Source organism: Poecilia latipinna, unplaced genomic scaffold, assembly GCF_001443285.1.
Source record: "Poecilia latipinna isolate Pla-1442-1.1 unplaced genomic scaffold, P_latipinna-1.0 Scaffold11, whole genome shotgun sequence".
Lineage (NCBI taxonomy): Eukaryota > Metazoa > Chordata > Actinopteri > Cyprinodontiformes > Poeciliidae > Poecilia > Poecilia latipinna.
In genome coordinates, this window is record NW_015112627.1 from 314,200 (window position 1) to 386,288 (window position 72,089).

General features: G+C 40.1%; 2 long non-coding RNA genes across 2 annotated transcripts; both read left to right on the forward strand.

The window, feature by feature from the left end:
• Positions 1 to 16,770: 16,770 nt before the first annotated feature.
• LOC106945974 (uncharacterized) lies at positions 16,771 to 57,302 on the forward strand. The gene is made up of 4 exons (XR_001424664.1): positions 16,771 to 17,071; positions 17,324 to 17,423; positions 55,520 to 55,585; positions 56,184 to 57,302. It is a non-coding gene; the product is annotated as an uncharacterized LOC106945974 (long non-coding RNA).
• A 7,248-nt stretch (positions 57,303 to 64,550) lies between these two features.
• Positions 64,551 to 71,989, forward strand: LOC106945727 (uncharacterized). The gene is made up of 3 exons (XR_001424622.1): positions 64,551 to 64,919; positions 71,627 to 71,746; positions 71,863 to 71,989. It is a non-coding gene; the product is annotated as an uncharacterized LOC106945727 (long non-coding RNA).
• The last annotated feature ends 100 nt before the right edge of the window (positions 71,990 to 72,089 follow it).

Genomic DNA, 72,089 nt, shown 5'->3' on the forward strand with positions numbered 1-72,089 from the left:
CCCAAACTAATCCCAGTTTTTAGAGAAAACATTACAACTTTGCAACTATTTTTGTGCTTCTGTTGGTCAAGATGTTCTTTTTATAGTCTAGAAACCTGATGCATCGTATCAAATTATACAGAAACAAACAAAAATAGTTGTATAACATTTATTTGATTAGAGCTAATTTGGAACAATTAAGTCATTATTCAATTAGGCGTATAGTCATTTGAGTGGGCTTTGGGGAAAAACGAGAGGAAAACATTCATGTTTGATAAGAGCATAGCAGGAAAAAGATGCTGCTGTTCTTACATAACTTCTCGAGGTAAAAATGGAAACGTGCGTAATTGCGCTCTTATCTCAGCTTTTAAATGTTTATTAGCACATTTTCCACCTCGAAACTAAGACAGGATCTGTTTCACAAACTAGTCTCCACTCGCTTGTGCTTCGTCCTCAAAAGAACACCCCGAAGGAGGGGATCTGGCCCCAATAACGCGCTCACCCACCAGTAACCAAGAGAACGACACAAGAGCCGCAAAACACGCGCCCCGGAGCGCCGGTATAGGCCCCGGTAGCCCCTCACACCAATAACCCCGGACAGACAGGGGGCAAGAGAAGGCTTCCAGCAAACAGAGGGAATATAAAGGCGAAAGAGAGAGAGAAGAGAAATATATGAGTACTGTAAATCAGCCCTGAGAGGGGAGGCTGTCAGAAGTGGCTGCCTCTGTGCGTAAAGTGTGATCAAGGTGAGTTTTCCCCAGAAATGGCCCAAAGCGCAAAAGATATAGATTACAACGTGCTGTCAACACATGTCTTCAAGGGAGATTACTTTAGGTGCAAGAAATGTGGAAATACCAGTGGCTGTGTTTTTTTTTTTTTTTTTTTTACTCTTAGACCATAATAATGTGACTGACCACTACTTTAATCATTTGACCTAATTAGAAAGTCTTAATGTTTTTCCATGTACATAGATAAAAGGGATGTTTTAAGTTAATGGAAAAACTAATACGATCCTAGTATTTTCCATAAGAAACCAGCAAACAATCGCATCCAATCACACTATTGCCAGATTAATAAAAAAAAATAAAAAAATAACAAAACACCATTAGCGACACATTTCCTTCATAAAATCCTAAGAGCCTAATATAAAAATGGAAACCAAAGAGTATTAAGTCTACTCTCCCAGACCCTGCATGAATGTAGGCTGGACTATTCTCCACTCAGACCCATTTGTGCGTCTGACTCCCCTCTTCATTGTGCCACAGTGAGTGAGAGGCATCTCATTTCCATGACAACCAGAAAGGATATGATACCTTCCCGGCGCAAATTAAAATCGAATTCAGCCTCACTTGGAAACAACACACAAAGAAAGAGCCTGGCTGGCAGTGGAGCACGTTCATATAGCAACAGGTCATATACACACACGCAAAAAGTTTAGAAAAAGCACAACAGGATGCCGGGGTTTAAGTTTAGCATGACATGTGGTCGAGTTAATGCGAACGCAAACACGCACAGCTGATGGGGGTTTGTTATCTGTCAGCCTAATAGTCCATAGAAGTCAGAATACGAGCGATTCATTGATTCATTCATTCAGAGTTTACTTACTGGTTTGCCGTAGCGGTTCCGTCTTTACATGTGGTTATAACCTCGCATGAAGTATCCCCGCTCCCATCCAGAATAATCACAAGTAATTGTTATAATAAAGAGGGGGAAAAGTAGGTTTAAAAAAAAAAAATCAGAAGAGGCGCGAAGTCATCGGAGGTGAACTTTCGCGATCGTCTCAATTTTCTGAAGCACGCAAAAGAAGTTTGTTCTAAAAAAAAAAAAAAAAAAAAAAATACAAAAAAAATAATAAAAATAAAAAAGCCCCCAGAATCAATACAAAAAAATAAATAAATAAAAGCTCAAACTCTAGCGTCCGCTCCTGGCAGCTGAGTGTTGTCAGAGCTGCTGGGTGCTTTTCGGAGTTGTAACGCGGCTTTGTTTATGTGCGCCGTCTGAGGGGAGAAAGTCAAATACTGCATTTATGAGCGCTCTGCCTCCACATTAGAGCTCCTGGTATGCGCTACGTCAATGTGACGCCATGGGAGAGGTGACGTCACTCCCTCTCGCGCTCTCCGTACTGTACGAGACACATAAGCCCCGAGCGCGTGTGCCAGAGAGAGAGAGAGAGAGAGAGAAAGCGAGAGAGAAGAGAGAGAGGGTGGAGAGAGGATCAGTCAGACAGAGAGAGAGCTACACAGAGGCGCTGTTGGTTTGATGGTTAGAGGACAGGAAACTGAGGGGGATCCGCTGGGTGAGCTGGTGTCTCAGCACTGTGTTGCTTCCACCACGCTCTTTTAAATATAAACACTGTTTTTTTTTGTTTTTTTTTTGCTCTTTTTTGAAATATATATATATAAAAAAATGTGTTGAAAGGTCACCTTGAATCTTCCAAACAACCATGACTTTCAGATAATTATACTGTTACACTTTAAGATGGTTGCTCATGTTTCCCCTTTGCCACATAAGAGAGGTTAAGAGAGGTCAGCTCAGACTGGGACTATCTGTGGAAACCAGTGAGAGCCCTGGCTGTAGGAGCAACTTCACATATAAAATAACTACTTTCATTTTAAATGAAAGCATTTAAAACGGTTAAGTAAATTAACATAAAGTAAAACGGTCAAAAATGTTCAAAAGTTCATTATTTAAAAAGTTTACAAACCAGAACGAATGAAGAAAAGTTACTAAAACCACAAAAACGAGGCTCAAAGGGATCAGAAATATCTCAAATATGTGGCTACTCATGAATACTATCAAAAAAAGAGTGTCATGTGTTGATTCATCATGATAGCTTTCCAGCTAAGATCTTTCTTTTTTCTACGGAAAATCAAGGGCAAGCAATGGACCATCTGGTCTATTTAATAACTCAAAGTGTGCGTGCTAGCATATGACAGAGATAAATAACGTTTGAGGTGTTATGATATTGTTTTAACGTAACAAACGGTAGAGATGTATTGAAACAACTGGGACATTGCATAAATAACGTTTGCATATGTTTTTGGCCACCCAGTGTCACACCACCAATGCAGATGAGTCAAACTGAACTGAAATTTTACAGTAAGTAAATGTGGTTTTGGCTTAATCACTTACTAAACTGTATTCTAGTAACTAAATAATAGAATTAGTTGTTGAAAGTAAGGACGTTGGGCAGCTCTCTACACAAAGCAACCACATAAACACAAAGGTTCACACAGCAAAGGGGATTTTAATCAAGATAAAGCGCAGAACTTTCTGTTTTATCTTTCTTTTTGTTTGTTTTGCAATCTGTTGAGTAAAGGAACATCAGTGGTGGAAGAAGCATTTAGATCACAGATGTGAAACGACGGGCCCCCATCGGCACAGACGTGCACAGGGGCCCCTCGCCCACAGAGGAACAAGACAGACAAACTGAAAGAGACTCAATGCAACCGCAAACCAGGCAGGTACCATTCTCTTTGTTTTGTGCTTATTATTGGGGCAGCTCACAGTTCTACAGCTTTAACGTTTCGGTGTCGTCACTTGTCGTCTTTCTACAAGTTTCCTTTTCTATTGTTGCAAATTTCTGCAACTTTGTGTAATTAAATGTGTGTAAGAGGCAGTATTTTAGTCTGCAGCAATGGGTCAGTGTCATTTTTTATCTGATAAATATTACTGACTTGTTGGTATAAATGTTGCCATCCGTAAAGTAACGTAATATAAAGTACACAACATATGTAGCTGTTTGGAAAAGAATTTCTGCATTTAAACGTTGCTGTGCCTTATCTCAGCATCTTGAATCTTTAAATATTTAACATTTAGATTCGGTTTGATCACAATTGTGTTAACACGTCACTTTGTAATGCTTTTTTCATGACACGAAATGATCCGAATAGATGATCTCACTTTCTTTTCTGCTATAAAACTCCTCACAATAGGATAATCTTCTGGAATCAGGCTACAGCGTACACAACCTCACTCTGCCAAAGCACGTGCCCAATTAAAATTCTTAAAATTATGAAACAGCTTTCAGAGTAAAAGGGATTATCTAAAGTTGATTTTAGAAACGCTGACGTTTAAATCGGATGATGGCTCAGCCCTGACATTTCTCATGATTTAAATTTAGCATTTATTAAATTCTCACAAGTTTAATCCCTTTCTAATACTCTTTGGATGCTGGTTACCTGGTCTGAGTGGCAAGACATCAAAAAGAGGACCAGGCTAATTTTAATTCGGTGAAAATGACCTTAGTTTGGATTACATTTCAAAAACATTACTTTTTAAAATTGATTTAAATAAATATATGACATTATTATTTTTTTAAATTTAATACAAAAAATAATTTTGTAATATATTTCAATTTTTTAATTGGTTTTAAAATCTTATTCATGAGTTTATTTTATTATTTTTAAAAACAAATCGTTTTATTTTTGCTCAATTTTTCGGAATAAATGTGTTTTTAAACAGATTCATGGCATTACTTTCATTTCAGTTTCTGAACTGTTTCTAAATGCATTTTTAAAGTTGATTTGTGACTTTGATTTCACTTATATGTTTGAATACATAATTATCGCTATTACATTTCCATCTTAATCGTTTTTTGACACTGAATTTAATTGTTTTTATTTGCTTACATATGTTTAAGATTCTACGGCTGGGCCACATGTTCAGAAGTTGCCACAAATTTCATGGCCGATATGAAGAGAGGGATTGTCAGACAGCGTGCTCAACAACCACAAAATTAAAACAGTCCTCCGGAGTATCTCAACTGTAATTTCCAATCGCCAATCACGAGGCGCGTATTCTCGGGTCAACGTCCTTATTCTGACCAATGATGAGCCCCCAGGGGCGGGGCGGTCCTTGACGCACTGAGGTTCCTGATTGACGCAGGCCTAGTTGCTAATTTTAGCTGCTGCTTGTCCGACGGAGGCAGGGTGAGACTGCAGAGAGCCCATTCATTGTACCGGGGCGGGACCAACTATTTTAACGCCGCGATTGTGATCCTGCCAAGCCAAATATAGTCGTAGACAGGTATTTTTAGGCACAGAGTGTGTCCCCGTTTTCTCATCTGGCAAAGCGCGGCGTATATTGTAGCGTCTGAAATGAGCCGCGGCTCTGAAAGTGTAAAGCTGTTTTTCGGCTGGATAGTTTTACAGTCAGCTGATAGCAGCCATACCCCAGAGAGAGAGAGAGAGAGAGGGTGGGAGAGGAGCTGACAGGGGTAAATCCCAGTTACCACACAGGTTTCCCCTCACTCCGGGGGAAAACGGTGGAAAAGAGGGTAGATTGAAAACAATTGAAAACTTGCTTCAGGAACAATTGGATAGCTGCTCATATGCCCCAGGTCAAAAACCGCTACTGATGGCATGGTATGTTACACTTTAAACAACCCAACCAAAAATTAGCAGAAACAAATACTCCACACAAGCACCTAAGCACCCACACTGACCCAGATGCCTCCACCTGCTTAGTGCCACGGCTGCCATGAAACGTGCAAGGAAATCCTACATTCCTCTTCTTTAGCCAAGTTTGTTTGTGATACGGTCACAGGGTGCAGGGATTAAATATGCTGGTCAACAACAGCCATTCGTCCCCATTGTGCCATAATTAGCCGCTGGGCGTGCAGATCACATGCAGCCAGACGTCAGGTATCCGGAGGGCTCGTTTAGTTATGATTAAAGTTTAACCCCCTTCGCTGCCTCCCACGTTACTCTAAACTGGATTTCACCTCAGTTTGCAGAAATGTCTCCTCTGGTCATGGCTGGTTTGGATGTTAAACGGGGGTAGTGTTGCTCCTTTGGATCCATGTTTTCAAGCTCTGGTGTTTATCTTGGTGCAGTCTTTATCACTAAAGTCTTCAGTAAATTGTACATTGACCTAATTTCATCAGCATGATTTATAGAGCAGAACATATCCTATAGGCATAGATCACAAGTTCCTCTGCATGTCCCATGTCCACCCTCTGACCTCCCAGAATTTTAAACTGATGCTTGGGTCATCAAAGGGTGAACTCTGGATTATTTAAAAAAGAGTCCTTCATTTGTTGCATTCCTGTTTTTGAATGGTAGTTCCCGTTTTTCCTTATCTTGTCATGATCTAAGAGTTTGCAAACAGACAATTCATCACGCAGAGGCCTTTATTGGGCTTATCGTCCGTTTCCTCGTCATCCCCTCCATGTTTCGGTTTGTTTTCACCTGGCTTCTTTCTGCCCCTCTGACCGGTCAAATGGCCCGTTTGTGACTTCACCACGGTGACGTGTAATCCAGATTAACCTGCTCTCTTATTCCGCCAGACATGGAAGTGATTACAGATTATGACCGCGTCGCTTTTATTAGAATCTGATGTGTTGGTAATCAGCTGCGTCCACAGGCATCACGTGTCGGCTGACTCACTCGCACAACTCTCCCTTTTCACACAAACAGCCACTTTATTTCGGCCTGATCTGGAGGACGAGGCATTGATTTGCATTAATTCCCTGAAAAGTCAGCACACTCTGAAACTTAAAATAATGCGGGTTTATCCACAAGATTAACTGGAGCTAAGTCCAAAGTTATGAACTTACAATAGAAATGTTTACTCTGGAGAAGCTGGGCTTTGTTTTCTGATTATCTGAACAAAAAAAAACAAACAAAAAAAAAAGAGGAAATATAAGCCTTAAAACTCATCTGTTGTCGTGGAAAAGCTCTCGCGCTCTGCTGCAAATCAGTGTCTTTTTCATGAGGATTTATTTATTTAAAAATCTCACTTTTTCCTGGAATCACATCTCTGCTCCCTCATCACTACAATTTAGATCGGAGCAAGAAAATCTTGATTTCACGGTGGAAAAATATTGCTTTTATTTGCAGCTTTTGTACTCACTCAATGCACTTTGTGTCGCGGTATTCCCATTCTGCTTTCTGGATCATCTTCTCTTTGAATCTGTGTGTCAGACGGTCCTGCTATGAAATCCTGCAGTTTCTGTGGAGAACTGTTTAATATATGCAGGCTTGTCATTGTTGTCTGATTAATGACAGAGGAAGTTGATCTTTTGTTTAAAGCCTGCCTCAGGTGGTGCATGTTAAACTTGTTTGTTTATCTGCAGTAATGCACCTCTACAGTTCCTTGCAAAAGTACCAACACAAAATAGAGCACAGTTTTGAAGAGGAGGGAAAATAATATATGGAGTGTGAGATTTTTTTACAAATAAAGCACAGCATCTATAGATGTACATAGATGGGGATTGAGTTAGCCTATAAAACAAAACAATATGCTCAGAGTTATACATTTCTCAATCTGTCATCTCTGAATGAAAAGAGAATTGCACAACTGCAAAGCTACCAAAGCGTGGCTGCCCACCCAAACCGGCAGGCCGGGCAAAAGGGGGATTTATCAGAGGCAGATATCGATTGGGTTTCTGGAGGAGCTGCAGAGTTCATAGTTCAGGTGAGAGATGTCAAAAAGACGAAGCAAACAAGAAGGTGCTTCGGTCAGATGAAGCAGAAATTTCCCTTAGTGCTCCTACGTGCAACTTGCATTGTGCGGTGGAAACACCATTCTCACAGTAAAACATGGTGATGGTAGCATCATGCTATGGTGGCTCTTTGACAGGAAAGCTGCTGAGAGCTGAAGGAAGGAGAATCTGTTAGAAGAGAGATTACAACTCCAGTTCTTGATAGCTTTCGCCCTACAACCTTTACATGCTCCCTGCTCAATCAAATCTCTAATTTACCATTTTTTCAAAAAAAAATTCTGCAGTCAATTATTTTTTTAAAAAGATTTTTTTCGGCACAAATGGAGTTTAGTTCACAGCAATCTAACAGGAATTGGGGAAAGTCATGCGAAACAGCCTGTTTGAGGTTCATATCCTCTGTACAGGGGGCGCTCACTCTGACCACTTCGCTACGCGACGCCCTCCCAATCATTTGATTTTGGTGTCTTGAAAAAGGTATGCATATAAAAATTGCAGAATAGCAGTTATTGAGGACTAGAGTTGGCGTAACTGTGGTTCAGGCTGTGACGTAGTTGGGATTGGGGCCTTCCAGCATCATGGTGACCTGAAACATGTAGCCAGATGTACTGCAGGATGAGAGGTGAGAGTTCTGTCAAGACATGAATATTGATATCCAGAGAAAATGCTTCCCATGCAGTCAGAATGAGCCTCAGGAATTCCACAAAATAGTCTCTAGACATACAAAATGGTGAAAAGTCTTGCAATGCAAATTGCAGTAAATGGTGATTCTACAACTTTTCAACTAATCGGGCAAACATTTTGAAACCAACGCATCATTTTCCATCTACTTTGAGATCACGCGTTACTTTGCGTTGCTCTATCAGAAAACGTCTGTCTGTGGTTGTGACGTGACAAAATGTAAAGAAGTCGAAGAGCTACGAACACGTTTTGCAAGGCGCGGACTCACATGCAGAGCTTCTGGTGGAAATGTTGCACCGAGACACTGTGAACTCTTGTCTTGTCCCCAAGCAGCAGCAAAAAGTGATTGTGTCAGTTTGAATGAGGCCTCTATGTCTGCGGCCGAGACACCGGCACTCTAAAGCACTCTGGTGACACTGGAGAAAGAGGAAGCACAGAAACAGTGGAAGGCTTTTATCTTTGTGTCACCAAATCTGCTCCAACTGTACGTCAGAGTGCAAGCGCGGATGGGGAGGAGGTGTGGGTGCGGGGGAGAGGCTTGCTGGCGCAATGGCAAGGCGCTTCAATGGTGGCATTCTTCCTTTTTTTTTTTTCTGTGGCGACGTGCACACTCGTACACACAGATACACAAAGCTTCGCCAGGGGATTCCCCCCAGGAGTAATACGACCCATCACTACCTTATCACACCAGTGCCCAAAGACAGGAGAGGCGAGTGTAGCGAAGGAGGTCGCTAAAAGACTCTGGGTAGGAAGTGAAAATGCAACTCTGTGTGTTTATTTTATTTATTTATTTATTTATTTTTATTTTTTTCCTTGCTTTGAATTAATTTGAGTTTGTTTACTTGAATGTCTGCAGCTGGGACATTTATTTTTTTGTTTTTTGAGCATTTATGTGCATTCTGTCACTGTAAAATCTGAGCAAACAGATTCAGTGGGATGACTGTAAATACCGACTCTGACAGCAAAATTACCACGGTGGTAGCATGAGAGGAAGTGGGGACTTGACCCGACAGTGGTGGGATTTCAAAGGGTCCGTGACGAGGCTCGACCAGATTATCCCTTCAAATCAGTTCTGATGTCTCTCCTCAAGCACACAGGCTTCCTTTAAACGCCATGTTGATGGATCACACACTTATTACACAGGCGCTGATGAGTAGCAGGCAGGTAGCAGGCAGGATCTAGCGTGCCGTGACACGTGGGGATGTATTTTGTATCAAAACCGCTCAAACTGCCACTTATATCTATAATGCTGATGCAGAATCTTGTGTTTGGCTTTAAGACACATATGTGCCTAAATTTTTGAAGTAAAATAAGGTGAGGGATATAAAAAAAGTACCATTTAGTTCTGCTACCTTTAGATGCATCCTTGGAACTGTTGTTCAGCATAGCCCAACAGTAACATCATTTATAATTTGATTACTTCCTTCAAGCCTGGGCAATCTTACCAGAATATCAGAGTAGTATCCAGTCTGAACGTGCATTGTCATGTGAGTCCAAGAGAAGTAGTCACACTGCAGATGATCATCTCAAACCTGTCTCTTAGGCCTGACACCTTTTATTTTGTCAACGATTTCTTCACTATCTTAAACACAAACTTCACTGGTGAGCAGAAAATCAGGAAAAATAAAAAAAGCAGCTAAGATCCAAAGAAAGCCTTAAAAACTACATGTGGTAATACAAGAATGTTTGGCTCCTTGAAGGCGAAGTGAGTAAATAGATCTGCATTGTCAATGCAACATCAATGTGTTCAATCGCACAATCGAAAACAATTGCTTTGACACAATATTGAGCTTGCAAATACAGACTGCCGTATCATGCTCTTCCTTTTGCGCACACATTGTTTATGTCTTTACGTCAGAAATAATGAAACTGTGCAAGAGAAAGAATAATGGGGGAAATACTGGTCATCATTTGATGTCATAGTGACTTGATCCCAGTTTTATATTGATCTAACCCCAGTACTCCCCAGTCCCAGGCGTCAGCCCCTCACCTGGGAGCTCCCCCCAGGCCTTGCTCTAGGAAGATATCCCAGTCTCTCTAATAAGATTCACTTTTACCCTGTGGTCTTCCTGCATCAAGATCCCTGGATTTCCCTCAATTGGGTCTTCATCCAAAGTCAATTTGACTTGGAAGATCCCACCCTGAAGCCAGCAAACATGTGTTTCAAAGTGAGAGGAATACTATTAATGGTTGTCATTTTTGTCCAGTCCATTGAAGTTGAATTCTGACCTTAACTGGGGGAAGGGGCTTCTTGTGCGACCTCTTGGATGAGTCGTTGATGATCCGTTGGAGCAATTTGATTCATTTCTGGTGTTGTTCACCACTGTCTCGTGCTTTTTCATTTGTGAATAATGGCTTTCTCTGTGGTTTGCTGGATTAATAAAGTCTTAGAAAGGACTTTGTAACTCTTTGCTGACTGATCAATATCGGTGACTTTTTCTAATCTGCTTGTTAATTTCTCTAGATTGAGGTGTGGTGTGTTAGTTTTTGAGATTTTTCAACCTTCTTCAAGTTATCAAACGGGTTATATTTGAATGATTTGACATGTCTGGTAATGATTAGAAAAATGTACTTAAATACAGTTAATTTATGATTCAACAAGGAGGGCAATTATTTTTCTCATACTCACCCTTTAATCTGGATAGTTGTTTTTCCCCTGATAAATGAAATAATAATTTGAAAACATCTTTTTGCATTTAGGCAGATTATCTCTGTCTGGTATGAAAATTTGTTTGGTGATCTGAAAGATATGTGACACAAATGTACGAAAACCCCACAGAAATAATCTTTGAAAACCAAATAGTAATATAGAATTAAAAGCTTTGATGTTTCAGAGATCTTGAAACAAAAACATAGATAAATGATGCCTGATGGTATGAAACGTTTGGCTTACCGATGCTCATAGTTTTATTATTAAATAATCAGCTTTTCTGTTCTGGTTCAGCCCACTGATATAATCTGTGTTTCAAACCAAAACATGACCATTCACTTCCTGTTGATCTGGACTTGTTCAACCACCAGTCAGACAATTGCTGTGTTCCTGTGCCATGTACCAAAATGACAAAAAAACAAACATCATTGCTGTTGTTATTAAGTGTACAACCTGACGGTGGCGATTTTTAGGGTGCGTGGGAGTAATTTGTAAGATAGAGTCTGGAAATATGTGAACATTGGGCGTATGAGTCAACTGGCGTAGGCAGTTATTTAAAAAGACATTTTCTTGAAGATTTGCAGAAACAGGAACATACATTTGTATCTATATATGTATTCGACTGGCACGGTTCGTGTGATGTGGTTTCGTCATTAGAGTTGAAACGCTGCAGGACTCCCCCTCTGAGGGATTTTTTTAGATCTGCAGATCAGATAAAGTGGCTGACAGAATCCCCGTCTGTCTCAGACACAGTCCTTGTCCACCTGAAAGCAGACAGCAGTGAAGACAGTGACTAAGGAGAAGTCGCTTGCTTGAAGTCAGTAGATAATTCCTGCTGGTGGCTTTTTGAACTGTGTGTAGCTTTGGTTGCATATTTGTTCTTGTGAGAATCGCTGGCTCTTCAAATCATCTATCCATCCAAACGCTCTTGCACACCTGTGTTAGTTTCACCTCTCTCTCTCTCTCTCTTTCTCTCCACACCCGCTCCATCAGCCCAGGTATCTGCTTTGTGTTCTTCTTCCGTCTCAGCATAAAACTATGCAGTGGCCAATTGGTGCTTCGCTTGCTCTCATCACTCAGACCAATGTCAATCTAGGTCACACACTGACCACGTGGGCTTGTATGCGGGCAAACACACAGTCTCGCACACAGCAGAGATAAACAAGTGGTTGCATTTCTGCATGAGTCACAGCAGTCGTGGGCAGAGGTGGAAAGTTTCCTTGTTTGGGCTAATCCCCCTGCTGACACTTTTGATACTTTTATTGAGTGTGTCATGTGTTTTTGGTCCTATGTCAGCTCTGCTGCTTCATCTTGAGCTGATCGAGAATAACAGCAGACTGTGTATATATATATATATATATATATATATATATATATATATATATATATATATATATATATATATATATATATATATATATATATATATAAGCGCACTAAAAAGGATGCAACTTAAGATAAATGCTGTGTAGCTATTTCTATGTCCGTGTTCTGAACCGTGCAGCACTGTCTGGACAAAATACATGTGCAGTTTTACCAACAGTAATTAAAGAAATTAGTGTTATATTAATTTGAGCCTCTATGTAATTCATTAGGAACATTTTTCCCGTCTGCAATGACATTTGCAGACGTGGTTTGGTCACACCAATACTTTGGTGCATAAATCAGAATATATATATATATTTTTTTAAATACACCTCAGTCTCATGCTTTTTGTAGCCTTGCACAAATTTCTAAGGTAAATTCTCCAGCTTTAACTCCAGATTGTGTCAAATTTTCATTCATTTATCAGTTTATATCAGCAGCCAAACCACCATGCTTCATGGTGCAGCATTCTTCAGATCTCAGGGGTTAAAATTTACACCTCAACTCCTCCAAACTGTTGAAGTCAAAAAGCTCAATTTGTGACTGTGCACGGTCTGCAGTTCAATACTTAACATTTCCCAGTTGCTGTTAACAGCATGCACTGTGTTTGTGATGTCCGGACAACTTGCAGCGATTAGATATTCTTCATGCCTTGTCACTCCACTGCCATTTATTATTACTACTGGAAACACAAAATGCTGCCCAACAAGGAAATGGAAGAGTAGACGGGGCGTCTTCTATTACCTCTTCACCAGGGGAAGCCGTGATGACAGGAAGTGGCTAGCTTTTGCGAGATAGCAGCAACCTGAACAAAAAAACATCGTAATGTTTCATGATCTTGAGATTTAGAACAATTAGAACTTGATACACTCCAAGTAAATAACTCACCAACCCCAAATAGCCTTATAAAAAATGTTCAGAGGCTTTAAGGAGATGTGATAAACTTTACTTTATTTGAGCTGAAAATCTTGGAAACAGCAGTTGCTAAAAAACGGCCCTAAAAGGTTTTCCTAACTTAAATAATTTGAAGAGCTACTTTACTTTGAATTTCAAACAAGCTGAACCTTGTTTTTTTATGTTGGTAGAAAGAAAATAAAATATTGAGATACTATCAATAATTTAATACAATTTGGCTGGTTTAAATTTGAAAATATGCTTGTTTATATTTGAGGAAGTACTTTTACTTTTTCATCACACTGCTTTTGTAATATAATTACAACCTAGAACAACAATTGGTCAAATAAACTAAATAAACTCTAAAGACAGAATAGCATTCCTATCCATTGTGAGTGTATGCAGCTGCCTGATTTAAACTATTAGTTAAAAGTAAACAAACTGAACTAAAATCCTTACATCTGTTTGTGTTGCAGAAGAAGTCTGTTAGCATTTATTTATTCATTCTGGTATCCTCTTTTTATAATTAATGCTGGAGCAGACTCCAAAAATAAAAATAATCTTACTATTGAAGTTCTCCGTAGTTGTGAGCCATTTGTACAAATACACAGCAGAAAGAAATACCACTAATAAGATGTGTAACTGTGCGCTTTTTATCTAATAAGACTTAGTCTTCTGTTTCCCAGTCCCTTAGCTTAATTTGTGGAGCAAAAGGACATTCAAATGTAGTTATTTTGGCTGCAACAGTAGTAGTTGAGAGCATGTTTACACTTTTAAACGACTTTTTCTTCTGGATTTTGCTGATTAAGATTAGCATTTTATAATGTCATTTTGGATTAGGTGAAAGTTTGGCATTTTGCTGAAAGGATGAGAGAATGAACTAGATCATCATTGCAAAGGTTACTTGAAATTGAGAATGCTTACATATTTAGTTCTTGATGAGATAAATCTATAAGCTAGTTCACTTTACATACAGAGACGGCTTCATGCACTGCTTAGCTTCGGCTGTTTACATCAGATAGCTCAGACTGTGGCTGTTTTTGTGAAGAAACTGCATTTAAAGCAGTTTTTCTTTCCTTCTGTATGGCACATTTCTGATACAAACTACAGTTTTCAGTCCTGCTCACAGAAAACCGCACGTTTGCTAATTTATAATGTAGCAGGAGCCAACAAGGAAGTCTGCAGAGTCTTCAAAACATCATCAAGAGACAAAGTTGGATAATTTTATCAGGCAAAAGAGCTACTGTACTCGGGTTACTTTTGCTGATTTACATTTGTTTTACATCTGGGATTATAGAGTTAATGGCAGTTCTATATATGTGAAACGTAATTTGCATGCTGCATAATAGAGTGGTATTTCGTGCAAGCTGGCAAATAATCTTCTTTGGGTTTTTCCAGCAAAGCTGAGGGCAGTTCTCCAACACAAATCACATTGTTAATGTCTTTTTCTGCAAATCCTATTCAAAGTTTATTCATAAATGCACTTTAAATACAACAGAAGTTTCCCATTGTGCTAGATGATTATATAAAAACTGCTTTCTCTTATCTCAACCTGCATTTCTGGTTTCTGAACTGCATGTATGCGGATCAAAACTGAAATATCACACCACACTTCATATGTATTATATAAGCATAGTTTTGTCTGAAATTTGCCATTTTAAAGGTGAAACTAACTCAGGAATTGAAAGAAAAACAGCATGTATTTCTTAACATTTTAATTCTTCATTCTCGCCTCTTGAACTAGGCAGTTCTTTCCTCTGGCCCAGCAGTGACTCGGTACTTTGGAGGTTAAACATAAAGAACTGGTATTGCTAGTATCGGTTTAGCAATGAAACCAGCAATGAAACCAGCTTGGTGAAAAAAAAAAAAATCCCCTGTGAAAGGTTGCAGAATTAAAAAAAAATTTCATCAGATTAGCAAAGACGTCTTCAAATTAGGATTTACTGGGAATCAAGTCAACCTGAGAAAGAAGCTCAGTGTATAAGAATAACAAAAACATTAGACAATGCATGTTGAAACTGCAAAAAAGTTTGACATATGCAATTTTTCGAAAATTGTTTTATTTTGTGAATCATTCACTCTGTGATTTACGATGCAGATAAAGTTTCAGATTTACTAATGGAACCACCACAATATTAATCAGAAGATTGAAACAATTGTAGTTCGTTTAATCTAAATCTAAGAATCATCAGTTTTACTGACGGCAGCACTCAAGTAGATCCAACCCCAAAGCAGCAGATATTGTTCAAATGTATCGTATTTCTGGCTCAGTTACGTATCCAATCATAAGGATGACATGTTTGACTGTAGGCAGCACTTTGTCTAAACGATGCACAGTATGTCTATATTGCATCAGCATCACAGTTTAGCTTACAGAGGAGGAACAGCAAATAAGGTTTTGGAAAGAAACGTCTGATCACGAGTCGGCATGTGGCCGTCTATAATTACACACACTCATACTGTAGTCTGTATGTGGATGCTATTTATTTTTACATGTAGATTCATTTTATTTGTAAGTTGACTCATTACAGGTCAGAATCACACTTCCCTCTGATATAAAAGAGGCACTTTCAAGTCTGTTTTACAGAACAGCTGACTTACTTTTTCCTTCTGTCAAACTTGATGCCAAAAGGTTTGACTGTTTCAAACTAACAAAAAAAAAAATGTTTTTAAAAATATTTTTTAGAAACGTCTGTGTAGATCCCAATACTTGTTGATGCAGTGCGGGTTAGAGGGCGGCTCACACTCACAAGGGCCATGACAGCAAAGTAAAAATTAAACATTTGAATGAATTTTAATAGCAAGAACTACATGCACTTTTTAATTTTGCTTGACAGTCTTCACGCCCCATTAGTGGGGAATGGGTCAGGGTCAAACATTGCCTGAAACTGCAAGAAAAATGCTCTGCTAAATCTGAAACAATCTGCTGCCGACTGTGAGGGAATCTGCAAGAGGGCTCACACATGATGGGGAAAAAAAGAAGCAATTCATTGGAAGAAAACAGGATTTGGGGAACCAAAAGTTGCTTCTCTTTTTGGACAATCTCGCTATTGCTTTGCACATTTCATTTCCAGAAAGACCTAATTGCTGGAGAAATATCTTTCTTATGAATAATGAATATGTGGTTTTTTTGGTCTAGTTTCTAGTACAGTTGGAGTAAGACAAAACTAACTTACAAGTAACTTTTCAGCAAGATATGCAGTTGTTTTAAGTAAATAATTCCTTAATATTGATGGAAAAGTGCTCGTTCCACTGGCATATATTTTAGGTTTTTCTTGTTTAAGTGAAATTATAACATTTCACAGTTTTATTAAACACAGGTTTGGTTTGAACCATAAATAGTTGGAACATATTTTATATGAATTGGTGATTTCGATGATCTATTGATTACTTGTTTCTCAGTTGGTGATTTTATGTATTTTTTTTATATTTGTGTTTCACGATAAAGCACTTTGAACTGCCTTATCGCTGAAATATGCTTAATTGATTGATTGATCATCTACCAGTGGAACTAGGACTTTTTCCATCAATATTACAGAATTACTTGAGAGGTTAGTTTTGTATTATTTCAAATGCACTAAGGTATTTTCATCAGAAACTAGATAAACAGTGGTAAGATTTTGTGTTTTTGCAGCTGTAGTGGAAAATCCAGTTCTTGTATCGCCCTCTAGTTAGCCTAGTTTTTCTTCTTCATCTTTTCATTATTATTATTATTATTATTTATTTTTTTTACAGGGCTGTTAACCGTTTATGATTCACCGCATTCAAACTTCATCTCCTCACATTTGACACCTGGTGTTATACAAAAACAAAGGTGTGGGGAATATCTGCATCACGGCACGCTACGGCTGCTATGTAGGTGCCAGTTCAGCCATTGTTATTCTCTGCGGCGGCCCGCTCTGTGGTGCGGTGTGAGGCACTCCCATCAATTTTTACATGAAAGATTTCCTGCAGTGAAAGAGAAACGTTGGGACACCTCTTGTGACGTTCACTGAGCTGCATAGCGGAGGAGCAAGTATGTGCGCTTGCTGTTCCTCGTAACTGGAATTGCTGACTTGGTGAGTGAGAAAGAAGCCTGGAAGTGTTGACACAACTCGGCGCTGATGTAAGACGTCCAAAGGGTGTCACTGAGTCACGCATTATCTTCTCGAAGGTTGCAAATCAGAGTGCGTTTTTTCGTTTTTTTTTTTTTTTTTTTTTTGTGTGTGTGTGTTTGTTGGGCACGGTGGCTTGGATTGTTACAAAAAAGGTATCAAACCAAGCATGCTGTGTTTGTTGAGTGTGTGTGTTTTTTTTCTGTCCTCCCACAGACGCTTGAAAATAACCACATTACAGAGCACCAGCTGCACTTCAGCTTTCTGAGCTTCATGGCAATGTCTGAAGGGGGGGAAAAAAGAGAAGATAAATAAGGTAATTATCCCTGGAAACATTTAAGGAAGAAGCTCAATTACATTCTTGGATTTAGAAAAAAGCAAAAGGAGCTAACTAATGCTAACACAGTTAGCTCTGTTCTTTCTGACGTGCAAACAAACGCTAATAATTTTTCATGCTACAGCTGAATTCATGTCCAACTTGTTACATTTAGGTGCTTGATAACTCAGCAGATTATCATTTTAACATCTTTAGGATTTTATGATTTCCACATATTAATTAATACAACTGTGATTCCTGTTTATCAGACGAAGGTTTTAACTTATTTTCTTTGTTTTTATTGTTGCTATGTATAAGAAACTTATTTATGAGTTACTTGATGTACATTTTTGTTTTAATTTTGTTTTACAAATTAATTTACCGTGATTTGTCTATTTTTTCCTAAATTTACTCAGCAAGTCAGCAGTTTCCAATACGCATGTGAGGAAAATGAATCAACCACCTTCTGCACTCTACTGCAACCAATGTCAAATTGATTTTTGATCAAATGTAAAGATCAAAACAAAATTATAACGAATGGACAGTAAACATTTAGTTGACAGTCGTACAAAAAAGGCAACATTTGCATTTTAACAATTGTTTATCATTATTTGCACTTCTTCCATCCACTCAACTTTCTGTGAACAACCTTTTCTGGCTTGCTGCCCGCTAGGAGGATGTCAATGAGTATTTCCTGAAAATCTGTCAAGTTAGTAGTCACATTATGCCAGTAATATGTCCATTAGATAACAATTTTAGATTAAAAATTCATATTATTTGATTGCCGTTATTTTGGGTTTTCATTATCTCTCAGCCGTAACCTTAAAAAATAGAATGAATTTCATTTTATTTGTTATAAATCTATGAGTTTCAATTTCTGAAACGAGTGACAAAAAATATTAAACTTTTTCACAATACTCAGATGTTTTCATGTCTACCTGTATCTAACAATTAGTACACAATTATTAGCCAAGTCTTATTCTTGAGGGTTATTTTTATTAATCACCAACTAGATGCGACGTTTTTGTGACTGTGTCCACGTAAAGGACTTTGTGAAATCTGTTGAGATAAAAATATTTTATACCTGATTTAGACATATATAGGTTCCTTTTTTTAACTTTATCCTTTCTTGATAAACACTTGCCTGTATTCCCTTGATATTTTAGACACAAGCTGTTCCGCCATACCGTTATTTATGGCTAAGCTCCTTTTAAAGCAGCAGCAGCAGTGCTTCAGGGAGCTGCACCTTGCTGCTCCCCATTGCTTCCATGTGTACTTGTGAAGTTTCAGCGCTCATGATTGTACGCTATTGATCCTGTGGTGATAGTGGGAGTGAAAATTAGAGCAGCTTTGGCTCTGTCACTGGGCCGACGAAGACAGCACTCCTTCCCTCCCTTCCCAGCTGAATAATCTTCTTACTCACCGGATGTGATTCACCTATCTCGCTCTGTTGGAAGAGCGCTGTGTTGTCTAAATGTTTGCTTGATAACGTTGTGTAGTGTTTGGAAAGTTCTGTGCCTGCTGGATAAATAACTTCTTCAGAGTTTCAGCCTTCTGTGCCGTCCTCGCTGAATGTGAGCAGAAATACGTTGGCCGGGGAAGTTTATGACTTTTGAGGTCAAACAGCTCAAACTAGACTTCTGGCTAATTTGTTGTGGTTCGTTTTATGCATCTCAGGACTTGTCTACTAAATTTTTTATGTTGGAGTGATTAGTTGAAATAAATGAATAAATAATTTTGGCTCTACAGAATTGTTTCCTTTTGAGTTGATTCATGTGAAAGTACTGCAACATTATCACAGGACTCATCATTAGTGAAATATTTCAGTGTTCTTTAAATTTGACTTCAATTTTACAGACGAGAAAAAATGAGTAACTCTTTAGAAATATTCACACATTGATGCCTAAAGCGAAAGTGATTTTATTGTGTTTAAACACTGACTGAAGATGCGGCTCGAATTTCAGAAGTAAAAATCACTGCAGTTCGGAGAGTTTTGCACATATTTTTTCATACTTTTAAGACACATTGAGTGGATTGCATTGAAGTTCGCTGACACAACATGCTAATTTCATCAGAACTGGTAACGTTTGAACATTGAGAAAAACTGATAAGGCCTCAACTCTGACATATTTCAGCCTTTGACCCGTTTGATTCACGTTGTTTTCCTTATGCTCTCGTTCAGGTCGCTGACGCGCCTTTTTTTTAAAAACAAACTGTTCATGACCTGATCTGGTTTGGAAAAGTTACATGATAATAATTGAAAATGTTAGGACACATGTCTCATGAAGCTTTAAAATAACCAAAGTAAAGTTATTGTCTTTTATCAGGTTGTGACTGGCTGTAAGGGTTGAATGTGGCTGATTCTATTCAGAATGTTTTAGCCAATATTTTATGTGTTTTGCTGAAAAATGATATTCAAACCAAACAGGAAGTGAAGCCTTAATAGTGACCAGTACTGAGGCAACAGTACGTTTGCCAGTTTGCCGTTTTCTCTGTGTACTTCATGTTTCCCACTGATGCAGAGAGGCTTTCTGAGCAGGCTTTGTTTAGCGAGGGACGATGGGCTTACACTAACCCACTTAGCCGATGTTTGGAGCCTCCCCCCCCCACATCACGGTTTCTGTTCCACTCTTTACTCTTCATTCTTCTCATGCTGCCTTGATGTCACTGGTAAATTATCCTCTCCCTCTGCTGCCCTCTCTTCAAACTCCCCCGCTCATATCTTCCCTTGCTCTCTCTTTCCCTCTTCACGCTCCTTCGCTCCATGAGAGGGGAACTTCCATTCTAGCTTTTACCCAGGAACAGGCTTTCACTGTGGAAAAACAGCCACATTATATGACCGGGACGGGATGTCTCTTCAGAAATAGTTCAAGTAAAAGGATATTTTTCTTTTTTAAAGGGGCAGTTTTTTGTAATATGGATTTTTTTTTTTTTTGGCTTTACATCATGTTGTAATGTTATTCAAGAACATACCTGGAGTGTTGCTTTGGTTCTTTGGATTTGTAAAACGCTTGAGTGAACCAAGCTCCATTTTCCAAGCCGAGCCCCTCTTCCCTGCGACTCCCCCACTCTGCTCCTTCAGACTAGCGGCAGCAGCAGTTAGCAAACACCTGGTGGAGCTGCGCATCTGCTGAGCTCACTATACGAGCTATTTCTCAGTCCAGTGCCCTGACGAACGTTTGTGAACGCTTGATAGATTAATGTTGAAAAGAGTGTCGAAATTACAAAGTCAAATTTCTTTTCAGTCATGTTTTATATTTATAGCATTTTTATAACAACTAAACTGAAGGTAGCACAATTACTTGATTGTGCTATAAAACGATACTATGTGGCTGGAAAACGTAATATCGTCCCTTTAAGTAAAGTTTCTAGCGATGTATGCTACATTTTTCAGCTTGCATGAGATTTTTTTCTAACTGCCAATAGTGGTGTTAATTTACCTAAAACCTTTCCACAGCACAGCACGTCTATTTTTAAACATAATTTCCAAATACATCTAAAATGATCATTTCTTACAGTCAGGCACCCACATTCGACGGTCCATATAAATGTCTCCAACACGGAAAGCAAATGTGCACATCGGTCCGACTCTTCCTCTCATCTGCTCCTGAAAGACGGCAGCTATAATTGGCCACCTATCAGCCGTAATGGACAGACAACACACGTAGGCTGGAGCTCAGTCACACGCTTGAATACACTCGCACACACTCTCAGGCAGCACAGCACGAGTCATCATATTCAAAGCAGATAGAAATAGACACAGACTACATGAGGTAACCACAGTGGCGTAAGCAATGCCATTACCTCAACAAAGATCTTGACCAGCAACCTACTACTGTGTGTGTGGCTGTGGGAGCCTCCGTGAAGGGCCAAAGATGTTCTTTTTTTCCAGGAAACGGACTCAGGCTTTTCATGAGGTATGCCTGGAACTTACACAATCCTTGCAGAGTCCTTCCTCTCCTCCTTTTTTGTGTGTGTGTCTGTGTATCTGGAAGTCTTGAGGAGTTTTATGTGTCTCCGTGAAAACTTGGGAGCGCTCCTGGCCGCAGCTGTGGAAATGCTTCGCTGGCCCACTCCACACAGTGGGGATAGCGGTGGAGACCCTGCGCAAATGAGTGTTTGGGTGGAGGGCCCAAACGGTTTAACTGAGAAAAAAAATGAGCAAAAGAAAAAAAAAAAAAGCAGAAAGTGGGATTGCTTAATCTTAATGCAAGCTGTTCTTTCTACTCCCTTTAGTTCAACGTATGCTTTCCTGGTCAAAATGTTCATTTTTTTTGGTGCTGATGGATCACAATTACTAGGCAGAGCTTCAAAATGCAGAAAGAAGAAACAAGAGCGAGTGGGAAATAAAGTATGCAAATTGTTGAAAACTGCATTTAAAATCAGGCGAGCTGTTAAACAGCCGGGCAAAACTTTAAGGCCGTAGCCTTATGGTTCTGAATCTGTACAGAAATTTGTCTTTCCTGTCATTTTTTCATGTTTTCTACCTTTAAACCTGGCAAGATGTTGAGATGCACAAGCAAGGCCTCTCGCGCGGCGCTTTCACAGAAATGATTGGACTAGTTTCCAAAAATATCTTTAGAGCGACCAAAAATGAAAGAAAAAAAAAGTCCTGTACATGATTCCAATCAATTAGGTTCATGAAGATGCAAGAAAATCCTCAATCCAAATTCTTAAACACTGAAGATTGAAGAAATTGAACTTGATGTGTGGTTGTGAATAATTTTCCTACAACCTGGATACCAACCAGCATCACAAGAAACCAGTACTTGTAATTTTCTTCCCAGCTTTAAAGTTTTGATGAGGAAAACATGAGAGTGATTCATGTTTTAAACTCTCGTTACTCGAGTTGCTAAACCAAATGTGGCGGACTTGCCTCTTGCTATGAAGTCACACCACTTTACAGAGGCTACATTCACACAGCTGACGAATGCGACGCTAATCAGATTTTTCTCCTTTTTTTTGCCCATAAGTGAGCCATATAATAACCTTCTGAACGGCCCAGTTCAGATCTTTTCACTCCCCCCCAAAAAATCCGATTTGTGCCACTTCCATTTGCGCTACTGAACCGGACACACATCCAATTGTTTTCCAAGCCTCCACCGTCTGAACGATCACATCGCATTTTATCTGATTTATGTCAATGACGCAAGACATGCATCGTAATTCTGCATCAGAAGAAGCCAGGCAGAAAATCCGGACATAAACAAAGGCTGAAAATGATGAAATCAAGAAAGAAGTTTGTGTCAGTCAAGCTCATCACAATCCGAACAGACTTCTCCGCAGAAGTTGCAGTCGATGCTCCAAAAAGGCAGTTGCTGTTGTGTTTTTTTATTTTATTTTATTTTTTTTATTTACTTCCTTCCTTCATGTTGTTACAGTCTTGTGGGTGTCAGCTCCCATTGATGAATGCATTTAAAATAGATCCACAGACGGCTGCAACCATTTCTGTAAACGTTGCATCAAGACCTTTTACATTGTTACTGTAAATATAAGCTGCATCCACTAACTTCGAAAAGACACAAAAATATGGTGTCCAGATATTTACAAATAAAGATTATTTTTTTATGAATTATAAAACATGTAACATAAATTCTTTTCTGAAAAGTGCCTACCAGTAAAAGTCATTGTTTGCTATCTTTACCTTCCTCCTGCACATTAAAACCACTAAACTCATCTTCTTCAGTATTGGGATCGAAGAGCCTTACACACACACACACACACACACACACACACACACACACACACATCTTCAGGGTCTCTTTAGGCGTTGCTTTCATCTTGAAGCAAATTCGCTCTTGAGCTTGAGCCGTCCCCTTCGCCAGGCAGCAGTCCAGCTTTTTGAAACCCACCGTATATATTGGCTGCATCTCAGTGTTCAAAGCGTGTAAAAACTTGACTGTCCTCAATGTGTTTTGTTCAATTTACTTCTCGAACCAGTGTGACAGGAACAGCGCGAGAAAGAACAAAACTGTGGGAATATTTTGTCCTGAGTGACGAATTATGACACCAGCCATTGATCTGAACAATGTGCAGCTTAGGAAATTGATAAATCACTAATCCTGGTCTGTGTTCTCAAGCCGGTTTGCCAAGCGCTGTCAAAAGACCTTTTCAGTAGAAATGTCCTGCGAATACAAACCAATCTTTTAAGTTCCCAGTCTCTGCCTCTCAGGAAGCGACCAGTTGATTACCTCAGTGAAAATCAGCCCAATCATCTGGTCTTGGAATTACATCACACAAAGTTGGTGTGAGTGTTGGAAGCTCAGTGGTCTTGTTATTAATCCAGTTATAATGCTTCCAGGATATATATATATATATATATATATATATATATATATATTTTTTTTTTTTTGCAGGAACACGGTCAATAAAACCTGGATTGATTTAGTTATTAAGTTTTGCGAAGCGAAGCTGGGAAATTCAACAAAAGCCACTTTTTACTTTATGAGCGAGCATGCAGAAAAATCTGAGTGTGATTTACTTTCAAGCTTTTACCATATTATATATTTTTAGAGAGTTTATGGTTGTTGTGTAATATTTACACTGTTCCCACAAAACATGACACATTATGAGAAGACAGACAATAGGGCACAACTCACTGTTTCGGTTTTTTGTTTTTAGATCTGCACAGAATTTGCATCGAATCTTGTGACAAATCATGTGCCACAAACCCACTAAAATTCAAATTTTTTTTTTCTGTGAACTTTAAATTTCTCCTTTTGCTTTATGAAGCGTGAAACCTTTGAAGTTTACAAACTTACTTTCAGAAGAAGCAGCTCGTACATTTGGCTATGCCAACATGCAGATCTATTTTTTTTTCTCGCGTGCTGACAGGGACTGTCCTTACTTTGCATCGTGGGAAGCCCCGTTTGGAGCAGTGTCCTGGTGAGGATTTGCATGCTGAGTGCTGACTGCAGGCTGTGGTAACTGTTCTCTGGAACAGCCCGCCTGATTTAACTCTGATCTGCCACTCTTCTTGACGCTAATGCTCTAATAGGTGATTAGCTGTCAGAAGCCCTTGTGTTCTGCTTTTGATTTTCATGTTACATTGGACAGGCATGCACCCCGTGAGGCCGCATGCGTGTGCGTGCACGGATGTGTGTTTTACTTGTAGTAGGAACTGTTTGGGATTCTGTGCCGTGGAATGTCTGGGCAAGATTCCCTGTTTTCCCCAGTGGAACAGGCCATTCACATGCAGCTATCGGTACGCAGACTGAACACCCAGTGCTGCGGGCCTGAAAATATGTGTCCACTTCCATGGGCTAAAAGCGGCTCCATGAGATCTTGGCTCATCAGTTTAACATCTGATCAACAGGAAGCAATCAAATCAGATCAGGTGTGCCTCTTCCCTGTATGCTCAATCTGATTTCTGGGTTCTTTGCTCTCGTTTTCTCTTCTTATTTTCTTTTTTCCTCCCTCTTCCTTCTCACTGTAACTCCAGTTTGACCCCGTGACTCATCTCTCCCACACTGACCACACCATTGCTGTCTATCTTACACAGACGCAGTGCTGACCTAGACCCTCATAGGCACACTCCCACACTTTCACGCACACACACACACACACACACACACACACACTCACGCCATTGCGTCACTCTCCTGTGGTGTGGCAAGTTACTACAGGGCAGCTGTTTCTCCTTAACTGCGCTGGATGTCAGAGCTTTGTTGTGTGTGATTGACTGACGTCTGGCAGCATTTCACATATGTGGGTGATGTTGTGCAGGACCTCGTTACTCTTTGTGTCGAGGACAGTCATAATCGGAGTCGTCAGATGTGACCTCTTACCCTTCTGTGACACACTGACAAGAAGGTTACAAATTAAAAAAGAAAAACAAGTACAACATTGCATTTAAATATGGCCAGTGTACGCCACACATTGCGTACACTGGCACTGATTCTGCAAATCTTTAGTGTTTTACCGGAAAGAGGCAGCATGATTTCCTCAAAAAAAAATTTCACTATTTGTCGCCGTCATGATATGGTGACAGAGAAGCTTCATAATAGCCTACTCTGACTCAGTGGATCCGTGCTAATGGCTGCTTTCTTAGAACAAGAAGGTGCTGGATCCAAACCCTGGAGGCAACAGACTGTTAAATGTGGAGTTTCTCTTCTCTTCTCCCCACAAGCATAGGATTTCTCCAGGTGCTCCAGTACGAAAACAGGTTAGGTTAAAGTAGCGTGTGATTGAATAGTTGTGTGTTTTTGATGGACTGGTGACCTGTTCCAGTCGAACCCCGCCAGCTGCAACGCGAGCTCCTCCCATTAACTCTGCACTGGACAAAATGGTTACAGAAAGTTACTGAGTAGATGTAGGTTTCGTTTGATCCCTGTTACCTAAAAAGAATAAAACAAAACACAAATATATTCATTAAAACAAGACGACGCCTTAAGAGAGAGGTCACTATTGAAACGAGACGCTTACAAGGTTGTGAACCGCAATAAGTGAATGAGTGGCATTCATTGTTTCTGTATGTCTTTAAATGAAGAACCTTGTTCTGCTGGGGGATTTCAACGCTCACATGGGCGGTGAGAGCTGGAGGGGTGTGGTTGGGAGGACGAGCCACCCTGATCTAAACCGGAGTGGTGTTCTGTTATTGGATTTGTGTCCTCATCATGGATTGTCCATAACGAACATCTTGTTCAAGCAGGGTATTCATATGTGCCACCAGGACATCCTGGCCACCGTTCTACTTTGTTTTCCTCTCATCTGATCTGTGGCCGCATGTCTTGGGCTCTTGGGTGAAGAGAGGGGCAGAGCTGTCCACCATGACTCCAACGTACCGCCGGAGGGGCGAGGGGAATCACATCCTTGGCAGTGGCAGAGGCCCGGGTAGGTGGGCGGGTCCCATGCCGCCCCCCTGACGAGATGCCGCCCTGGACAGTTGGAGCTGCAGGTTGCAGATCCTGTCCTAAACCATGCCTTGATGCATTAGCTGCAGGGTTGTTGTCCTGCTCGAAGATGATCCTGTGACTCAGTCTCTTTTGCAACCCATAGCTGGTTTTCTACCAGAATTATTCTGCATTTAGCTCCATCTGTCTGTCCCGAAACTCTGACCAGCATCTCTGTTCCTGTTGAGAAAACAATTTTGATCATGTTGCAGAATTATTCTCTGTACTCTGCCTAGCTTGATTGTCCCATCTTCTAAATGTCATGTCAAACTCTAAATGGGACTTTTTGTGGATTTCTTTTTGTCACCCTTTCACATAGAAGGCCGTATTTGTGGCATAAATGACTAATAGTTGTCCTGTCGACAGATTCATGATGCGATCAAAGCCATTTGCAAGTCCAGTTTGATATAGTCCAAGTTTAAATGTACTGTATTCTTATGCAAACCTAAAACAAAGTATTTATTAAACTCTTTTAAGAATCTAAATTTGGTTCTTAGGATGCTTAACATCCTAAATTAATATTACAAGAAATGTTTTAAAAGTTGGCAGTAAAAACCTTTTTCATAAAAAAAAATATCAGGCAGAATTAAATTCATGTAAGAAATAAATGAATAAAAATAATACTTGTCAAATTTGTCTAACTTAACTTGGAAATTTTTCTTTACCCTGGATTAAAATTTTTCCTAGTTTGTGTGTGTGCGTGTGTGTGTCCAGTCATGGTCACCATGGAGAAGTCCTACTAAGAATCGTCATGACAACTCCAGCCATCGACAACTGTGTTATAAGCCAAAACACGTAACCGTCTCCTACGCATCAGCACCGTTCACACATACGCTGATCCACACACACAACAGACGCCCACACGCACGACGACGTATATGACAGATTTTAAACCCAAGTGTCAAAATAGAGTTACTTGTTTATGAGATAAAATTAGGAGGGTGTTTATCTTGCACAGATGGATGGTAGAGATGACAAGTCCTGAAGTGCTGCTACTTTTAAATCTGTCAAAGTTTTGTCTCATTGGAAAAGAGGAATAAAGATTTGTTTCCATCTCAAAAAGATGCTGAAAAAATGAATTTCTCGTGAGCAGGTATTTTAAAAAAATATTGAGTCTCAACATCAAAACACGCCTTGTTGAAATAAAAGTGCCAGCAGCAAGAGTCTGCGCCTGATAAAGCCTCCGGGATTCTCGCCGCCAGCTCACAGCTTGCCCTAATCACCTCTTACAACAAACACACACACACGCACACACTGCACAACCACAACCTAATGGTCAAGAAAGAAGGAACCTCCTCCGCTCCTGTTTCTGACCCATTTTTACGTGCAGGCTGCTGTCGAACAGCCCTGCCGTGCAGCCCTCCTTGTTTCCACTGAGGTGGAAAATGCTGGTGAAGTGGAGAAGAGAGGGGTGTGGGAAGGCAGGGGCCGCGGCAGATGAGCTTCAGGGCGGAGGAAAGTATCAGGATGAGTGAGTGCGTCCATTAACTCCCCCAGAGGTGTGCCGCAGGGGGGCTGAGGGATTTGCCCCTGCACTTGTGCTAAGTGTGTTTGCTTATGAGTGTGTTTGGTCATGTGTTAGTGGAAAGGTGGAGTTCTGGTTAAGAAACATCTGATCTCACTTTCCATCTCGTCTCCAGCGTCCAAAACATCAGAAAACCCTTCCAGTGAACTTCTTCCTTTTCTTTTCTGAAGCTACTCAGAGAGATATCGACTGTCTCCAGTTTGCTTATTGAAAGTATTTTAAGTTTTTTTAGCTCTGGTTGTAATTTTATGTAGTGAGGTTGAGTTAAAAGTTTTAGTTTTTGTTTTTCAATTGATATTTCTGTTTTTCAGCACATTTAAAATACTACAAATCCTGGTTACTCTGTTTTTCTGTTTGTGGTTTATGTGTCATTAAAGGCAGATTAAATACATTCCTCACTTGAAAAAACCTACTAGCCTCCTTTATAGATTTCTTTGGCTTTTTTTGTCACTCTTAACCGTTTCCTATTATTACATGAATTTTAATATCAGAAAAATCTAACCAAAGTGTGTTCAAATAGAAAGGAGAAAACGTGAAACAGTGATGCAGGTTTCACAGGGCAGTGGGCCTAACAAAATTACTCCAGGAAAGTAAATTTTCTTAAGTAAATTTAATTTACAACTCATAATAGTACAACTAGAAACAGACTTGAGAAAATCGCATTTATGGGAGTTACATGATGAAAAGTTCCTGCTCCCATTTAAAGGCCTTTACATATCCAACTTTTAGCACTTAGTTGAATCACTACATGTCCCATAATGCATCAGGATAGTTCAGATTGATGGACCCTTCAAACCTAAAAACATTTAGTAACCATTGCTTTTTTCACTGAACATTTTGCTGAAAAATACAGTACCTATGGATCAATTTTCCAGCTCTTCTAAGTTTGTGGCACTGTTAAAAATAGCAAGTCATTTTCCAGAGTCAGAGTGAGATAGCTGCTTCATTTAGTCAGAGTTTAATCATCATGGAGATATGCAGCTCGGAAATGGAGCTGTTTGGAAAACTCCTCATTTGTTGATACGTTCAAAGTGCTTGTGGGGAACTCCGGTCACTTGAGAAAAACCAAACTGCCGCCTAAAACCCTCGATGTGTGTGACGTACTTACTATTTTTAAAACGTGTTTCCTAATTCAGCTGGTTTTGATTTTTTTGGTATTACTCATAGTGTGTAGGGCTGGAGAGGGTGTGGAGTGTCTTCTGGCAGTGACCGAAGGAGAGACCCAATCCAAGTACTTATTAGACCAACCCTGTCCAGGATTACGAAGGCATGTGGAAAATAAATGAATGGGTGCTTATAGTTATACTTTGTGACACAGATTCCTTTATTGCAAACAAATATATCAAATTTCACTTTAAAAAAACCTACATTTTAAAATCAGTGACCTTGTGGTGACTACAGTGCTTTGCAAAAGTATTCACATACATGTTTTTTTTTTACATTACAGTCACAAGCTTCAGTGCATTATAGATGATACATCACCACAGATGTGAGCTCTTCATGAAACGCCGCGTTCTGTGTATGTTGATATTCAGTCCCCCTTAACTCAGATGCTCCTAAATCAAATCCACAGCAAAGGATAATAAAGTTGTTCTGGTCAGATTTGGCATCATTTGACATGCTATGCAGTATTTGCAGTGTTTTGCTATATTTCATCATCCTGAACACACAATTCCTGTGGTGAAACATGGAGGTGGCAGCATAATGCTTTGGGGATGGTTTTCTACAGCAGGACTGTGGAAGCTAGTCAGAGTTGATAGGAAGATGAATGCAGCTAAATAGACGACAACGCTGGAAGAAATCCAGATAAAAACTGTGGAGGATGTTTACTTCCAGCAGGAAAACAACTCTGAACACACACTGAAAGTACTCAAGTGTAGAATGGCCCAGTCAAAGCCTAGACCTAAATTCAATTGAGAATCCACAAAACTGATTTCCACAAATGCTCAATTACTCAATTTGACTGTGTGCAACTTAGCAGAGCCAAGAAAATGCTTAAAAACTTTAATTATCTTGATGTACAAAGCTGTGATAGATTTACCCCCAGAGGCTTTCGGCTGCAATAACAGCAAAAAAAAAAAAAAAAGAAAAAAGATGCTTCTGCAAACTTATTGGCCTGAACACAAATGCTCATAACCCTTTCCTCCCACAACTAACTACTGCTTTGTGTTGGTCTGCTACATAAAATCCACATAAAACCCAATGCAGTGTGTGGTTACATTGTGACAAAACATAAAAAAGGAAGAGCTGTGACTGAGGCACAGCAGGGCTTCCAGCTAATAGATCAATGGTGAGAAATGAGCAAACGGATTTGAAATTTCTCGTGGCTTCTTTCAAATGCACCTTCATAATATGGCATGGAGCTTTAATTGTTCAGTGGTGGTTTGTGGTGATTTCAGTCAGTTTTCTGTGAAAACGAAGCAGGACAACTCACTGGGGTGCAACACCTGCATGGTGTTTCACCTTGTTTCACAAGAAAGAGGCCAGCTCTGTCGATACTCACACAGTCCTGTGGGAACCGAGGTCAGAACTACAGGCCTGGGATCCACGGCAAATCTCGCCACCTTTTCCTCTGAACCCTCTGGTCACAGAATCAGCGGGTTTGTGGTCCACTGATCAAGGTAGCGACACCACCCACTTGAGTCTCACTTGCCGGTTTCGTCCTGCCACCATGTGATGTAAATGGAAGTGAAAAAGGACACCCACTCACCTCTTTAGTGCCATGACAATCATATGACATCAGTTTTGCAATGACAAAGCGTTATTATCACCTGTGCAGTCCTGCTGGGCATTTCACACCGCAGTCAGATGGGCTGATTGAGGCGGGAGCTGGTGTGTGTGTTTTTTTTTTTTTTTTTTTTTTGAAAGTTGGTGTGGGAGCGTGCGTGTGCAGATAAAATCAGAGCGATGATGTTGTCACACTCGCTTGTCTACCGGAACCAAAATTTGTCGTTCCACCACAAGAGTGGAAACCAGTGGAAGCTCGTCGGCTGCAGCCCTTGCCGCGTTTTTTCGAGATCCGCAAAGAGTCGTCTTGAGCTTCGTTTGCGCGTTGCATCACATCCACAACTGGAAGACGGCGTGGGCGCTTGTGGCAAGGAAGTGTGCACTTTCACTGGCTCCTCTGGTGTGCATGTGTGTGAATGTTGTCAGTGTACTAATCCTGGAAAGAGAAGTGAGGCACTTCTGCTGTTTGCTAAGAATAGTCTGCAGTTTGCATCACTTCCTTTTTCTGATACATCATACATGCACACACACAAGGTTGAACAATTTCCTTATCTGGCTTGATGTGGCAAGCATGTTCTAGGTGTATGTGTGTATCTGTATCTGTGTGTGTGTGTGGAAAGCGGCTTAATGTAATGGTACAACGTGTGGGCTGGGAAACAGCTGGCGACTCTAGTTAACGCACATGGCTTCATTAAGTGCAGCGATGAGGCTTACTGTACGTCCGTCCTGTTGTACTCTGCTCAGGCATAGATACATGTGTTTGTGTGTGTGTGTGTGTGTGTGTGTGCGTGTGTGTGTGTCAATGTGTGTGCGAGTTACAGAGAAAGAGTGAGAGTTGGAAAGAGATGCCTCACCACGTGACGCAAGTCTCTGGTGTTTTCCAAACCAAGGAAGTGGAACCAGCAGTGACGAGGATGTGATGTCATTATCAGGCTTTCTTTCTAAATCAACCTCATGTTTCAAGATGCTTTTTTATTTCTTTTATTTTACTCACTTTCCTTTTGTCTGTTTTCATGTTTCCGTCCGTCTTTGTGTTTGTCCCTGTGTGTCTTTGCGCATGTCTGCTCTCCTTCTGCTATCGCTCCTCATCTATTGCTTCTCTTCATGTTACGCTGCAGGAGAGTGGGCGTTTGCTGCTCTTTTTTTTTATGAATGGGCCGTGTTGTTTACTCTCTGACAAAGCTATTTCTGTCAGCTCTGATGATGAACACATACAGTGTGACCACACCAACTTCCTCTTCGTTTACTCTCCGTCCGCTGATTGGCTGAGCCTCTCCTCTCAATGGCAACGGTTTTGAGGTTGAGAGAGTGTGTGTTTTTTAGTTGTGCATGCGTATGCGCATGTGGGCCAGAGTGTTGAGGGGTCTCTGTGGGCTTCCTTTTTAGTGATAACTGATAAAAACATCCTGTTTCCAAGAGAGAGGCAATCTTCGTTCTGTTTTTTTTTTTTTCTTTTTCCAAATGATGTCAGCACAGCCCACGCCATAAAGGACAAATTTATATTTCAGAGTGTGACTGAAGAGGTGTCGCAGCTGTCAGTGCAATGCTTTTGTGTGAGAAGGGAACTGATATCTCCATCTAAATAACTAAGAAGACATTAGAGAACAAACTTTGTTTTACCTTTACAAATTTTAACTAATTCTTTTTTTTTTTTTTTTTTAAGTTTAAACATTTTGTTTATTAAAGATAGTTTTGAGCTGGAAAAGTTAAACCCTTCCTAAACATCAACCCTCCTTCAGGACTCTTTCTCGGTTTTTGTGTTTTTATGAGATTTTCTTTTAAGCAAATTTTGCTTTCTTGATTTGTACCCCCAAAAAAGAGATGCATTTATCTCTAACTTGAAAGTGAGAATAAAAATTACTACAGTACAAAATATTTTCCAGCAAAGACATGAGGCCATTTTTGATGGCAAACCCAAAATGCAATATTTAATTTTTTTTGGGTTAAAACAAACAAACAAAAAAATGATCTTGTCACAAATCTTGTATTCGGCCAGTCTAAAAACAAAATGCACTTTTAAAAAGCTAATTTACTTTTTCAGTGGTTTATTCCAAACCAATCTTGCCTTATGTGAAATTATAACTGGTCTCCTTATTGAATTGTGAATTTAAATTTACACAGTTTTGGTTCAGTTTCCATATCCATGTTATTATAACCAAGAAATAACTTAAATACAACACGAAGGAGGCAAAGAGATCTGAAAAAGCAACATGTAAATCTCTAATCTAAAGAAATCCTGAGAAATCAACAAAGCACAGTTTGCAAAAAATGGCTTGGTGATCCTTAAGACTAAAATATGCTGCAGATGGTGAAACAAAAGTAGAATATCAACAGTCAAACATGGTGAAGGAAGTAATTCAGAATCTGGAAACTTGTCTCAACCAGAGCAACAGTGAGTTTTTCTCTCTAGCAGAATATTCTGAAGGATCTGATTAAGACATTGTGATGTAACTTTGAACAGGAAGGTTCGTGCTCAAAGTCGCCTAAATGTGACTGAACTGAAGCAGAGTGGACGGCAATGTGAAACAGTCAATTATTGAAGATACTCAAGAAAGGCACAAATAATAAGGCAGCATTACTTTGGTTGATCCGAGGTTGATCTGAATTGTTTTTTTTTTTCTCCTGATAAAAGATATTATTTTAATTCTGATTTTTTGTACATAGTCAGATTAGATTTGTCTGATATTACAATTTGTTTGAATTTTGTGACAAAAAAGGATAAAAAGAGGAAATCTGTTAGGGAAACAAATACGTTTTCACTGTAACTCGCTTAAGGCTGAGCAGAGGTTTTGCGTTGTGCAGCTCTTACCTGGGGATGTTTGTGGCGGTGGTCGAGACGGGCTGAGGTTAACGTGTGAAAACCTGGGGCCTCTCATGTATTACAGGCTGAGTATTTTAGAAGCTCCCATCAAATGAGACCAATAAAAGGTAACAGCTGAAATATTTTGGCATCATCCTCACCGTTTTATAGTTTTATTAGACTGACATCTATGGTCTGTGGTGACGAGCAACATGCTTTCTAAACGACATAAACACGCACACTTTCAGAACAACTGATCCTTCCCAAAACACATTTAAAACTGCTTTATTTCCTAAATTTAATAATTAAATCAAACAAACTATAGTTTCATAATCTTTTCAAATAAACCCTCTAGTTTTGTTTCCCGCTGGGTTCACTCCTTTCTTTTGCTGAATTTCAGTATTGATGTCTTCGTCCAGCCTCTCCGCGCGTTTGTGTGTTTACGGGAATCTGAATTTGTGCGTTTGAACCGCGCCGAGGACATCCAGTTTGAGTGCTTCTCCTCCACTGCTCTTTCCGGTTGAGGAACAGAAGTTTTTCTGTCGATGGGGCTTATGGATCAGCACATTCAGCGGCTCTAACACCCCCTCCCCACCCCACTCTCTCGCCCACACATGCAAACGCAGGAACAAAGTACTGTAGATCCAGACTTTTTTGTTTTGTAGTCAGATGACAGAAAAGAGGCCTTTTACTTTAAAAAAAAATTTAAAAGCAATTAAGAAAAAATCCTAATGTTAACAGCAACGTCTTGTGTTCTTTCACCTCAGAGCACACACAGAACCATAAAACACATTAATCGTTAGTATTTAAATACTGGCACCGCTTTGGGCAGGAGACACTTTTAAAACCATCTTCTATGCAAAGTTTTATGGCTTTTAAAAATTTCTGCCATTAAATGCTTATAATTTATTGTGCAGAATAAGTGCAGAATTTCACACTGGACACTTTTATGTCTGAAAACGTCAAGTTTCCTGTGAGCTGAATAAAAATGCGCTTTAAGGGGCTTCAGATGCACATCAGAAAACAGTTTGTGGATTAAATGCATAAAACCAATTATCGCTGTGTTTCATCACATGATGTAGGTTTTTGGAGAAATTCATTTCGACATAATATAAATGAATGAACAAGTTCTGAAACTTTTTGTAAGATTGAAACTTTTTGTAAAGCAGGTCATATTTATAATAAATTAAGACTCACCCACATTCCTTCACACATGAAATTGCACTGAGGTGTTTCACATCCGGTGCAGACAAGGAGATGATCCTTACTCAGTGTTTTTGAGGAGGTTTGCAGCATTTAAATCTCAGACATTTTCTTTGCTGTGCTCCTGACTGTTGAAGTGAGACTGATCACCACAGTGAGAAAGGAAGAGCTGATTATTTCTTAATAAGAAGAACTTAATATTTACTGAGTTCTCCTAAATTTTCTAAAGTCCTGCTTTTCACTTCACGCATGTTTAATTAGTTCTAGTTTTTCTCGTTTGATTCAGTTGGAGAAGATCTTGAGATCTGCGTGAGTTTCAGACAATAACCTAAAGGACGATGAAAAGCAGAACCTCAACATGCTTATAAAATTACTCTCAGTTACGCAGGCCTGCAGAAAAAACCTGCTCACGAGTTTGAAAACATGTGGAATATAAATACACAACTTATGCAAAAGCCGAAAGATGGCACAGATAAAAGCGAAAGTGTTTCCGGACACAATTGTTGGAAAAAGTCAAATGTGAAAACAACAGGAACGTGGCTGTTTATGTTCCTGGAGACAAACAAACACGGTCTCTGTTTTTACGTGTGTTGCTGAGCAAACAACTATTTGCATTTTTTTGGGGTATTTTTACTCCATGTGTTAAATTTATGACACCTTTTTATAACTCAAAGGGTTTTTTTTAGCTCATAGCATTGTTGTCTATTTGCATGTTTTTCTATTTCTGTACGTTGAGCTACTTTTTTTTTTTACCGACACGGCTTTGGGTTTTAAATTTATACCAGCAAAATCTTTTTCCTGAACGGAGAATCAAATATTTGTTCCACCATGATGGCAACAGAAAATGTTTGCGGTTTGTAATTATTTATTCATAAAACCAATGTAGTTCTCACGATAAACTGTAGGCTTTGCTGCTAAGACAAACAACAACTGTGCAACAGAATGAAACTGTAAAAACATATTTGCTCTCATTAATTTACTCTGTTTCCCTTGTTTCTCTTGAAGTTTTCGGATCAACAGACAATTGCTTAAAGTAGATAACTTGAATAAATTCATATTTTCCTGAAAAAAATAATGCGATCCAAACGAAGCAAGCCTTAGCGGAAAGTACAATTGACCCTGCTGTTAAATCTTACATGAAGTGTGATTAACAATCCGTTTTAGTTCAGTTTGGTTCCCACAGAAAGTTCTCATTACTGACAGACCTATCAAATAAACAAACCAGGCTAATGCAGTTCAAAAAGCAGCACTTTATGTTAAATGACACAAAATTTAACATAAAGTCAAACATGAACGCGGTACAACCTGCTGCAGAAAAGTGATGTACCCTTTAATCCTGCTCTCAAAATCCTGAAAGACAAAATCCGGCCTTCAGTTTATGACCTTTAAGTTCTGCAGCAGGACAATGACTCCAGGAAGTTCACCTCTGAATAACTAAAAATAACACAAAGCAAGCAAATGAAAGTTGCTGAGTGACCTAGTCAAAGTTTGGATCTGATTGAAGATGCTGCGGCTTAGTCTTAATCTAGCAACGTCACTCAATTAAAATATAAAATATGTTTGCCAAAATGTATCCACAGCCATGGAAGATACTTTGTTGTACTTTTGGCTTGTAGTTTGCAAGTCTGTGCTGTAACAAAACGAACCTGATGATACATTTTCTTCAGTTGGAGATAAATCGGATCATCTATTCCAATGCGTAAAAGCAACAACAAAGATGGCTCCCAAAGTCGTAACTCTGAAAGTAGGAATTCTTTCAGAAAAAAAATCAGAGTTCAGGATCGAGTATTACTCTGTTCATAAACTGCAAAAACATAAAATCTTACCCAGTATTTTTTGTCTAATTTCCAGTGCACTAGAGTTAAGACAAAATTAACTTACAAGTAACTTTTTAGCAGGATACAGGAGCTTGATCTAAGTCAATAACCCTTGAATTTTGATGAAAAATGACTGGTTAAACTGGCAGATTATTTCACTTATAACTTGGGAAAATATCTTGTCATAAGTCAAATAATCCTTTTAGGTTAGTTTTGTCTTATGTTTTTGCAGTGTAAACTGCATTAAACCAGCAGCACTTGCTTCCCTGTGTCTTTGCTCCAGGCATGCAGTGATGTCGTGTGTGTGTGTGTGCGTGTGTGTGTGTGTGTGTGTGTGCGTGTGTGTGTGTTGCTGATGGAATCCTCTACTCCATGCTGCCGTGCGAGAAGGAAAATGCCAGTCATCAGCTCACAATGACGAACAGAGGACTGTCTCCGAGAGTGACGTCACAAATACGTCCAACTCCGGAAGCTTTACTGTTCACACCTGGGTCACTGTAATCCAGGGAAACCCTCTCCTTCCCTCCCTCACACACACACACGCACACACTGCCACAATCTCTAATCCAATTAGGACAGTAGTTAGTGGCTGCCTGGCTCAGGCCTCCTCAGACGCACGTTGATCCAATTATCACCGGATGGATTGGCTGGGCAATCCCTGTGCTTCCCAGCTCAAAGGTGCTTAAATGGCACTGTGCCACCGCATCAGGAGGACACCACATACGCACAAAGGATTCCCCCTGCTATTTTCACAGACGTACATGCCAGTCGTGCAGTGAGTCAACAAAAGAAGAGGAAGAAGCCACGAGGTGACTTCCGCTCAGTCAGCAGAGTTGCAGAGATTGAACAGAAATACCAGAGCTCAGCTGGAGTTGGAGATTTCTTCCCCCCTGCCCCCACAATGACAAGCCAGGAACGGTCCAAGACAAGCGCAGACGAATGGAAATCATCGAGAGGAATTAAAAAAAACAAAACAAAATAAAAAAAAAACAAAAAAAAACAAGGTTGGACGACCTTGGGCTGCTGCGTATTAGGCTCGGAGCAAGCACTCGTTTTTAAAGTGCTAGAAGAGCATTGATATGATTTGTGGTGGGCGAGTGAGTGTGTATGTGTGTCTTTCATGAGAGGCTCTTCATTAAACAACAACCCAGAACGAGGCGCACTCCAAACGAGGCCACAAGTCCGTTCAGAGGCTCTTACGCGCGGCCGTGCAGCGACGCTCTGCAGCGCTGTTAGGTTCTCCTTTATCCTCTCCTCTGCACACAAACACACACTCACCCACTGCTCACTGCAGCAGCACAATGGCCGATCCTCTCCTGGTGTGACGAACCGCGCTGCCATGCAAAAGTCACACACTCACATGCATACTTCATGCAAAAAAAAAAAAAAAAAAAAAAAAAGGAAAGAAAAGGCTTTGGTGAGAGGAAGCTCATGAAAAGGTGATTGAGCGAAGGGGGAGTTAGTTGTGTCTGTCATGTGTCATGTCAGGCCCTCCTTTATGCTAATGTACTATTCATCTGTGTTATAGAACAATAATGACTCTCGGCGCAGCGAGCCTCATTGAAGCACTCAGACCAGAGTGAAGCTCTACTGTCCACTTCACCGTTTCTGTCTTCACAGCTCCATCTGTCTATTTTTGTTCTTTTTCATCATGTTTTCTCTCCTCCTCGTTCCTCTTTTCCCCCCTGATTCGTGTCTCAATGCATTCGGTATTTCGGTCTTAGCTCCTTTGTTATTTATTGTTAGCAGCAGTTAACAGTCCAGCTGCTATAACTTGACTCTTCTGATCAGGAGAACAGTCTATAAAGAAACCTTGACATTTAAATCACAATATTACTTGGAAGATATACTAATCATTTTTATGTCTAAAGTAGTTTGTTTTAAGGGGCACATTGTTCTACTACTTCACAGCACTTTATTTAGTTTCCCTTTCAGATCAATGAAGTATTTCTGAATTGAATGTTTGAATTTATTTCACTTTGGGAATCGTTAAAGTTGTGACAGAAACATTTTGGATTCCTCCTCATTCAAGGCAGCGGTTTCAACCCTGGTCCTCGGACCCGCTGTCCTTCACGTTTCAGATATTTCTCTGCTCCTGCACACCTGGATGGCCTCCTCAGCGTGACATGAAGTGCTGCAGAAGACTGTTAATCACCCAATTATTAAAGCGTGGAGTCAAAGAAACTCCTGAAACATGTAGGTCGGTCTCTCCTGAGGACTAGGATTTAAAAACTTATTGGTTAAGGATAGTCATGGTTGTCACTCCAGGATTCAACATGTCTTCTTGGTTACTATGTCCAATACTGTCTGGTTGTTAGAAGTGTGACGCTTTCTCTTTTACAGCTCTGTGCTGATCATCTGGATCCAGTATTTAACAAAAAAAAAAACAAACAAACAAAAAAAACGCTTCTAGTTTGCATTCATGTCATACAGTGAAGTTTTTTATTGCTTATGTTCAGTTTTATTCTGATTTTATGTCCAGTTTTGACTGTATTTTTGCATGATTATGCTCATTTTTTAATTTTTACTTAAATTGTTTTTGCATATATATATATATATATATATATATATATATATATATATATATATATTTTTTTTTTTTAACTGAAATGCACAATACTATTGATTGATTTGACAATGCTTTGGCATGAAGTTGTTTTAATCCACCGTGGAGTTGTTACACATGAACAGTTTTAATGACAAGGATAACCTGTTGAACGTTGTGTGTATCCTGAGGCGGCCTATCAGCTGCCAAACATGGATAAAAGATACAGGATCCAAACGACATTCAGTGATGGAAGAATGGAAGAATGGATGCACGGATGGATGGAAGGAAGCCGAAACCAGGCCTGGAGGAATTATGTGGTTAATGGAAAGAGATCAATATTAACAACAGGAAGGCAGTGGTGAAGCCTCTGCCTGCACCTGCGAGTCCTGCACTCTGCTGCATGGTCACAGGTGGTCTGAGAGAAAGTTGGAAGCGACTGAATGAGTGAATTCATTCAGCTGCAGCTTCATTCTGCTGCTTGTGTGTGCTGGAAAGTCAAACTCATCTTGAGATTTCTGCCCAGTAACAACAAAATCGACGTGCGAAACCTCCCCTAAAGTTAATTGCCAGGGCACGAATAAACAAGAACATGCTGTTATAAAAACATGATCAATTGAAACATTCACATAAAAACGTTTAACTTCAGACCTGCTGATCATAAAAGTGGACGTTTTAAAACCTGGGACTTTGATGCTTAAAGAACTGACCCGTGTCATCAAGTTCTGTTTTGTTGTGTTTTATTCTGCTTTTGAAGGGATTGGATAGCTGTGCCTTATACCTGAGAGTAACTGTTTGAAAGCAGTAAAAGTTGGATTTGTAAGTTGAAAAAGTGCTTTTTTTTTGTTGTCAAGAGAGCTTTGTCCAAAATCATAACCCAGCAGCTTGCAGGCAGCCAGTACGACTTTTCTCAATACAACCTAATATTATAATATAAAGTGTTGAAATGCTCTCTACATAAATATTTGATGTTCTCCACTCTGAGATACTTTCCTTCATCCTTATTATTGAGTTGTACTAGCAAATAAAATGTGTGTAACACAGGTGCATTACACAATTCTTCCCTTTAGGGCCAGATTTAAAGCTTTCAGGAGAGTTTTTGAAGTATAAAATCAAAGAACTTAGATATTCTTTTTCTAAAATAGAGTGAAAAGTATTGAACTATATGTGGAAGTCATCGGTATTAAAAATATGTGGATGTCTTGCTGTAAATATCCGTTCTTGGACGGCTCGCGGTGTTCCTGAAGCCATTGTCCAGCGTGAGTGAACGGCCCATCTAACATTGAGAAGCTGAGGTTTCTGCTTATGGGGACATGGGGGGATAGCACATAGCCCTGGGGAGGTTCAACGATGTACAATGTGTGTGTGTGTGTGTGTGTGTGTGTGTGTGTGTGTATGTGTGTGTGTGCGCCTAAGGGGAACTCGGGATGTTGATGCTGATCCATTCTGATGGACTCGCACACAAACAGAGTCAGTCTGTGACTCAGAGACGAGACGCCTGGATCCCCTGTGGGACAGCCCAGGGAAGACTCCCTCTCACACACACAGACAGGCGGACACACACATATACATATGCTTGCCAGGTTAGATATCTGCTGGAGTCACTCATGGACCTTGTTCATGCAGGAAAGATGGATTAGCATGAACAAGGGAGTGCGGGATCATTGAGACGTTTGACTGCAATTCTTCAGAGACCGCAGCTGCACTCGAAGCATTTTATTGTGCTTGATTTTTTTTATTTTTTTTATTTTATTTTTTTTACTGCAGAGTGTATCTCTGTGAAATTACATTTGGACTTCTTGGGGGGCTTCTCGCTCACCTCTGGCTCACCCTTACACTGGCTTAACTGCATGTAAGCACAATGCTGTGTTCTGTTACTTCCTATAGCGTGGGCCATGAATGGTCCGTATTGAGCAGCTGTGGGAGTGCGAGGGTGCACGGCTGACTTCTCACAGGCCTCCGGTAGCAGAGGTTCAGGACAAGACCGGAGGGTTCAGGGTTGATGGAGATGGATGATGAGGCTGGATGAGGAAAATGAGCTGGCGCTCGACTCGTAGCTCTGAGCTAAAAAAAAAAAACTTTGCCTCGCTGTTTCCCAGACTTACTGCTTTTAATCAGTCATTAAAACATGAGTGAAACGCATTGCTTTAACGTGAACGGGGGTGCCCGCTGAGATGGGTGTGCACGCCGGGGTTAAAACACACAAACTCACATAAGGACAAAGAAGAAGCAGGAAAGAGCCGAGGGGTTAATATGAGCTGTATGTGACGCCAACCGTATGCTCGTTATAATAGAGCTGCGAGCCTATAAGTGACAGATATTACACACACAATGGATTATCACTGGGCCGTTTTGAGATCAAAGCATTCTTTACAAGCCACTGCCCATTTGCAAGGAAAAAAAAAAAAGCTAAAGTGACCTCAATATTGGGGCTGTTTTCCAAGACAGCCGTTTGCGTCTTGGTGGACACGATTCTGTGAATTTCTTTTGTTGGTGGCGCCGAATGAAATGTTCTGAGAAGCTGCGTGTGGTCACAGTGTTGTGCGCTTGAAATATGCAGAGATTTGAGGCAGTGTTTGTACACATATTCCTGCAAGTGTTTTGTCAGTGGAAAACAAGAGACAGAGCCTGAAGCCCGAGGCAGAAGATTTATAGCTCGGTGTTTGCCACAATAGAGTGTCTTTTCACACTGTTCACAAGTTTTCAGTGGGCTGCAATCTGTTTGCACTTGAATTCATCTATTGTTGCTCTCACTGTGCTGTAGGTGACGAATGGGAGCTGCTGACAGGGGGATTCTTTCCTGTCAAGTCTAAGTCTTCACCTCACTGCTTTGATAATACAAAGCAGTGAGGTTTGAAAAAAATAAGACACAAAATCAAAATTCAAATGTACACTTTCAGGACTAAAAATGAGAATAAATGTGAGAGATTTTTAGTTTTTATAGTACCAGAGATGAATAGTGGATAGTACTGAGATGCTCAATTTGATCAGTTTCCAGCATTGCATAAATAACATTGAATGTTTCCTCACAACTATACGGCCCTTTAACTTAAAAAAAACAAAGAGCGCTGTAAGAATTACCACACTTCTCAATGGCATTTGATACTGCTAAATATAGCATAAGTACGTCTATTATAATTGCCTTGAGAGTCTAAAACTAAACTCTGGGCCCCGGTAGTTGAGAAAATGAAGGGGGCAAATGTATTCAGAAGAATCTACATATGCAAATGTGGATAATAAAAGTCGTACAGATTGTGTTGTGGACGTCCCGATCTTGGCGTTTTAAATAATCGGTCCCTGACAGAGTGCATGTCATGATACCTATTGTTGGTGTGATTATGTCAGCCACAACCAGAGCAAGGCTTCAGCAACACATTTTTAACCTTTGATTTCTGCATAAAGATCTATTTAGCACCACACGGTAATCATTTGATCAAATCTCGCCAACCAAAGTGTGTTTCAGCATTTACAAAGATGTTTACACTGTAGGCGAGACTCTGATGGCTGCTGCAGTTTCCTGTCTGCACTACTCACAAGTATCCATAAACAGCTCTCCGTGTGAAAGCAAAGAACTCACAGAGTGCAGCTGAAACATTGCCATTAAGTTTTAGGAATCTGAAATACAAACTCCCCTTTTTTCAGTATCTTGTCAAGTAGCTGGAGCTGCACTAACATAGGAGTCAACGAGCTGGACTGAGTCAGATTGAGTCAGATTAAAACAGAGAGTGCTTTGAATAAAACACTTGAAGCTGAAAAGTAATGAGAGTTTATTGAGTTCTGTTGAATCTAATCTCTTATGAAACCAAGCCTGTTTTAAGTGGTTTATTGTCGAGGTATAGGAGTAGTTTTCTTAAACAATTTAACCTTTTGTTTAAGCAGAATATTGAGGCTGCACTGCAGAAACCTCTGTTCAGAATAAAATGATGTTTTCAAGAATATTAATAATAGGGGGAAGAGCAGGAGAGAGTGGAGTGTGTAGTCTCTTTAATGTATTTTATAGCTGCTATATTGTCAAGCATATACATGAGATTGATTTAATTAATTTTATTACAGTATCAGGCTGGGCCTGTGAGTAGGTGGCTATTGATGTTTTTCTAAAATGTTGAAAATAATTAAAGGTTACCAATTGTGCTCCCTTGACCAGGTTAGGTTAGGTCTATGCAAAACATGCTCATTACATTTTTTGCACAAAAAATTATTCTTAGAAAATGAATTTTTCGTCTGGTCAATTCTACCTATTTTGACCTCCTATTTTCACCTGACCTCTTGTCAGTTAAATCCAAACACGCAGCTACTGGCCACGCCCCCCAACTCAAAGGGGAAATGGCTGCAAGCAGATGCACATTTGTACAACTGTGCATCTTTGAAAAGCAGAAGTAGAGCCTCCTGAAAAATTAACCAGAATGCATTAAGTGGTTTCTGAATGAAAAGTCAACAACAAAGCAAAGCACTTGTCTTTTCCAGCAGCCATTGTATACAATGGCTTTAAACACACTGGAGTGTGTTTGGTCATAGTAACCAGCTGATCAGGTAAAGGGCTGGGCTTGGCTGGGGTTGCTTAGTGAGGGGAAGTGCCTGCTGATGACTAAAAAATATTTAATACTGACTGGGTGGAGTTTTTAAGTTCTTGGCTTGTTTTCAGAAGCAGCAGAGACCCAATGCAAAAAAAAACAAAAAAACGTGTGAAATGTGAATTTTGAATAACACATGCCTGTTGATATTCAATAAAAAAAATAAAAAAAAACATAAAAATATCTGCGATTATCTCCGTTTTTCCATAAAAAGGTTTTCACAATCTTACAATAACTTGGTCTGAATTAACCCTTTACATTTTAAAATAGGCTAATCAGAGTTTATTTGTCACTAAATTGCAATTTTTGTGACATCTGAGGAGGTCATGGACAGGATCAGGTTCACCAGGCAGACACAAACTGCTATCTAAATGATGCCAGATGGCACAGTGACCCACCTCCTGGGACGGTTAAGTGGTTAAGAGAGTAAGAACATGGCATGCATACCTCACACCTCTCCCTGTCACACACACAAACACACACACACACACACACACACACACACACACACACACACACACACACACACACAAAGCCTGTGGTTCATGAGCCAGGATGCAGGTGAAGCTATGTTTATTTCTACAGCAAGCTGAGGTGGACTCTCTCTCTCCCCCCCACACAAAAATACACATAGTTACAGTAACCGCTTATCTAAGCAATGCTTAAATTGTTGCTTTTACAACTTGTTGGCTGCGAGGCGGCATTCCAGGCCTTTCAGCTGGAACGTGAAGCTGAGAATGACATCACATCTAACTTAATGGTGTTCCATTCGTGAGCTGGAACACCAGAAGGATTCCCTCATTGTTGTGCTCAGCTATTATTAGCAGCACCAGTGGATAATAGAATATTACTCTTCACTTTATTTATTTAAGCAGTGCAGCATCATCTTCACCATAACAGAGGTTGTCCAGCACTGTGTGTGACTGGCTTAAGGGGACGCAGACAGACAAAAATCGCAAATCATTCCTGCAACATATGTAACTGTGTTTTATGAAGTCATTTTTATTTTGCGGTTGAGTTTAGACCAAACCTGGACCTGGCCCTCAAAGACTTGATTCTGGACTTAGACTTTGGTTTAAAGACTTGACCTGGACTACTGAAGCGCTTAAAACTTGACTTCAACTTAGAATTGAACTGAGTAAACCTCAATTTGTTCATGATATGTTTGAGACTTGAATTGGACTTGACCCAAAAATACTCTAGATTAGATACAACCTTTGGTGGACATACCTGGAATTTGTCGGTCTGGTTTTAACGTCAATGTGTGGCTGCCTGGTGAACCTGACTCTACCCATGATCGCCTCAGCTGTCACGATGCATCTTAATGAGCAGATCTTTAAAAAAGTAAAGGCTCAATCCAGACTGTCTATTGACCATCAGTCCCATCAGCTGTTGCAGAATTATAATAATCAATTTTATAGAAAAATTGAAATTATCGCTGACATTTCTGGATGTGACATTTTACTTTAGCTTTCCCCTCACACACTTAAGACTTAATTTTGACTCATCGCAAACTTCGGACAACTCAATCTTGGTGCTCAAAGGTCTCAGGTTTGACTTGGATTTGCCCATGCAAGGCTTGAAATGTCACCTGGCACAAGACTTAAGATTTGATTTAGAATGCCCCTTAAAGACTGGGGACTTATACTTAGCCACCAAAGGGTTGATATTTGACCTGCACTATTAAAGACTTGAGAAATGATTGTGAACCTTCACTGAAATATGAAATGAGACTTGATTTAGCTTTCAATAACTTGAAACTTGATTTGGACTTGTTAATGTCTCTCCAATGTTGGTTTTAAGTGTTTAGGTGCTTAATAAGTACTGCTGTAACGACTTTAAATCAAAAGAGTGAAACTACTATAAAAATAGTACTGCTTCGCCCACCCAAACATGTCCACTTAAATCATGAATTGACAAAATAACAATTGTTTGGACAGCTGGATGATTTCACCAGCCGAACATCCATAATCAAGATCACTTTAACAATGATCTTACCTGTAGTAGGCAAGAGAAAACGTTAAAAACAAAGCATATATTCTGATCTGATCTAAAGAAATTTGAGCATCAAAGAGCTTTAGAAAGAAAATCCTTTGACTTTTAATATGTCAAAGGATTTTAAAAGGATATTATATGATAGTAATCTATAGTATAAAGAATACACTTTATTGATCCCAATGGGAAATTGCTTATTACATCCAAAGTGTTAAATATTAGTAAATACAAATGTAACCACGACATATAAAAGTTGTAAAATATATACATTAGTGTGATATTGCAAGTAATCTATATATGACTATATACAAAAACATGTAAATAAATAAAAACAAGCATGCACATGGAAATATGTCACGTTCTCAATTAGACGCGGGGGGAGTGTCTTAGCACTGTCAGTCATGCTCATGTACATGCTGCTCAATGTGCTATTGGCGGAGAACTTCATCATCTGCCATCGTCTGTGGCTATATCAACAAGCCTGAGCATTCATGCAGGCTCCTCATGAACGCCTAGCAGAGAAGAAGGGTGACGGTGAGCAGCACATACACAAGAGTGATTGACATCACTAAGACCCTCCTCTTGGCTCTGATCATTTGTTTCTGACTCAGCTGTGTGTTGCTGTCATTAGCACTGGTAGAAGAAAGAGGAGCTTGAGTTTTTCGCAGCTTCTCTGTCTCACGTTATATTCTCAGGACTTAGTGACCGTTTTAACAAATATGTAATTTTTTTATTTTTTTTATAAAAGTTACTCACTGCCACAAGTGAGACTTCCAGACTTTTAGATGTTGTTCTGGTTTTTTTTGGTTTTTTTGACATCCAGGATCAGTTTTTAATCGCCTCTTAAGAGTCGTTTTTCATAAGCCGGCCACTCCTGAGACGGTTCACTGCTGCTCCGTGTTTTCGTTGTGTGTTGGATAACACCTCTAAACCGTAGTTTACTGTAGCCAGGAAGCCTTGCAAATGGTTCTGAAAGCGCTCTTGTTCTTGAATTTCTTTAGATTAAAGCGTACTGGATCACTTTCTGAGATCTTTTAAGGCACTTTGAGCAGGATCTCTGTTGAGGGGATTTCCACAGCTCTGGCAGTCTGCTGCTGCATTTTAGTTTTCATTCAGGTAACTTTGTCTGATATATAACACATATTTGACTAACGGAGACATTTGAGCTGACAAAATAGCAAAAGATAGAAGGAACCTGTAAAGGAGATGCCGTGTCTAAATAACTTTGTAAAGCTACTAAACATCTGGCGGTTTTAAGGCTAGCCAAGTAAAAACTCTCACATGAGACAAATCATCCAGTGGTGAAATAGAAGCATATTGAAGAGAATAAATCACACATCTGGACTGAAATGGACTACCAGAATTTAACTACGCGTGGACCTTCCCAAAATATGTAAAAGAAAAAAAAAGACAAAAACAGTCATTTATTGTAAGTACGTAAAATTTTATTTGTATACTGTATTTTTTACCTTTCATGGTAAAAAAAAAAAAAAAAAAAAATCCACAAGACGTGTAGGAACATAACATCAAATTAAATTAAAAGCCTGCCTGTACAAATAGGCTTTTTTGCTGTATTTTAAAGTAATAAATGGAATCGACATGACGTGACGGCAATGGCAGAGGATTCAACAATCGGGGTGCAACAGCTTGAAACGACCAATCCCGACGGGTTTTAAACCGGGAATGTGAGGCTAACAGACGACTCAAAAATCAGACCCAGGCTTCAGAGGTTGGACTGATCAGAGTATCCTGTGAAACTCATGTTTCATCAGGATCTTTTCATCAGGTGAAGTGATCAATGTTTCAAATTTGTTGGGTTTTGCTGAAAGCATTTACACTTAAACTATTCTCAATCTCAACCAAACAGTTATTAATTGTTTAATTATTTAACCATGTCTTTACGGCTTGATGAAAAATGATTCACAGCATAGCGAATCGGCATCAGACTCAAAACATAGATCACATTCAAAAAACCCATTGCTTATGCTTACATTCCCATGTGTAGCCCTGTTACCGACACAGTCAAACCTCCGTTGTCAGAGGCATAAAAACTAAACTCGGTAATCGCTGTTGCTTTCATCTGTTTTAAGCTCAGTTCTCGTCTTTCCCTTCACCTTTTCTCCGCATTCCTTTAATCTGTGAACTTGTTTCTTTTTCCTGCTACATGACTTCACGAGTGTCATGGACTTTATTTTACTGCATCCCGGTTTACCATTAGGTAATTGTCTGCAGCTCTCGTCTGGAGCGAGGAACAAACCTGACCACTTAGGTATCCCAGGAATCCACTGCATCATCACATTCTGCTCCGATAACGCTGGAACTGCCCGATTCCTATCGCTGTGGATCTTGCAGCTGTCTTCTTCTCTGTAAGTGTTTGCCGGGATGTTTTGGTGTGTGGGAGTGAGATGTGTTGTGTCCTCATACCATAATAGGCCTCCCTGTGTAAGTGTCCCATAATTCTAGTCTCGTGAGTATAAACAGCTCTAAAAGGAAGCGAAAGAGGAGGAGGTTTTCGCTCTAACTCATTCGGCTCGAGGTTTACACACAAAGTGGACCCTGATTCACCCTTGATGTCAGACGACGGCATGGAGGTTTCCGGAAGGAATTTTAGGCATCCCAGGAAACATCTTCCCGATTCCTACAGGCTTAGTATTAGACTTATCTTGTTCAGATCGTGAGCCCAGAAACTCTCTTTCCTACACGTGGCGGCCAGAACGCCCTGATAGCCAGATGAAAAAAGCCTAATTCACGTTGTGACTGAGCAGCTGGGAATGCTGCCGTAATCCCGGCCGTGCCGAGCCACGAGTGACGGATTCCATCGATGAGGCTGAGGCGGCACGCACTCTCGGCAAAACCACAGAGGATATGTACAGGATGTTGTGCGGGGATGAGAGAAGGAAAGCGGCTGATTTCACTCAAAGTCGTGCTTTAGAGCTGAAAGCTGGATGGCGGCCTTCATGCGTGTTCGCCTGCTCGTACCAGCCTGTCGTGTAATTTTTCCACTGTGAGGGTAAAAGTCAGGGTCCGCTCTCTGCCGTGTTTAAGCAACACAACACAAGCTGGTAAAGACACAATAAACGGCGCAGGCTTTCCTTCGATGTGGGTGGCGGTTCATTGCACGGCCAGAGGAGAAAGCATCAATGAAGCCTCAGGCACTTGTTGGTTATCAAAACCAAAACAAACACAGACTTTTAACACACGGCAAAGCAGTAGGAAGGTAGTTTGTTCTTTTTTTTTTTTTCCATAAATGTATGTATTTGATAAATGCAATTGGTAACAGAAGTACTCACCTTACTGAAGTAAAAGTGCATAAAAAGTGTCGTTTTAACAAAAGCAAAATAAATAAATAAATAATTACAGTCAATGACAATAGGATGTTACAAGACGTTTTTAGAAAATATCTTACAATTAAACTTTTAGGCTTTTATGGACTTATTTATTTATTTTTTTTTTAAATCCTCAAAAATACTTGACTGTAAAGAGAAATGAATTGATGCCCAGTGGTGAGTGGCTACAAAATGAGAGTCCGAAAGGCGAAGATGAATTGACCCGAAGTCTAAGCTGTGAGATAAGAGTGAGTGCTAAAATAAAACGGGACGTTACCTCTCTCGTTTTATTTTTGTTACTTTCAGATGAGGGGATGCTCAGTTTGGTGCTCGTTCTGAGCTTATTTCTTGTTAATTAAAATTATTAAGTATTTTTTTTTCACTATGCTAATATTTGTTGTTCGAAGGACTCTGCTCTGCCATCTTCAGTGCTAATAAAGAGAAAATCCTTTCAGAGTGCTGTCGATCCCTCAATCAACAACACTCGGCGTGGAAGATTTCAGAATATTCCAAGGAGAATCGAAGATGTTTGGGGAATTTATGGAAAGTAAATTATCAAACATCGAAGCAAGCAAACAAATGTTATTATTGTCTATTATGCCAGCAGTTTATCTATTATGCCAGCAGTTTATGTCTGCCAGTTGCAATTCTGATCGTGTTGTGACAACTGAGTTTCAGTGTTTAGACTAAAGAGCCGTCTGAATATAATTTGAAAGATTTTACACTCATGTCTGATTTCCCGCTCGCCTGTTCACTCGATTTCGAGATCTCACCCTCCACAGTGAACGACGGGTGAGTGAGTGCTTTGGAGTGTGCAGCTCGTGGAGTGCTGCGCCCATGAAAGACTCTTCTGCTCCCACTCAGTGGGAAGAGAAGAGTGGGCTGCTGTGGAATTGAGAACCCTCTCCGCCCCTCGCAGCGCTGGGTGAGAGCCACCGGGTCCTCGCTAAGTGCTGCCGGCCACTATTACTGTGAAAAGGACCCCTCTCTGGGGTGTCCCTTCAAGTGTGTGCTTAACGGGACACTGCTGAGAGCCTCGGCCAGCCAGCGTGATTGGATGTGGATGTGTGTGTGTGTGTGTGTGTGTGTGTGTGCTTGTGTGTCGGCGCAGCTGCATGTGTGGGCCTTTGCGTTTGCTTGTATAATGTGTTGCTGGGAAGGTTTGTACCGCTGAAACCAGATCAGGTATGTGTGACAGCCACTGCGTGAGCGTGCATTTATAGAGCGGCGAGTGTGTGCCAGGTTACAGTATTAATAGAAGGCAGTGAGTTTTGTACAAGACACTAATAGCCGCGAGGCTGATATTGCTGGATCAGTTTCCATCACACTGTGTGGCGTAGAAGCGCCTGATTCAGCAGGTGTCTCCCCCTGAAGCGTCCTCGATGTTCCCTGGCTCCTGGAATAGAGCCGCGGTGTTCTGAGCGAGACCCGGCCTTGTGATGCGACTTAGCTGCTAATCTAGCCGGCTATTAAATATGATCACATATTACACAGTCAGAGGGATAGAAAAGGCCCAAACGGAGGAGGTCAAGCAAGCAAATCCTTACCCAGCAGGTGTTTTACGGTTTAAGGTAATCTTTGAATTTGATCGTGTTTCTTCTGACTGGAGGAAATGCTAACGTTTTGGAGCGGCCCTGTTAAAGCCCTGAATTAAATCTGATAGAGAATCTCTGGAGCGAAAGATTAGGGTGATGGCGAGGAGGCCTTCCAACCGTGAACACTTGAGGTTCATTATCAAAGAACAATTGTTAAAACATTTATTCCTTTTAAAAATGCTCATACATGGGCTAAGGCAATATATTTATATTTATTTGTAGGCTTAGACCAAATCTAGCCTGAGAACCAGACCAATAAAGCCCAAAAAACAATAAATCTCTTTTTTCCTTCTGGAAATATAACCAAGACTAACATTAAATGAAAAGGTTTAAGAAAATGAGGAAATAGTGTAGCACTCATGTATATCTTCTTGTTTCTCATTATCAAATAATAATCATCAAAATAAGCAAAAAAAAAAAAAAAAAAAGCTGGTTGGGTTGCTATGATGTCTGATTATTTAAAGACTGTGAAAACACTTCAGATGCCTATTTTTATGAAAATGTAAATAAAAACTTTTTTTATTAAAACGTAGTGCTCCTTTATCATTTTTTTTACATTGTTTCTCATCAGAAAGTTCTTACTTGAAAGAAAACGAATTGAAATCTGTCAGGTGTGTGAAAAAGCTTGACCTTAACAATATTAACAATACACTAGTAAATCTGAATTATTACAATTTATTTTCTATTATTTTCCCAACTGACACTGAGACTTTTTTGCCTTAAAAAGTGAGAAAATGACAGAAATATTATAAAATAAAGGCAAATGATGGGCTACCTGTAAAATATACCTGAATACACAAAGTATCATAAGCTTTAAGCCTATTTTCACCACGGTTTTTCAGTGTTGCACTGTTCTATTAAACGCTAATTAGTTTTTTAAAAGACTTTCTGCCTCTGAGGTCTGTGAAGCCATCTCGATCGCCATTCCCCCTCCACAGAGCAGAAGACATGTCAGTCGATACTCTAGGAGTTTGAGGAAAACAAGAGGAAATACAGATGTCAAAAATGATCCACTTGTGATCGTGAGGTGATCATGTAACAGGACCAAATTTGTCTCACATCTAAGTAAAATAAATTCAATGTAAATGTAAGTAAAACGAGTAGGAAATGAATCACACTTCACACAGTCCATCGTTCATCATTAGTCTAAGCCTCTGGGGCCTCGTGGTGAAGCTTTGCTCGCGGACCTGTGAGAGCTCTCAGTGGGTATCGTCTGCGCGGGTTTGGCAACGTTTACCCTCGAAACCTTTTGGATGGCAGCGATTCAGCTGCGACTGAGCTGTTTTTAGAGTGCAACTTAATGGAGAGGGAAAGGGGATCCTGGAGTAAGTAGACAAAGCTGATTAAGTGAGTCTTGGGTTTCTCAACTGGTAAACCGTGACACAGTGAGGGGATTGAAATGCCACAGAGGGTGCATGGAAGTACCCCTGCTGTTAATTTGTGATTTATTTGACTGATACTTTTCCAGGGTGATAAAAAGATCAGCTTCAGATGTTTTTAAAAAAAACATGAAGCTGCAAGGTGAAGCAGTAGGTATCATCACTGTTGCCTGGCAGCAAGAAGGTCCAACGTTCAAATCCTGGCCTTTCTGGATGAAGTTGTCACGTTCTCCTCGTGTCTATGTGGCTTTTCTCTGGGTACTCCAAAAACATGAGGGTTGATTGATACATCCTTGTGAGTGAATTGAGTGCATAACCTTAACTTTATGGTGTCCTTTCTTTTATCCACACATAGTCAAGATTATGCATACAGGAATAAATATTGTCATGCAAGTCCTAGTTATACGACTCCATTTCAAAATGAGATTTGATGCTTTTATTTCTAATAGAAATAAAGATTTCAACCGTCTGACTCAAGCTGTTTCTCTCAGAGGAAAGAGCATTTCTTCAAATGATCAGAACCATCACTAGAAACCACTGCAGATCAAGCTAATCGTGGACTGGAAGACGCTAAATCAGTTAACTAGAAATGAATCCCCACTTCAAAGTCGCCATCTTTACGAAAGCATCAAATTCGCAGGTTTCATCATGTTGGAGGACCTCTTGGTGAGGCTTTTTAAACCTAAGAGCCCAGTGCCAACGTTCAAGCATGGTGGTGGAAGCATCATGCTGTGGGGCTGTTCTGCTACCGTCTGTACTGATCTACTGAATCCAGCAGACAGAGGATTGAAGATACCGTGACTATTTTCTATCTCTTTAACATCATCATCATCACCACCAGCAGCAGCAGAGAAACATTAGGAAACTTTGATAAAGAGTTAAGAAAAATGCTGCTCTTCCTTCCACCATCACTCCCAGTAAGAGTTTTTGTACAGGAGGTTTAAAACTACAGTATTTTCACATTTTTTTAAATCCTGGCCTTGAATTAGGACTTTCTGTTTATAAGGCTTCAAATACGTTTTGTCAGACCTGTGTCTGAAAAAAGGGAGACTTTGCACAGGTTGCCTCCTTCACATGGAGCGATGTCTTTTTATCATGTGCAGGAAAGCAGATCGGGGTTTCCCTTCTGAAACAGAGAGGGCCTTCGCCGATATGAAGATGAAATCATCTTGATGCCGGCACCTGTTGCTGAAAAGCATATTTATGTTGCTTAGCTTCAAGAGGCTTTCACAGATGGTGGCGTCTGAACTGTGACCTGTCGACGGGCAACATGTTTCTCTTCTCTTTCCCCTGGAGGATTCTGTATCTTTCATTTCCTAAAAGGATTTTCAGGTTTTGATTCATCAGCGCAAAGGAAAGTTGTCCGTTCACGAACTTCTAGACGATGTGGTCGGTCGCAGAGTTCTGCACTTATTTCCGTAATATTTTAGGTTCTGTCTGGGGTCATCTGGTTTAATCTTTATTGTGCTAAAGATTTTTCTATTAATTTCTTGATGCAGGTTAATTTGATTGTTATACATTTTGTTCTTCTTTTGCCTTCTAAACTTGATCTCAGAGGTGAATATTTTATATTTTATAAAGTATAACTCCTACAGTAAAGCAACCCAGTCCTGCTTAATTTCCCCGATCAATTTTTTAATTGAATCTAAAAATTTTAGAGAATTGAGCTCTCTGATTTCTGCCGTATTTATAGGAATATTTAGGGGTTCTTTGTAGGATCAACAGGTAATATGGTAAGACCAGGAGGTGTAAGAAGCTTCAAACTGATTGAGAGGGCCACTGAGTTTGTCAGGTGGATCGTGTTGCCATGTGCCGCCGTGAAATGACAGGTGGTGTGAGCCAGTTGGAGGCTCGTCCTCGTGCGAGCTCACACACACACGCACACACACACACACACACACACACACACACACACATCTGGGTGTTACACAAGCCTGTAATTACAACTTCAGGAGGAGGCCGAGTGGAATCGTGCTCACTTGAATACAGCATGGCGGCGGCACACATACGTGCACACTCTCACTTCACTTTACACACCATCATGAGCTGGCAGTTGTTTCATTTTCCACCTCAGGTCAGGTTTAGTTCATGCAAAGTGAGTGCGTGTGTGTGTGTGTGTGTGTGTGTACGTTGTAATCCTGCTCCAGTTTTATTTTTAAAGCGAGCTCAGACAAAGGCCTCTAGTCAGACCGCTCTGAGAACAGGACCTTGGGAACATGACCAGTGGCTGTTGCGTCATAGTGTGTGTGAGTGTGTGACACGGGGAGCAAAAAAAAAGGGGAGAATCTGAGTTTTCTCCCGTAAAGAAGTTGCTTGTTGAAGCTGCAAAGGAGCAAACAAGGAGAAAACGCTCCTAGAGATGGTCTGCCAGACGTGAAAGAGAGCGCATAGCTGCGGAAAAATACATCACAGCTTCTCCTGGCGAAGTGGATATTTGAATGTCAAAAGACGTCATGATTTGATGTCACAGGAAGGATTTTATTTGCTATAGGAGCAAGTGGAAACAATGTTTGCCTGAGCAAAAAAAAACAAAAAAAACAAAACAAAAAAAGAAAACAATAACCACACCCAGAAATATGTTCCCTACACTGAGTTAGTGAGGGGTAGAGAAAATGGAAAGGTAAAGTTAAAGAATGAAGTCCAGACAGGTGGATAAAAGACTGTAAATGCAGAGATTTCGATTAAGTTACTGAAGAACCGACTTAGGAGTCCATACAAATATAAAATTGGTATATGAAAACTAGCTGTTTGGGAAACCTCAGCATGAAAACCACAAAGCCTGAACTCCATGTTCTGATTTAATTTGAAAACTTGATTGGCTCCAAATCATCCAGATTGCTCTCTTCCATTTTGCAGCTTTTGCTGTAAATATTAACATCATCCTAAAGAAAGAACAAACATACAGGTGCATCTCAATAAATTATAATGCAATCCAGGACATTATTTTTTTTTATTTCAGTAAGTGATTCAAAAGGTTTAACTCAGATGCTAAATGCATAACACAAAGGAAATGATAACGGTTTTCAGAAAATCTCCAAAGATTTGAATACAACATGAGAACAGTAAAAAAAAAAAAAAAAAAAAAAAAGCTAAAATATTGTGACCGCTGATAGCTACTGACTCACTCCACTAGGCTGGTAATCCACAAGAAGCCATTGTTAAAGACTGTTGCTGTATACAAGCAAATTAGTGGAAAGTTAAGTGGATGGAAAAACTAGAATATGAAACAACGTGTAGGACTTAGGGATTGCTACGGCATTGAGAGAATTGTAAAGTAAAACCCATTCAGAAGTTTGGGGGGAGATTCACAAGGTGTGAACAACAGTCTGAGTTGATCTTTAAAGAATCGCCACAGGAGATCCAGGACTGATGTTTCTGCTCTTTGATTCCTGTTTGCATTAGTCTGAACATTTTGTAACTAAAACCCACTTTACCTGGGCTGAGGAGACAATTTAAATGCTCTTGTTTTCTAGTTTTCAATAGTTAACCAGAAAGATGAAAATTAATAAGTTATACTTGAACATTCGAAATAAGTTGGTCTGCATGTTGAATCTGGAAAATAAAAAGAGTTTCAATTTTGGAAACCGAATTACTGAGATAAAATCACTGTTTGATGGTATTCAGATTTACACGAATCTGTAATAGTTGTTACTGAATACTGAAACCGCATGATTGTTACCTTAAGTGTTCAGTAATAAGTTTGGTTTTCTTTACGGTTACAGCTGCGTCTATTCTTGCCCGAATGCAGTCTGGATTTGAAGGACATGAATAATAAAAATCTGCTCATGGTAAGAGTTTTTCTTGCAAATATACAATGGATATTTGTACTGAGGGATATAAAAAAAATTGGAGCTTTTAAGTGGAAATTCTGATGAGAGAGGAAAGGAAAGAAGTAGGGTGAGGAAAGCTGAATTTGTAGGGCAAGAAAAAAGGAGCTGCAGGAGGAGACTGAGAGGAGGAGAAAGAAGAGACACAGGATCGCTTCTTCTACATTTGTCTTTTCTCTTGATCTTTGGAAGCTTCCCAGACCTGGAGACACCGGAGTACCTGGGGAAGCCTGGCCTCACTTACATTACATCACACACGCACGCACGCACACACACCCACACACACACAGAGCTAGCGTGTAATCTGTCCCATAGCTCTGTTGCCAACCCCCGTCTTTCCTTTCTTTCTTCCTCCTTTTCTTCTCATCTTTTTTTTTTCCAGCGTTCATGACGCACTCAGGCATAATGAAACTGTTAAGAAAAGTCCGGTCTGGGGCTGAGACCCAGAGCGAGTGGGTGCGGAGGGACGGGGGGTGTAAAGTGACACTATGCCAAAGCACTATTTACAATGCGCCTCTTTAACACACGGCCTATTTATAGCTGCCAAATCTTTTCTCAGCGTCCGCCACACACTGTTGCACCGTCACAAGCGCAGGCATCAAATGGCACCGGTGGACTGGCTCGACGCCACGCTGCCGGAGAGGACACGCCTTATCCTCCAGCATGTTCCTCCGTGAGGCCCGGCCTCGCTGAGCTCCAACCGCCTTCAGCCCTCCACGCTCTGCCATTCAGGATCAGGACGTTCCCCTTTTCTCCATTCACCGAGTGCGCTCAGCGTTCTTCAGTCCTGCTCTCTCATTGGTCCGTTCATCGGATGAAAGGAGAGAAGAAGGGATTTGAGTTTCTGTCATGACTTGTCTCTGTATTAAAAAAAAAACAACAACAAAAAAACAGGAAGAGCAGGTGAGATAAAGACAGGTGATTTTCTCCTGAAACCCACGTGCTGTTGCGTAAAGAGCGACTCTTCAGTGGAGAAGAAGCAAAGAAATATTAACCATTTGAGCGATGTTTTTCAAACAGTGTGTTATTGATTCTGATCGTGATTTTTCATTTTTATTTTTTTTTTATGTCATAAACTGAAATTTCGGGGTCTTGTGCTCATTTTGTTGTCAGACTCTTTTCTAAAATGTAATAGTGGAAATTTTACAGCGTCACTGTTTCCAATGAGGTCACAAAAACAAACCAGATGTGAGCAACAAAAAAATCGCATATGAAAGGACAACGGATGTATTTTTCTTCGTATTTTTCATCAATATTGTTAAAACATAATCAATAGACTAGACCACATGTCTCAAACTCAAGGCCTGAGGGCCAAATCTGGTCCACCATAGCTTTTTGTGTGGCCATCCAGGCTCCAGATGGCCGCATAAAGTTGTTGTGTGTTTAAACGTTTTATCAATCTAATCAGTGGAGTTTTTACCACTTAAAATGATCAGTTTCTCTAGTTCATATTCATTTAGAAACAACATCAGGCTGAATTGTGTTAAAACCTTACATTTAGACCTGGCAGAATGAGAAAATGAAAATGTACTTGAGTTAAAAGGTTCAGAGTTTTTTTTTTTCTTTAAGCACTGCTGCTGGCTGCCTTTTAGGTTTCTGAACCAGAAGATTGCCTGCCCTTTTCTTGCCCTGACCCAAATTTCACTTGCATAAGAACCAATAAACTCATCTACGCAAATAATCACATTTATTAGCCGAAAACACGCACACAAGTGAAAAGAATCCCTTGAATTTTTCTGTATACCAATGAAGACACCACACTTTGCCCAGAGACATGTTTTCATATTGTGGTCTCCTCCAAAACATTTTAGTTTATGCCAGCTTGGGGGCAAAACTTGGTGTCTGATGATCAGAACGTTGGCCATTACAAAATATATTATGTGCTTTGTGAGTGTTTTTTGTTCACAACTTTTGTTCAAAAGACGTTTTTTTCATGATCACCATGGTTTCCCTGCCCTCGCCTGCAGCACATTGCTTCACTGAAACTCTGTCTCTATTGATTTATTTTGACCTATTTTTATGTCAGAACTAGATGATGCAAAATAGATTACTAGATTATTTTATTTGGGTGGATTCTCTGCACTTTTGAAGGAAAGTGAAAATGAATTGTAGTCCTTAGGTTCAACTTGAAAATGGCTTCAAAGTTATTTGCCTCCTTGAGGGATTTTGGCCCAAACTACATGTATTTTCTACCCATGTATTTAGCCATTGTGTATCGGTTTATCTTAGTTCATGCGTGGACAAAGTCGGGTACATTCAAAATAGCAAAAGTATGAAAGTTAATTATTAAATTGTAAATTTTTAGGAGAACATGCAATAGATATCAAATTTTTCAATGACGATTTTATTTTTTTAGCTGCAGAATATATCAAATTGTAGCATTTCAGTACCGATATCTGCATTGTCACTACCCCGAAGGATTGCTTTTATGCAATATATTCATAGCTAAACTTGAGGACTTAAAGAGTGATGAGGATTGGTGTTACAAAAATAAATGTAGCTGAAATGAGAACATGAAGGGGAAAAAGTAAGACAATATAATCCCAATAATCAGCAATAGTATCACAATGACAGGTTGCACAGGCCTGGTCACCACTGCTTTCCTTCAAGATCTTGGCTTTTATAATCTAAATCAATAGCGTCAGATGTTGTGCTTGTCTTGACGATTGTGAACTCACCTCACTTGAAAATATTCTGGTCTATGAAACATTTTTCTACTCCAACATGGCTTAGAGAAATGTAATAATCAGCGCAGCTTGAAAGGTATTAGGTGTCAGCTAAACAGGAATCTGCAAAATATAGCCAAGCAGGCCAAGAAATTATTTTGATAAAAAAAGGGAAATCCCACGCAGAATCATCAAACCAGCTAATAAGCTTATTTATCATAAGTGTAGTTGTCATGAGAAAGGGTATGAATAATTCTAGATATTATCTATCAAAACATGGTCATTTGTGCAGAAAATGCTGACAGTTGATATAATCATTACCTACGAATTAAAATTCTACATGTGAGTGACCAGGACCGAACATCCTGTAGGAAATGTAATTCCGTAGCTCTTTGGCGTTATGTTTTCTGTGACAACAAGGCGGGCTGACAGTCGAGGGGCCGTTAAGCCATAATACAGGTGTGTGCGTTGCGTGTGCGGTTGAACCGCAAAGCTGCTACTGCTCTCAACCCTGAACCGGCGCTGCTTCCCGGGGCTCGACGACACTCGCCAGACGCAACCTGAGCGTTGGTGTCGTATGCGGCGGCGCTGGTGTAAGTTTGCTTGTGTGTTTACTCAACAGGGTGTTAACGTCAGTTGAGTAAATTCATGTTTATCCTCACACGTGTCAGGAGAGAAGCAAGCCAGCATGCCTACACCGCTTTGCTTTGCCACCATCTCTCAATGTCCACAAACACACAGATAGTTAAAGTGTCCTGAGTCAGACCTTGTTGCGCCCCTGTGAGTGAACGTATGTACTAGCTGGCCAGCATAACCACAGCTCAGGGTTTTGGTAGTTTTCCATGCGTGTGGCGCAGGCCAGAGGGGGCGTACAGTTGCTCACTTGCTTTGGCTTTCCATTGTAATATCTATGGTGGGCGGTGTGAGAGCGTCACCACTGCTTCCTGTGCGCAATGCTTTGCACGGTCAATCACACAGACTCAAGAAGATTTTACTGACTGTGAACAACAACAACAACAACAAAAAAAAAAACAAGAGGAGAGCTTCATCACAATACATCCGCTAATAACATGCCGCCCTCTCGGTCGTCCCTTCTCTGTTCCTTGCCGAAGCCTTTTGGGAGGAGGCTTGCGGCCTTTTTCTCAGCTCTCCCCCGGGACTCTGGTCCAGCTGCCCCAGCATTCCCAAACCTCAGCCTGACTTCACTGCCCAGGGCCTGCACACTGACATCATCATCATCCAGACGTCCACGCACAGGAAACTCAGCTCAGCGCACACGCTCCAGAGCGGGGACGTCACCGCTCGAGACGAGTCACACACAGACACGCTGATGCCACTCTGCAGAAGATAAAGTTCCCATGACTTCTGGGCTGCACAACCACTATGGATTTCACTTGGAATCCATAGTGGAAAAAAAAAAAAAAAAAAAAATGCATCTGTGAACATTTATCGGGATAACCGGCCGGCCGAGTCCGATGCTAGCAGTTAGCAAACTGGAAACTAATACCCACGGGAATGCGGTGCTGTAGAAGCAGGAAAAACTACAGAGCTCAGTTTATCACCAGCAGAATGGACTTCTTACTGGTTTTGAGAACAAATTCATATTAAATACCGTATGGGGCTGTGATTTTAGCTTTTGATGGAAATCATTCTTTGTCTCACAGAGTCGTTCATTCTCTGCATTAAACGCAAAGTGTTTCTCCGTCTCCGATGAACGGAGCATCATGTGACGCACCCATAGCACATCAGGAAACGTGCTGAACTGAAAAGCTAATGTGCCGCATGGAAAAATGCTATCCAGCACTTTTTTTTACTGTGCGCTCTGCGCATCTTCGCTTCGACACCTGTGGAGTCTCTCACAGCTCTGTGACACCTGGTTTCAAAAAGCCCCTTCTTCTTCACTTTACTGGAGACGTGTGAACGGACAGCTGGATAGCAACAGAAATGCTATGGTTTCACTGGAAACTGGCCCTGTGTGAATCGGGGCGTCTAATAAGTAAATGGACTTCAGTGTGATTATAAATCCAGCTGTTTCACGTAAGCCCTCAGAGATTTGTGAGAGAACAAAAATGAAAACATGGAGAAATTAACAGTAGGAGTTGGTTATAAAACTACATCCCAAGTTTTAAGCAACTCATGGAGCATTGTTCGATTCATCGTCTGAAAAGCCTGACTCGACTACCAACCTTTTGAGACATGACCATCCGCTTATCCAGAGTCGGGTCGCGGGGTCAGCGGCCTACACGGGGTGACCCAGACTTCCCTCTCCTCAGCCGCCTGGGCTTCTCCTCCGGGGGAATCACTAGGCGTTCCCAGGCCAGATAAGAAACATAGTCCCTCCTGTCTGTCCTGGGGCTTCCTCTGGCGTCCAGGAGACGTCCTGACCAGACGGCACATCAACTGGCTCCTCTTGATGTTTCAAAGCAGGCGCTCTACCCTAACTCTCCCTAACTCAGTGCAGATGCATCACCAAGAGGTGAATTGTAATAAAAGAGTAGAGCCACAGCTCAGGTGGAAGAGTGGCAAGAAGGAAGTCATTGTTAAAACTCACACTGTGGATCAGCATGAACACACTTTCTTCTGGTGGCAGTATCATGCTGTGGGAATGCTTTCTAACAGCATCATCAAATAGGCTGGTTAGGGTTCATGAAAAGATTGATGGATCTAAATACAGGAAGAAAACATGTTAGAGGATGAAATAAGAGTTTCAAGAAATACTCTTGAAACTGGAAAGACCTTCCAACGAGGACAATGACCTTAAACATACAGCCAGAGCTACAATAGAATGATCTAAGAACATTTATGTTTGAATGGCCTAGTCAAATTCAGGCGAAAATGTGTTTCAATCTATGAAATGTAGAAAAAAATTTTTTTATTTTTTTTTGGCAACTCTTATCTTCTTATTTGTTTGTGTGTCGCTGTTTGTGTAGAAACATTGATGACAAGCAAAGCAGCTCGGGAATATTATGTTTAATGCAACTCAAAACGTAAATGGTAATTTCCATTGATCACTATATGATATATTGATGAAATTATTGTAAGTGTATTTTTAATGTAACATTGTTTTTGAGTATTTTGCTTTTAAATTAATGCCGTTTCATTATTATCTGTTTTTTGAATCATCTATTTCCATAATATTATTTTCCGTAATGGCTCATGTTTGTCATATTGTAGCGTGCTGAAACGTACTTTGCAAACTTTAAAATCCTTGTAAACACCAAATAGTTTTTATTATGATAAAAACTATTTGAAGAAGAATTTCCTTTCTGTCTTTTTTGTATGCTGTGACTGAACATGATGTGTTGCAGGAAATGTTGAATAAGTGAAAAACGAGGCCCAAAGTTCAGTCTTGCTTGGCCATCCTTCAAAGTGTGAGACTTACTCACCGCTGCAACCTTACATTATATCACCCAGATCCTCTCACTGTTTACACATTTCCCTTCCACTGTTTTGCCTCCGGCCTTAAAGCCCTGCTAGTCAAGGTGTTACAGGCACGTCGTTGTCTCTCACCGGCTGCCGTCCCTCGAGGTGAACACTCTCCCTTTTCATGTTCACCACCTTCACGAGACAAACTCAACAGAGAACCGGGAGGGGAAAATAATCTGCAGAGGGAAAAAGGTTGGATTCGAGAGATGGAGAGGAAGAATCAAAATAGGGCTGGTTGGCTGAATGATATCAGGCCTGATTGAATCCCAGCATTGATCTCATGAATAATAGAGCTTCGGTCGCCATATGATTATATTAGACATGACATCCAATGACAAGCTATGATTTCAAGCTGTGCACAATCACAAGCGGATACGCTCTCACATGTGTGCATCTCCGTAGATAACCCTGACTAGCCCAATCTAAGATGTCGCACTGAGGGATGTCAAAGTTAAGCATAAACAGTGGAAACCACTGGACTTTAAAAAAAAAAGTCCAGAGGATGAAGATGGTTGGAGCAAAGTTTCTCAATTCAGCCACATTGTGGTTGATATCTGGACATCAGACTGTTGATAAACAATCTATTTCCATTTCTCCCTTTGCTTTGTCGAAACTGGATTGTTGTGGCTTCACTTTCATGCAGTGGTGAAGGCAGCAGATCCAGAATCAGTTCTGGATCCAGTAGATTATCACACTGAACATGTGAGAGAGCTGGATATTTCTATGTCTAGCAGACCAGGGTTTGCATTTCAGCATGAGGAGGTGGAGATGATCTGGTCAGATGTCGAGTCCTCTCACGTCATTGAAGTATTTGTGTTAATTTGAAGTATGTGTGTTAATTTTCTGTCCAGCTCAGAACAGTATGTGTAAACTGGGGCTGCGTCATTACTGGGTATGTTACTTGTTTCCTTCTTTAATATCTTCTTTCTATTCAAGGATCAACTCAACGTTTGTGGATTAAATTTTAAATCTATGAGTTTCACAACTGATCAGATAGTTGTCAGCTAAGTTAATCAGGCAATGAGAGACACCATCAGCTGATTATTGATTAATAAATAGTAATACAGCCACATTCTGTCGATTACTGCTTGAGAATTTACTTGTTCACCCCGAAACACTTGCTTTCCTTTTGTGTGTACTGTAGTGTTGGAAATGTTGGTTTTTCAATTACCTTTGTAATTAAGTCAGTTTAGTCGCAATATGCACGTTTACAGCGAGATGACACTAAATCCTTTACATTAATTATTCCAGTGTTTAATTGGAAGCTTTGTAAAAGTTATTGCTTAGTTTCTGTAGCTCAAAAGTTAAATCAAAGTTGTTTCTTTTTTGAATAAAAATTGCTTACACACAACAGATTCATCAATATGAAAGAGCTTCATGAAATAATAAGAGGTTGTCTGCTAAACAAAGAAAGCTCCAGTGTTTTATTGTATTTTGCAGATTATCAATAATGTATAAAGCAACGGTTAAAGTCCGATTCTCTGGCCAACTTACACACACACACACACACACACACACACACACACACACACACACACACACACACACACACACACACACACACATATGCTTCTTCTGCCATGTTTATTCATGTTTACAGCCTGTCCCTTCTCATCAGCCATTCAGCGTGTCAAATCTATGTGAGAACAATGTGCAAGTCGGCTGTTTTTCTCCCCTAGTCGATTGTATCTTTGTGCTGCTTTCACCTGTTCTTCCTTTCATCCATGTATGCATGCAATCAGCTGATGAGAATTGGGACAAACAGGAGCCCAGAGCAGGTGAACTGGGGGAGCAGGAAAGAGGAAAAATGTCCACAACATGGACTCTTTTTCAAATTTTATTCAAACCGTCTAGGGCAGGATACTGCAGTTTTCATGCACTCAACATTGACACGAATGTCAAAATTGAAATTAGGATTTGTACTAAAAACAACAAAAACACCGCCACAAGTCTTTTTACAAGTTTAAATAATCCTGCTTTGTAATTTACGCTGGATCATCATTGTATCTACAGGTTCAGTGACATGCCCACGCTGAAAGAGTGTGAGTTTTATGGGCAGCTGCCCAGGGCGGCATTAGAAATGAGGGCCGATCTATAATCATCTATAAAAAACAAAAAACATATTAGTGAGCTGTGCCCTGAACACATTTTCTATTGTTTTTATGAATTTACAATCATTTCCCTCTGCTTGCTGCTAGGAATGACAAAGTTGAAATTTGTGCTTTGTGGAGAACTGCATTGCACTTTTTATTTCTTTTATGTCAAATCTGAGAGGATTTTCTGTACTTTGATTGGTTAGGAAGTTGCAGTTTGTATAGTTTATTTAAATTTGGTTGGTTTCTCTCCAGGAACCCAGTATTTGAGCACTGCAAAGGTTTTTAAACTACTGTTTTTGTTGTAATGTATTTTTCAAAGTGGCACTTTCACAATGCTCTTGTGTAAGTCTTGTTTTCTTGGTTTATTTAAATCTTTCCATATATATATATATATATATATATATATATATACATATATATATATATATATATATATATATATAATAGCAGAGATTTTTATGTTATGTATGTTATGTATAACCTATAAATTACTTACGAGCATAGACAGGTAAAAATATTGACATTTAACCGAACGATACTTCCCTGGTCCTCTTTCAGGTTTTGTTGGATTTTTTTCCAACCTCTTTCTAAATTGTTAATTTTCACTCTTTTGTTGCTCTCCACTTTCTGTTTTAGTCACTTTCAATGTCATCTCAATACGTTACACAATAAATAATAATTGGATCAGAAATATGTTGCTATAGCTATTATTGGCAATGCAGAAGAAAGAAATCAGCTTCTATTTTTTTTTATATTTTAGCAGCTAGTTGCATGTTTCTAATATTGAAGTTTTTATTCTTCCTTCTAGAGCTTAAGGGATATCAAAACATCCAGGCTTGCAGCAGGGAATACAGTAGAATCCAAAGCACCAGAGAAAGCAGCAAAGAAACTGGGTAAACAGACAGATTTTTTTTTTCTTTTTTTTTCCTGAAGATCCCAACAAACCCACACCTCACCCTGAAGCTACCTGAAGATGATGGCTTGAGGAAGGGGCCATTATCCATTCATCCTGACATGCCTGGGCTCAAATGTCTGCAAGCCCTGAAGTGGTTATCCTGATTACTGCCAGAGCATTAAGAGTGAACTCCCTACTGGGAGACGCAGCAGGTAGGCACCTGTGAGAGAACGATCAGATAATTATGACAGCTTTCATGTGTAACAGATTTATTCATACAGGTCAAAAGAGCATGGAGGAATCACAAATCCACACAATAAAAAAGCATGGCGTTAGTAGTTTATGTAATCTACTGTGTTGTTCAGGGCAGAACACAATAAATGGAAGTTCTGAGCCTTGCTGACATAGTTTGTGGGAAACTTATGAATAAAATTAGTTTCCAACATAATTTGTCTTCTGTGTGGATTAGCGGCCTACAGGCCCATTAAAAATGGCAGGAACACTTGTAGGACGCAAACAGTTATGAAATCATGAGATTCATCCACAAATAAAAATGTTGGTCATGGTCAAGTCCCAGAGGGTTAGAGTCCCAGTTAAATGACGTTTAACTAAAGTCCTACGGGGTTTAGAGTCCCAGTTGACGGCGTTTCAACTAAAAACCTAGAGGTTGGGGTCCTCGTCAAACAGCGTTTCATCTTTTTTTTTTCAAAAATATTTTTCTCTTTCTTACTGTTTTTTTAATGTCACATGCTGTTTTTTTTATTATGTAAAGCACTTTGAAATGCCTTTCTGCTGAAATGTGCTATACAAATACAATTTGATTGATAGATTGATTGATTGATGGACCGACAACTCAAGTGTTTAGGTTACATAATTCACCATACAGACGGACACCGTACACAGGCAGTAACATGCTTTGACAGACGTGACTGAGTGAAAAAAATCACTTCTTATAGAGTGTGTTGGAAATTATTTAGCTGTAGTATGCAAATCAAAAATCTGGCAGCAGCAGCCGCTGAGGAGGAAGAAGTCATCGGGAAGATCATGAGGCTTTTAGGCTGAGCTAAAATTTATTGGTTCAGCAGTTAGACATAGACAATGATGTCTGATGACTGAATTAGTCATTTATGTACACAGATTGATTGCTTTTAAAAAGTTGCAGTTTTTTTTTTTTTCCAGCAACAACATGTTGTTTGTAAATCACCTAAAGCACCAAAGAGCAGAAGAGCTTTTTTTTTAGGTCAGTAAACCCAAAGGTTTCCAACTTCTGCCAGTGAATATTCATACAGTGGCCTGGTAAATGCAAGATTTTTGAGAGGTAATAAAATGTGATTTTGATTAATTACTTTACAAAGAATCTTTTAAAAAATGTTAAAATGAAATACGACGTGTCTTATTAAGTTATATAAGAATCCAGAGGATTAAACTTATAGTTTATTGAACTCTTTGATTCAATTTCTGGATTCAGTCTTTGTCTGAAGAAATTTCTCACTTTTTCCACTTTGCCCAGTGAAATTCTTCCAACCAATCAGATTGTGAAGACAACTCAATGAGCCCACAGTTTTTCTGATGAATTTTTTGGACTTTGCCTTCCAAGACTTAATTTTTTTCTCTCATGGAATCACATTGTTGTTAATCATTTAGATGTATATTTGGACGCCCCTCTTCACCTTCACGTTTCCCTTGGACAACTGAAGGTTTTCGGACGTTTGTAGATCTCTTTGTATCTTCATTGACTTCATGCAGCCACTCTCATCTTTGTTCAGAAAATTTTCCTGCAAGCACAAGCCACTAAAAAAAACACCGCCTGCAGCCGACAAACCTGCTTGTGTGAATCAGACACAGATGCAGTATAAATACCGTGCATCTTTAGTATGCACACAAGCTTCACACTTGGAAGTATGCCATGTATAGATGGGCCTTTTACAAATCCTGGCTCAGATACATTGTGTTTTACTGCAATAGCAATAAAGATAAACATCGTTTTTAGTTTCCTACCCTGAGGGGAATTGACAAAGTTTGAATAAAACAGGATTTTTATTATTACACAAGAGCCAGGTGATCCCTGGGTACACCGTCTCTCTTACACCCCCCTCACCTCACCTCACCTCACCTCTCTCCTCATTCTCTGGCCTGCAGCGCTGCACAAGGAGTGGAAAATCGACTAAAAATACCCCGCTCATAAACAACTCACAGACACACTCACACCCAGGCCAGGGATCTTTAATATTAGAAAGCACAAGGCTGACACCGGAGATGCTCCGCTCGGTGGGTTTGTCCTCTCCTTAAATTATTCCGGTGACCACGCTGTCCCCAGCGGTCCGACATGATGGGTGAGAGGGGCCGTGTCTGTAAAGAGGGCCGGACACATGCTCATTACATCATGGCCCAGCTGGCGTAGCCTGTGTTTCTGCGGCGGTCACACGGGGCATCACCAGGCCTGACGCAGCCTCATAGGAGAGAAAGTGTGTGAAATGGCAGCAGGGATCAGTTTGTACTGAGACTGGGGATTCACCTCACTGTAACCCCAGCCCCCTCGCTCCCCCCCCAAAAAAAATCTGTTTACACAAAACAACTTAAAAGAACTCAGTTTGATATGCTACAGAGCGGCTTTGCAAATAACTAAGAATATAATTAAACAGTTGGTTTCTGTGTAATGCTGCCTTCTTTTCACAAAGACATACATTTCCTCCTCTGCTCCTTTAAAGTTTTCTCCAGCTCTCATCTGCGTGTTCGCCTGAGCCTCCACATTGTTCCATCCTGTTAAAGCCCTTTCATGCATCACAACAGACCTGTTAATTTTCTTCTGGTTTTCTCCCACCGTCGACCGTCTCTGCTTGTTTCCATCTTCCTGCCGTTATTCGTAACTCTCTCCAAACGACTCAGGTGCCGTGTCTCTCTTCTTCTCTTCTTCTCCTTTTGAAGTGTCTGTGTAATTGACTCCTTTTTCCTTTGTGCTTTTAACTTTGGCAGTTGAGGCTGTATCATAAAGTAATCTCAACTTTCCTTTTCGATTTTTCTTGTCTTGCTATTTTTAGACAATCTATTTCCTCACTTTTACATTATTTCTGTGCATCTTCCCCTGCCTTTTTTCACATTTTGTCACATTACAACCACAAAACTTCAATGCACTATATTGAGATTTTATGTCATAGACCCACATAATGTTGAGAAGGGAGAAAATGTTAGTTTTTTGGGGGGGATGGCTTCATAACTCTGTCACTCCTAAATAAAATCCAGTGGGACCGGTTCCTCATATGGACCTAATCAGTAAATAGAGTCCAAGCAAAAAGCATTAAGAGCTTGTCTTCTTTTTCTGGATCCACAGAAACTTGCAAAGGATAAACTCAAGGAGATGAATACAAGAGAATGACACATTTTCAGAGTTTTGTTTGTAAAACTGTATTATTTTTGAAAACCATTTGCTGTCCACTTCACAGTTCAGCACTAAGTTGTGTTGCTCTTTCATATAGAATCCATATAAAATGTATTTCAGCCTGTAGCAGGACAAAATGTGAAAAAGGTCAAAGAAGATGAACACAGCCAACTGTAAACGTTCACATCTGAACATAAACACATAATTATACTTAATAAATGCACCATAATAAGGCAAGAAAATCAACCCTTTTCCCTTAAAGAAATCAAAAGGCGCTTTTAAATGTTTATAAATATACTTATACATATATAAGGATAGGTGGGTTGCCCCCTCTGGGTTTTGAGTCAATCTCTACTTCTAGAGAAGTCTAAGTGTCTTGGCATCTTGTTCATGAGTGATGATGGAACAGGAGATGGACAGAAGGACCGAGACTTCCACTGCAGTACCGAGTCCGCTGCTCTGGTCGAGAACGAGTCGAGCCAAGTACAAAGCTCTCGATTTACCGGTCCGTCATCCAGGGGAAGCTCAAATTAAGAGCCACTGTTTCTCCGCATCAAGAAGAGTCGGTTGAGGTGGTTCTGGTCAGGATGCCCCCAGGGGAAATCCCTTTGGATGTTTTCCCACTGGGATAAGAGCCCAGGAAGACCCAGAATCCACAGACGGGCCTGTGAGTCCCAGGGAACGCCTTGGGCTTCCCCAGAATGAGCTGGAGGATGGACCTGTTGCCCCCACAGCCAGATTTCATATGTAGGTGGAAGACATTGGAAGGAAGGATGGATATTTCCATGTATTCTCTTCATTTTCTTTAAATCCATGTGGCATTTTTATTTAGCAGCGAGTCAGGGTATGCTGCTACACCTGCAGACTTTTAGGTTTATAAAGAACATAACTGAAATCCTCCTTATGAATCTCTAATGCTTGTTCAAATGCATGTGTGTGAAGCTGTGGAAAATGACTGATTACAATCACTGACAACAGCCGGAAATTGCTTTTTAAAATTGGTGCTAGACATGTCTGTACCCTGAAATGAAACAAGGACTGTTGGGTTGTGGTTTAGCTATTTTACCCTTGGGAAAATTAAATAAACTTTAATATCGTTCAATTGAAAATTAATTTCAGTTTCTTCCATGCTGCGTACACCGAGTGGACGGGGAGCAAATTTAACTTTGGTGATGAGTCTGGGAGAGGAGTTTCTGAATGGAGCAGACTCACGTCGACTCCGACTATTTCTGTCTGACGGAGCAGAGAATCCTCATCCGGAACGGTCTGGAAGCGTCCGGCACACGCTGTACACACATTCACAAATTCTCACTTGGCTGTGACCCACATACAGTTCATATGACAGCAGCCATGTGGCCCGGATCGCAGAATATGGAGTCAGATTACTTTACAGTGAGCAAGTTCTCGCCTCTCAGCAGATCAGACTAAGCTGCTGATGGCTGAGAGGTGAGAGGCTTTTTTTTTTTGTTTTGTGCTGCTTTGGCTTTGAATATATTGATGAAATTTTAAAGGTCATTTTGATTTTGTAAAAGTGGGGGTGGGCTGGTCGACCTTTTGACTTTTAAGCTTCTATTGATACCTTCAAAGCCAAAGCAGCACAAGCAAATAGTTTTGCTGCACAAACCAGCACAAACGTAGTCGAGTCGATTGACACCAATGTTGTCTGATCTGCAGAAGGTGGGAGGGGCTGGTTGACCTTTCATGACCTCTGGAAACATTTCTTAATATCTTTAAGATGATAGCTGGACCAGTGAATTTTTTTGCTGCACCAATCAGCACAAACGTGTCACCAACGTTTGGCACCATTTTTGTCTGATTTGAAGAAGGCGGGCTGGGCCAACGTCACTCAGGTCCAACTAGGTGCTTTGTGACGGACCGAAGAAAGATGTCCCCTCAACAATATGCTGCCTTCCTCATAGGTCGGATTTGCCAAGGTGTTGTTAGGCTTTGACGTTTTCCCCTTTTTCATTCAAATGTAGCCCTCGCCTTTAATATTTTAAGATTTTTCTTTTTTTCTTTCTAACTAGAATTGATCAAAGTAGCTGAAAATCGATGTAAAAACTTTCTGTACATTCATCTTCTGACAGGTCTGTGTGCAGGTTTCTGCTTTTGGGCATCAAGCACGGATCAATTTCAGCCGCATGTCCATCCATTCCATGCTTTACCAACCAGGTGATCTGTTTAAAAAATATATATCGCCGTTTGCACACATGCTAGACATAACTGCATGCAACAGTGGAGATCTGCTCAGCCTTTAAAGGAAACTTTCAAATCTCAAAATGTCTGCATCCGATGTTCTTCTACAGGACTGATATCAGTCCTGTAGGTTTTTTAATGAGAGACAGAGAAACATTGGTTCCCAAGAAACTACTAATAGTTTTATGTTTTACCCTCCGGTGGCAGCCTGAGATGGTAGAGAGCCCAAAAACTGTACTCAGGTAGGAGTAGCACCACTTCAACATATTTTTGCTCAAGCAAAAGTGAAAAATAGTCATATAAGAAATTACTCAAGTAAGAGTAAAAGAAAGTATTTGGTAAAAAAAAGTTGAAGCATTGAGAAACTGATCAAAACCTTAATCATTTAATATAGAAAAAAAATCTATAATCAAATGCAAATATAAAGTTATGTGGAAATTTTGGTGTTGTAAAGACCAGAATTAAATAATTCATATAAATAACATAAATACAAAATAACAAATTCAGATTCAAACTTCTTTTTTTTTCCAAATCAATTTATTTAAATATAAAATTTATGAAACCTTAACAAAAACGGCAGGTGTGTGTGTGTGTGTGTGGAAACAAGCTTGTTCTTCATTCAATCAAGTTACTCACTGCAGGAAGAGTATTTGGAAATTATACTCAAGTAAGAGCAGTGATACTTCATAATAAAAATACTATAGTTAAGGTAAAAAGTACAGCGTAACACTCCAAAAGTAATTTTCCCCCTGAAAATTTACTCAGGTAAATGTTACTGATACACCTGGTCCCAGAGGTGTGACTGGAATGAACGTGTTTCTACGTCAGGAACAATCCTTTGTAAAAGCATGTGGTTTCCTCACAGGATATGGGTTTCTGGTGAAAAGACTCGGAGCGGCGGTGCTTTAAAGAACTGCATCCTCTTTTTATCTCTTCCTCCTCCTGTCTCTCACTCCTCTCCTTTTTTCTTTTTTTCCACAAGCGAAACGTCATCTCAACATGTACGCATTCAGGAGGGTTTATATAGACGAATGTGATTGTTGGTGCGTGACTGGTATTCATTGATCTCTTTAGTCTTTGATGAAGTGGAAAATAATACTTTTATACACAGAAATAAGAGAGCGGGTGATTCTTAGGATCTCTACAAAATAAGCTACAGTGAGGGAAAACTTAATTTTGTTCTTGTTTGCTATGTTATTTTACTTGAATGATTAAAAATTAGAACAATCTCAGTAAGAGACTTTGCCAACTATGATTTATTTAAAAAAAAGACATATTCAGTTGTGCTTTGCCTGCCAACATATGATTTACATTTTATGGGATCTTTTCTTATTATTTTCTCTATAGAAAACTGGAGAAATTTCCCCACATGTGCCTTCCTTCACTCCTTCCTACACCCACCCATCCATTTGTCCAACCTGTCTACAAAGGCCTGTCATGGAAAATTGAGATCCAACACAATCTGCTGTAGGTCAGGCAAAACATTATAACCACAGTTTGTAGAACTGCAGCTCAAACCCTAAGTAAAGATTGACATTTCTTCATTTTCGTGACTGCCTCATGTTGAATCAATCTCTTAACAGAAGAACATAGAAAACCGTTCGACCCTTCATGTAAACACGGCAAGAAAATGCCCTCCACTCAAACTGGCCAAGAATCAGCCAAAAGGCCCGTGGTCGCCCAGGAGGAGCTGCAGAGATCCACAGCTCAGGTGGGAGAATCTGCTGATTAAAATCATAAATTTCCTCCTGCATAAGCACATACTTCACTTTTCATATTTTTATAGCAAAAAAAAAAAAAAAAAAAAAAA